Below are 53616 nucleotides of genomic sequence, written 5' to 3'. Positions count from 1 at the left end.
GATGAGGACTTAGAGCGTCCACTGACGTCGCTCTAGGAGTCCATACCTATCGACGCCCACATTCCAAGGGGAAAGAAGTGTCGGAGCCCGCTACCTATCACATTCTTCTTCCTGTCATACCCAGGACGCGGTCAGCAGCATGTCATAGGATCGCTTCAGGACGGTAGCTTCGAATCTCGCTCCGCCTTAGAGGCGAAGTGGACCAAGGACGCGTCGGGTAGAGAGACTGCACAGAACATTTCCCACGCCCCGTTGGTTCTCGTCCTCTGAGCCGGCATCTCTCTCACCAGATGCCACCATCGATGGGTTGTCTGCCTTTAACAGAGCTTCCCCCGCCATCCCTTGTTTCAACCTCACTCAAGGTACGACGAATGACGTTCGGGGACGTCAATTTTTGCGCACTTGTCGAGAGACGGATTCGTGCACTACCCTCCTCAAGTGTACTTGGCTACTCCCCGCTGGTCCCCGGCTCTCCGCTCTTAGCGGGAGAACACTTCTCAAGAAGTAAGATCTTTTCTCCTTCCCCCAAAACGAGATATCACAGCCTTCCAATTCAGGCTTCGGTCGGGCAGACGAAGCTTTCAAGAAGGATTTTCTCGGACGACAGAAAACGACTTGTTTACTCTTTCCGTGTCTTACCTCCTTCTCATTGCTACCTGGACGAACACCCTGACTTCAAGCCATCAACACCTGTCATCCGCTATCCTTTCTGAGGCTCTGGCGACTACAGCGATAGTGTCTGACCTCGCTTACTTCCGTCTATACGTCTGGCTCTTTCCGACGCAGTGGGGGAATGCCTCAACTTGCACCGTGAGGCGGTCCGCTATCGTCCCGAACCTTTTCCCCACTCTCAGGACCCTGTAGAAAGATGCCTGGCAGCTGATAACCCACCGATCAAGATAGTGGTACCCCATGCGTCAGCTCCTTTCCAGCAGCGGTCAGCCAGACCACAACAAAGGAGTACGAACAAGCCGCCTTTTGTAGGGGAGGGGGTTAACAGCCTCCCGTTCGTGTCTCGCAGAAAGCAGGATTCCATGCAAGAGCATAGGGGAGGGGGTGGCTGAAAAGACAGCGAGACGGCCCCGCGTTCAGGAGGACGCGAGTTCAATCCCCGACCGGTGCCACCAAGCTGGGATTTTTCAGCCGCCGCCGAGTGGCTTAAAACTACCCACATGCTGTCCAGAAGACCACCTATCAACCCGGACTCTAGATTCTAGGATTAAAGATGAGTTCCGGGAGGGCAGCATGAGCCAATGCCAATACCCAGGAATGTATGGACGACGCAGTGGGGGAACTGTGACCTAACCTTCCCTTCTCCCTTCTTTCCGAATCTTCAACACACTCTTTCTAAACACTCGTCCAACACTCGTCCTTCCCCTCTTAGGTTCCCCATCGCCCTACACTCACCCAGGAACACAAGGACGACGCATTGGGGAACTATGACCTGTCCTTTCCTTCTTTCCAATCTTCCTCAAAACACATTTTCCTCAAAGTCCAACACCCCCCCTTTCCCTCCAAGTTTTCTTATCACTCCACACTGACCCAGGAATGTATGGACAACGCTGTTGGGAACTGTGGCCTGTCCTTCCCTTCTCCTTTCTCTCAAAATATTACTCAACACGTTCTCCAAAAACATTCCAACACTCGTCCTTCCCCTCCAAGTTTCCCCATCGCTCCACACTCACCCAGGAATGTCAGGATGACGCTGTGGGGGAACTGTGACCTGTCCTTCATGTCGTTCTGGATGGTAGGGAACAGAGAGGCTCCACCGAGGGCGAAGAGGATGGCGCCGAAGCCCAGGAACACGGAGTGGAAAGTCGGGGACGGGAAGAGTGGCGGCTCGTGGGTGTCCCTCTGCACCACCACCTCCGACAACACCACCAGGCAGGCCAGTAGCGTAGCCCCCAAGGCCAGCACTGGGGCTCCCCTGTTGTGGTGGTTGGGGGAGGCGTTGTTATTATTGGTGGTGGTGTGGTGATATTGAAGTGGTGGTCGTGTGGTGATATTGAAGTGGTAGTGGTAGGGTGGTGGTGGTGGTGGGAGTGGTGGTGAAGGGTTTCAGGGAGGAGGGGGAATAAGTGTTATGATGAGTAATGGTAGATATATTACGCTGAATTAATCTACATACATACATACACACATGCGTAAATACATACATACACGAATACACACACACGCACGCACGTACGTACACACGTTCTGATTTAATGAACAAAGCAATTTAAGTCTTAGATGGACAAAACACAATTATATCCCGTATTCTCTCTCTCTCTCTCTCTCTCTCTCTCTCTCTCTCTCTCTCTCTCTCTCATTAGTCAAACATAATCGCCAAGTCTGTCTTCCCTTGTATCCTGGGATTGATCATTTGCCTTGCTTCAATCATACGAATTATCTTTCTCTTTCCTTTCATCTTCGTGTTTGTACTCCTCTTCCTTCTCCTCTTCCTCTTCGACTCCTTCTCCCCCGCAGGTCTAACAATTATGGAGTCTGACGAGTTGGTTTGATCGCTCGCGCTAATTGCTCTGACGTACATGATTGTTCCTTGAATGGCAATGGGAGGAGGAGAAGGAGGAGGAGGAGGAGGAGGAGGAGGAGGAGGAGGAGGAGGAGGAGGAGAAGGAGAAGGAGAAGGAGAAGGAGAAGGAGAAGGAGGAAGAGGAAGAGGAAGAGGAAGAGGAAGAGGAAGAGAAAGAGAAAGAGAAAGAGAAAGAGAAAGAGGAGGAGGAGGAGGAGGAGGAACACAATAAACACAAAGAAAGAACAAACAGCAGCAGACCTGTTGGTCCTTACGAGGCTGTTTGTGATAAGCTACACTAACTATCTAATCAAAGGTGGGAGATGAAGGACAGCAAAGGCGAAGGCTCCTCCACACCCCCCCATCCCTTTAGCCAAAGCTGGCAGGAAAGGAAAAAGAAACATGCTGCATGAAAAAAACTGCATGGAAATTATGTAGGAAAGAGGAAAGAACTACCATTAATGCTACCACTAACCGGGCGATAAAAACGAACAAGGACACCAGTATTCGAAAGAACTTAACGTTATTACGACAATGAGAAATATCTTAGTTGCTGGTTGGATTCAAAATGCTTGTCTAATCTATTCTTGAAGGCTGTAACTGTTGTACTATCAACGACATCACAGGGTGGAGAATTCCAAACATTAACGACTCGATTGAAGAAGAAGTGTTTAGCTTCGTGCGACGAGAATCTTTTACCACTTATCTTGATTTTGTGATTTCTTCTTGTTCTATTTGATCGATCAATTGTAAAGTAATCTTCCGCATTAATATCACTGAATCCTTTAAACATTTTAAACACTTCTATTAGATTGCCTCGCATTCTTCGTTTTGATAGACTGAATAAATTTACTTCTTTAAGTCTTTATTCATAAGATAAATTTCTCAATGTTGTGTTCTAACTTTTCTACGTCTTTTCTGTAATAGGGAGACCAAAACTGTACACATAACAGTACTATAGATGGTGTCGAACAAGCGAATTATACAGTTATAATATTACTTTTTCCGATTTATTTTTAAAGACTCGTCCGATGAAGCCAACCAATTTGTTTGCTGTTTTAACTACCTCTGAGTGTTTTAAATCGCTTGATATTGTGATTCCAAGATCCTTTTATTTACTTACTGCAGAAAGTTGTTGGCCATTCATTACGTACTGAACGCGATTGTTATTTTTTCCGATCTGTAACACTTTACTGGAGGAGGAGGAGGAGGAGGAGGAGGAGAGGAAAGGAGAGATGGATTCAGTGCAGGAGAAGATGAAGAAGAAGAAGAGGAAGAAGAAGAAAGAAATGAAGAAGAAAAAGAAAAAGAAGAAGAAAAGTTTTGAAGTGTTTTGAAAGAGAAGACAGAAAAGGAAAACAGGGAACTGATGTAATGGTGGTATACCAGAAGGAGGAGGAGGAGGACAGAGAGTAAGAATTGTTGTGGGAGGAGGAGGAGGAGGAGGAGGAGGAGGAAGTAATTATTGTAGTCCTGATGACGGAAAGTAGAACATTGCGATGGGAACATAATTATAGTCTCGGAAACACACACACACACACACACACACACACACACACACACACACACACACGGTAATGACGGAGGTATGGGTGGCTGCACGTGTCGCCAGGGTGACTTAATTGGTGGTCATTATTAAGGTGAAGATGAAGGGGAGGAGAAGGGAAAGGCTCTCCAGAGGGACGTGTGGCCAATTACATTGACGGGAGGGGTGACGGCAGGGGCATGGTGAGGAAGGGAAAGAGACGCGTAGAGAGTATGAAAGTTAGAGGAAAGAGAGGGTTAATAAGCGATACAGAATAATTAAAGAGGGGAAGGAAAGAGGTACGTAGAGGATAGCGACGTGAAAGGAAGGAGAGTATATGGAGAAGAGATACAGGAGAAAAGAAACAGGTAACAGAGAAAAAGTGGAAGAAGAGAAAATTATTGGTAACTAGAAGCGGAAGACGAAACCGAGGCATTGCATGACGGGGGGAGAGAGAGAGAGAGAGAGAGAGAGAGAGAGAGAGAGGAGAGGAGAGGAGAGGAGAGGAGAGGAGGGGAGGGGAGGGGAGGGGAGAGAGAGAGAGAGAGAGAGAGAGAGAGAGAGAGAGAGAGAGAGAGAGAGAGAGAGAGAGAGAGAGAGAGAGAGAGAGAGGAAGCCAAAAAAAAAAAAAAAAGTACACTAAAAGATTAATACAGAGAATTTATAAGATTGAGGGCCGTATTACAAGTCATAGTCAAGAAGTTTCGGATCTCTACAAAGGTCGGTTTAGGGGCCGTACTGCAAGTCTAATCCGAGAAGTTTGGGGTTCCTACAGAGTTCGGGATGAATAACTCTGCATGCAGGGACCCGAAACTTCTCGGGTTTGACTTGTAATACTACGGCCCTAAGGAAGGAGAATGCATTACGTATATTAGAAGTCATCTTGGGGTTGTAAATAAAAGTGGATGATTAAAAGGTCAAAGCGAGAATAAAATAACTAAAAAATTGTAGTAAAAAATAGGGAAAGAAAAATAGAGAGACGTGTAGGATGAGAATGAAGGGTGCAAAGTCTTCATCGGAAGAAGCTAAAATAACACTACAAGATTGAAGAAAAAAAACGAAGAAAATTAAGAATAGACACGGAGAATTAGTGTTTAGGATGAAAGGTGAAAAAAGGACAAGATGAAATGAAGTGAAGAAGCAAAGGCTAAAGTTGCACAAAAAAAAACTAAAAACTAAGAAAATAATAGAAAAGGAATGTATAGGAGAACAGAGGTTTAAAGGTGATAAGAGGACAGCCATGAGATGAAGTGTGAAGGAATCGTTACCAGAAGCCCTTATGAGGTGGAATCGACCGAGGAAGCCACTACAAGACTTGAAAAAAAACGAAGAAAAGAAAGAAGAGTAAGGAATGTATTGAAGAAGTGATGAATAAAGCTGCTAAGAGGACAGACATAGGATGAAGAATGAAGGATGCGTTACCAGAAATCCTTGGGCGTGCTGAACCAGGTGGTGGGGCAGAGGAGGACGCCCAGGATGAGGCACCACGCGCACGGACTGAGGGTGGGCACGTAATGGCTCAGGAGGGAGTGGGTCATCTGCACGGCGAGGAGGAGGTACACTGTGGAGGCACCGAAGAGCGTGAACAACACTGACGCCTCGGCCACGACCCTGCAGGAGGCGGAGGTGGTAGTGGTGAAGGTGGTAGAAGGTGGTGAAGGTGATGAATGGAGGAAGATGGCGGTAAAAGGAGAGTGTAGTGATGGAGGTGGTGGTGGAAGTGATGAATTGGTCGAGGGTGGTGAAGGTGATGAAGGGAGGAAGATGACAGTAAAGGGAGAGGGTAGTGGTGGAGGTTGTGGTGGTAGTGATGAAGGTGGTTGAGGTGGTGTGCAGAGGGTGAGGGTGTGGTGATGAAGGCAGGGTGAGGGTGGTGAGGATGTGGTGGTGAATGGTCAGTGAGGGAGATGAGGGTGTGATGGTGATGGTGGTGATGGTGGTGACAGGAGGGTGACCATAGTGCCATGGATAAAATAAAACTGAAGAAAAATGGAAAACGAAAAACAAAATGCAAAAGTGATACCCGAAACAGTGGAATGCAAAGACTATTCAAGCGAACAATAAAATGACAAAAAGTAATGATGACAAATACACTTCAAAAGAACGAACGGTATAGAGTTGTATCCGGTGAGGGAGTCAAGGCGTGAGTCTTTAATGGCGAGATGCTTTTGCACACTGAAAAAGAAAATAATGTATCGGCGGAACGTCTTTTTGCTCCAGCTGGGACGTGGCAGATGGGCGGGCAGGGGGCGAGGAAGAATGAAGAAAAGACGGAAGGGAGGGAAGGTAAAGGGAAATTAGCTAGCAGGCGAAGAAGAATGAAGGAAAGATGGAGGTGAGGGAGGAATGGAGGAAGCTAGCGTGCGGGGAACCGGAAGGATGGAAGAAAGATGGAAGGCAAAGAGAAAATGAGGAAGCGAGCGGGCAGGCGGTGCAGGAGTGATGAATGAGAGATGGAGAGAAGGAAAAAAGGAGGGGAGCAGAGATGAAAGGAGAGACGAGGGAAGCAGTTGGCCAGATAGGAAAAGCCGTAGGAAGGAGACAATCATATAGGGGAGGAATGAGGGCTAAGCAAGGAAGAAAGGAATCGAGTAGACAGGGATGAAAAGAAGGGATGACAGACAAAGGAATTACCCGAGCAGAGAGTAAACGCCAGACTGAAAGGCTAGGATGAGGAGGAGGAGGCTTGTGACTTGGAAGAAAACGGAAAAAGAGTCTTGGAAGAAATGAGGGAGAAAAGGATGCTGCATGATCTGGAAAACAAGGAAGAAAGAAAAAGTTTATTTATAAGAGGAAAGGAAAGCACAGGTGGAGAGAGACAGCAGGAAAAGGGAGGAGAGAGGAGGGAGGATGTGGAAAACAGGGAAAAGGATGAAGAAATGAAGAAAAAGGTGTAAAAAAATAAGGAAAAATGGAAAGCTATTTGCACACACACACACACACACACACACACACACACACACACACACACACACACACACACACACACACACACACACACACACACACACACACAGAGAGAGAGAGAGAGAGAGAGAGAGAGAGAGAGAGAGAGAGAGAGAGAGAGAGAGAGAGAGAGAGAGAGAGAGAGAGAGAGAGAGAGAGAGAGAGAGAGAGATTGGGGGGCAGTGGACTGGTCCTTAGGGGGTTGCCTGTTCCCCGCTCCTTATCCATTACTTAATACCTTTGGAAGATCGGGCAGTTCCGTCGTCCCAACTCAGCCTTACACTAGCAGGCTTATGTAATGCTCCTGGGGCTTTGGGGAGGGGGGAAATGGGGAGTGGAAGGTTAGCTTGGGTTTGGTGGTCGGTTTCTTCAATCTCCCGGCTCGATAAGGCCCGAGGCAATTACGAAAATAGAAAGTGAAAGAGAAGAAAAAAAAAATGTCAGAACCTTTCGCATCTTTTCCTGAAACTGATGCTTGGAAAGTTTTGAGAACGAGCCGAAATGAGGTGCCTACGCTCGTGTGTGTGTGTGTGTGTGTGTGTGTGTGTGTGTGTGTGTGTGTGTGTGTGTGTGTGTGTGTGTGTGTTGTCATTCATCCACGATCTGATCATTAACATCGTGTCGTGGTGGCAGCTAGTACCTTCCCGAAAAGAGCTTGGAGCTTCATTGTGTTTTTATTTATTATTATTTTTTTTTTTAGTGAGTCACACGTAGGTTGAGAGGCAAGGGACGGCTTGGTATTTACAATATTTTCCGAAATAGTTTATTCCATTAACTCATTACGCTCTCACGGGACAGAAGATGCGTTCATATATGATTGCCCAACATGCCAAAACTACACTGTCTTGGATAAAGCTTTGATTTCCATAATGCTGATAATCTAAATGGCTTCCTGAAAAGCACAAGGCATTGGGATGCTGTGAACAAGGACAATGAACTACTCATTCATTGTACAAAATCAACAGTCAGGACAAGTTTGATTCAAGCAGCGAGTGAAGAGTTCTCGCTCTGGCTGTGTTACCATATCATGACGTAGCTCATCACATGAGGTGCGTGAGTGCCAAGAAGCCTTAACTCTTCAGGTAGACTTCTATAGTTTTTCTATGAGCATACATAGATATGTGCTATAACAATTACATGTGCGCGCGAGCACACACACACACACACATACACACACACACACACACACACACACACACACACACACACACACACACACACACACACATACACACACTATACGTATAGGAAGACAGAACCCTGTGGAACACCACTGTTAATAGGTTTAGGGGAAGAACAGTGACCATCTACCACCGCAGAGATAGAACGGCCGGAAAGGAAACTGGAGATAAAGGAACAGAGAGAGGGATAGAATCCGAAAGAGGGCAGTTTAGAAAGCAAAGCCTTGTGCCAGACTCTATCGAAGGCTTTCGATGTCTAGCGCAACTGAGAAAGTTTCACCGAAACGGCTAAGAGAGGATGACCAAGAGTCAGTTAAGGGAGCAAGAAAATCGCCAGTAGAACGCCCCTTACGGAACCCATACTGGCGATCAGATAGAAGGTTAGAAGTGGAAAGGTGCTTTTGAATCTTCCGGTTAAGGATTGATTCAAAAGCTTTAGATAGGCAGGAAAGTAAAGCTATAAGGCGGTAGTTTGAGGGGTTGGAGCGATGATATGAACTCCTTATAGCCTCCATGTAGAAAGGTGTTGTCTTCTGGAATGTTTATTGTGAATATTTCGCCATGTTCTTCTCGTTGATATTTTGGATCTGAAAGCCAGGTGGTGTAGCAGGCGCCGAGACTGCCTAGTCGTCGGCATGTCGATATACAAGGGTTGGATGACCTCGCAGTTTCCTCTCTTGCAACTGATATTGTATATTACGTGTGACTTGTTGGTTGTTTCCTTGTCCTGTCGTGTTGTTTATGAGTGGCAGTTAGATGGTTTCATGGTGTTTGTAGTAAATTTGATGTTATACTCTCGTATGAAGTTATTTGATGTTTTATTTTTGTATCAAGTGCAGTAGCTTTTACGTTGCGATGCAGTATCTGCCTCATGATCCTTTATTTTTCCTTATACGCTGTTGAGAAGAAAGTTGTGCAGAAAGTGATGAGTCTTTCCTCGGTTTCCGGTTTGTGCCAGTTATTCTTGGTTTGTCAGCTGATCCCCTCGCTGAAGCCGTTGTTGATTAATACTTGTGTGGAGCGTTCTTTTCCACGGTGCATTTATTTAAATGTGCTGCAGTGAGTGAGTTCCCATCGAATGTAGGCCCCGATGTTAGGGCCCCTTTGTCTCTGCGGGCACTTGATTCTTCTGTTGAGGCAGTGTCCCGGGTTTGTGGGATGGACATACCCTTCAGTATTTAAAGATTTATCTTCTTGTTTCACGAGCATGTCGTGAAGTGGGATGAAATTTTACGTTATTTTCTATTGTGGGTGTGAGGTCGGAGATTTCTTGTAGGCAGAGTCTACACCGCTCAGCGTCGCCGTCGTTCTCTGCCTTGAAGAATATGCCATCTATGTAGCGGCATATCTGGTTTGTTGACCTGGAAAACTTCACTTTTTCCCAGTTCCATAAAGAAGTATTTCTAGGGGTGAACCCATTGCTACTACAGAGAAAATGAAGCAGAAAAAAAAGACTATAATAAAAAAATGGCAATTGTCAGAGGAGTATGTAGGAGAAAGGACATCATCATCGGAGGCGGTGGCCCAGTGGTCAGCGGGTTGACGTTGTGATCCCGATGAACCGGTTTGAAGTCGCACAGCAAGACGCTGACACTTTTCAATTTTCGTCGAGTGGCGAAAAATTACCAACATACTGTCCATACCTTCAATCAACCCTAACTTAGGCGACTTGGGTCAAGAGAAGAACCCGAGGCAACATGGGCCAAGCAAGTCATATATCACGGCAGCCACTAATCGGGAGTCAGGCGTTTTATAGTCTATTGCTCTGTTCATACCAAGTGTTCATCTGGCGCCTGAGCAGCATTTGTTACGCGGCACCTGATTGGCTGGCCTACCCTCTCGGCTCTCGCCCTGATTGACTGGCTTCCTCTCCCGGCTGTAGTGGAGGCGACAGTCACTCGCACATGCTCTTGGTGATAAATGTTTATATTTACCTTAGCTCACCTCTTATACAAGATAGATAATTTTACTTAACACCATTAAACGCAGCAGTGATTGTGGATCCTAAATATGCTTGTCACAACTCTATGAAATCAAAAGTAAAGAAATAATGACGAGTATAAGTGAAATAACGCGTCAGAAATGTTTATACCACTTCTACATATATCTGATGATATTTGCAGAAAATAATGAGTCAATGCTGACGTAATCCATTTCATTCCATAAAGACGAGTCTCATGAACATGGTGGTATAACCATAACCAGAATATATATAAAACACGATGTAAGCGAAACACGGAATGATTTATCTAGACGTGTCGCGTCCATCAGAGCGGTGTTGTGCAAGACTTAACGTTTGCTTGCTTCATTATAATGGTTTCTGCAGTTTGTTGATAATAAAAAAATAACTGGAAATTTAAGAAACCATGTGATGAACGAAAAATGAGAGAACTGAGGTCAGCAAGCAAGCTTTGGTTTAGTATGAGTCATTGAGTGTCGTATATTTTTATATAGTAAACTATTTGAATGGCATAACCAATGCCTTAACGATTTCACCATTTCCTAGAGTGTGTATGAAAGTATTTGGTGAGTGAATCACACAAATCAAACATACCTAATTGAGAGAAGAGCAGTGTTCAAGACGATGTGTGTGTGTGTGTGTGTGTTGTTACTCGATCCATGTGCTTATGTGGGCGGAGTCAAGACTGGTGGGTTGGCGGCGCACGCGCCGTATTGACTTGAGAACTTTAGGGACGGAGGAACCACAGGGACGCCACATTTGATTTTACAGAGTTGTGACAAGCATATTTAGGATCCGCAATCGCTGCTGGGTTTCATTGTGTCAAGTAAAACTGTCTATCTTGTGTAAGAGGTGAGCTAAGGTAAATACTTTATAAACATTTATCACCAAGAGCATGTGCGAGTGACTGCCGCCTCCACTACAGCCGGGAGAGGAAGCCAGCCAATCATGGAGAGAGCCGAGAGGGGAGGCCAGCCAATCAGGTGCCGCGTAACAAATGCTGCTTAGGCGCCAGATGATCACTTGGTACGAAGACTTTTTTTATAGTTTAATCAGGCGTACACACACACACACACACACATCCTCGCTGCAGAGTCGGACTGGAGTGCTTAAGGGGGCCGTGCCATCTAGTGGTTGGAGGGGGCCCGGGCCCATATAAGAGTTAGTCATTATTATATGACAGCATGGGTTAAGTCCAGGTGCCCATGTACTTTGAGGGCCCATGTGCCATTGGCACACGGGCACATAGGCCAGTCCGACCCTGCCTCGCTGTAAATTTTCAGTTGCCGCACAGACAAATTTTATTTCTGTCATTTTCCCTCCTTTACCCGATGGCAGCACACGACGAGGCTGAGATTGCCGGCAGGTGGCGCTGCCCCGGCGCCTGGACCAGCGACGACGACGTGCTCGACGACCAGGCGCTGACGATTATCGCTGGAATCAATAGGCTGCCACCCTTGATTCCCGCTACACCTGTTCTCGCGGACCGCCACCAACAGGAGTTCTCGGGCTCCAGGGCCCAGACCTCACTTGCCCGCCGACAATCGCAGCCACTAGCTCCTTCTGGTTACGTGTACAGCCAGGAGGACCTGCTGCCGGCCTTCCCGCGGGAGACTCCTCCACCCTCTAGCTCGCTGCTCCGCTCGCCATCCCGAGTGTCCAGCGACTTTCTGCAGTCACCCAGGCAGCCCCTCCTCGCTAGGCTGGGAAGGAGCCTTACCCAGATGAATGAGGGCAGTGTGTTAGGTGTGTGGGTTTTTATCTGCCTGATGACGTGCCTTGCGTACTTCTGGGGTGTTGCAATGCCTTACATAGTAGAGAGGCAAGACTTTGCCACCCTAACGATGATGGAGCTCACACTTCAACACAGCTACGATTCGGGTGTGGGGAGCCAAGTCTCCGGGTAAAATACAGCCGTCAGTGAACGGCACTAACCCATTTACACCTCCATGACTGAACGACCTTCAAACAGGGAACCTACAATGGAGTCGATCCTCGCTCATTGGGACGCTTGAATACTTCTGATATATTGCTCTTTCTTATTTCTTCTTGGAAAAATGTTGTGACTTCATTAAGGTTCCTTTATCATTATGACATGTTTCTACCTGCATGTTCAGGTGAAAAAAAAAGAATGTCAATATTATTATTTCTGAACATACCTCGGGGTATGCATCAGGTTGAAACCCATTTCCGGGGTAAATTGTGACGAGTGGCATACGTTCCCAACCAAGCCTTTACACAAGTCTGTGAAAATAGTAATTTTGAAATGTTCAACTTGCCTAACGTCTTTCTTGATGTTTTTTCCTAGCTTTTCTTTTGGAGTTTAATGGTTGCCGCGGTGTCCGTATTTTCCAACACCTTTATGTACACTTCCTTCGCACCCAGCCTCAGGAGTGTGTGTATGATTGCTGAAGTTTTAATCGAGTCCAGTGCCTTCTCATAATGAAACCCATCCATAATGGTTTATTGTATTCGGCGGATTTTTTCAACATCTTGGTGTTTTTTTTTATTACTGAAGATGAAGCACTCAAGGGCAAACACAAAACAACGGGAACCTCCCCACTACTACTGCTACCCAAGAGGAAAATGATAGAGACTTGGGGAGGCGATGGCCGAGTGGTTAGCTTGCGGGCGTGGTGAGCCCGAGGACCTAGCGTGGACTAGGTTCGAGTCCCACCGAAACACGCTGATTTTTCAAGTCATCACCAAATGGCGGAAGATTGTCCACATGCTGTCCGGATCTTCAATCAAATTTAACTTCAGCGACTTCGGTCAAGAGGAGCACCGGGGGGCAGCATGGGCCAAGCAAGAGTCATGTATCACAGTAGCCACTATAAATGAAATTAGCCTGCGCCACTAATGGACTGGGGCCGTCCATAAGGCCACTCAAGAAAGCCTACCGACGCTACAGGCAGCACACCAAAAAAAGATTTTTCAGAAACGGTTCGAGAGGTGTCTTGATACTCCCCTCTTGAAAGAGCTCAAGTCAAAGGATGATGGAAACACCTACGAGGAAAGGCTGTTTCTTAAAGGAAAGGAAGCAGCTCAAGGGCATAAAAAAGTGTAGAGAAAAAGCCCGCTAAATGCTGCTCCTAAAAAAAAGATAAAAGTAGAGAGCGGCCAAAAGAGAGGTCAATTTTGGGTGGAGAGGTGTCTTGATACTCTCCTATTGAAAGAGGTCAAGTCATAGGCAAGAGGAACTACAGATGAAGGAAGGCTGTTCCAGAGTTTACCAGTGAAGGGGATGAAAGAATGAAGATGCTGGTTAATTCTTGCATAAGGGGTTTGAACAGTAAAGGAATGAGCTGATACATGGGGAGGCATGAAGTTAGCAAGTTCAGAAGAGTAATCAGCAAAAAAATATCGATAGAAGGTAGAGAGAAGCAACATTGCGGCGGAATTTAAGAGGTAGAAAACTGCTTGTAAGAGGAGGAGAGTTGATGAGACGAAGAGCCTTTGACTCCACTGTCTAGTAGAGCTGTGTGTGTAGAGCATTCCCACACATGATATGCATACTCCATACGAGGACGTACAAGGCCCCTGTATATGGACAGGATCTCTTCGGGGGAGAAGAACTGGCGGAGACGATACAGAACGCCCAACCTCGAGGAAGCTGCCTTAACGAGAGAAGAGATGTGAAGTTTCCAGTTAAGATTTTGCGTTAAGAATAGACCGAAGATGTTTAGTGAAGAATGTGACAGCTGAGTGTTGTCGAAGAATAGGGGATAGGTGTTTGGAAGATTGTGTCGTGTTGATAAGTGGAGATAGAGTTTTTGAGGCATTAAAGGACACCAGGTTCCTTTTGCCCCAATTGGAAATAAGAGCAAGATCTGCGGCCAAGTGTTTTGCAGCCTCCCGTCTGGAGTCTTGTAATTCTTGTTGAGAAAGTCTTCTGGTGAAAGAAGTTGAATAATGCAAAGTAAGAGTCATCGGCGTACGAGTGGATAGGATAGTTGTTTTGGAAAGATCATTCATGAATAACAGAAAGAGAGTGGGTGATAGGACAGAGCCCTGTGGGACACCACTGTTGATAGGTTTAGGGGAAGAACAGTGACCGTCTGCCACAGCAGAGATAGAACGGCCGGAAAGGAAACTGGAGGTTAAAGTAAAGAGAGAGGGAAAAAAATTGTAAGAGGGAAGTTTAGAAAGTAAAGACTTGTGCCAGACCTTGCAGAGTTTACTACCGAAAGGAATGAAAGAATGAAGATGCTGGTTAACTTTTGCATATGGGATTTGGATCGCATAGGGGTAGCAGCAGAGCCGTAGGAGGAAGGGATGCACACAGTTGGCAAGTTCAGAAGAACAGTTAGCATGAAAATAAACATAGAAGATAGAAAGAAATGCAACATTGCGGTGAAATGTAAGAGGCAGAGGAGAGTCATTGAGAGAGGGGAGCTGATGAGACGAGAAGGATAGAATCCGTTAGAGGGTAGTTTGAAAATCAAAGACGTGCAGAATATGTCAAAGGCTTTCGACATGTTTAAGACAACAATAAAATTTTCATCGAATCGGCTGAGAGAAGATAATCAGGAGTCAGTCAAGAAAGCAACAAGATCTCTGATGATCAGAGAGCAGGTTGGAAATTGATAGAGCTAGATAAATTTCGTGTTAATTAAGGAGTTTTAAAAGCTTTAGAAAGACAAGAAAGCAAAGTTATAGCTCGGTATTTTGAAGGATTAAAGAGGTTACGCTTCTTAGCCAGAGAGTGTATATAGGCATACTTCCAGTAAGAAGGAAAGGTAGATGTTGGAAGTCTGAGACGAAAAGGGTTTGACCAGGCAGGGTGTCAGCAAGGCACCACAGTTTATAAGGACAATAGGAGGCACTCAATCGGGTCTGTAAGTCTTCAAAGGAAGGAGGCCAGAGGGAGCATAGAAAACGTCATTCTTGAGTGTTTTAATATCAGACAGAATGAGGTCAAAGGGGGGAGGAGTTGGAGGGATATGCCCTGAATCGTCTTGAGTGGCGTTTTCAGAGAAAGTTAGTGCAAAGACTTCAGCTTTCGAGATATATTTGACAGTTGTTGAACCACCAGAAGTAAGGAGAGATGAGAAAGATGAAGATGTTAGATATTTTTAGCTAGGAGTCAGGCGGCTCTGAAAAAAATAAAGTTGACCAAATTTTGACAGTTTCTATAAATAATTTTTGGAAAAGTCGAAGAGTACATTTAACGCGATTGTGGACAGAAATGTAAATGTCATGATTATTAGGAGTTTGAAGTTTCAGGTACCTTTTGTTAGCTGCCTCTTTATTTATGATAGCACGAAAACAAGCGTGAGTGAACCAAGGCTTCTTAGCACGAGGGGTAGAGAAAGTACATGGAATGTGAGCCTTCATGCCAGAGACAATCACCTCAGTAATACGCTGGGCACACACACAGGGGTATGTGACTTGGAAGCAGTAACTATTCCACAGGAAATGAAAAAAAAGTACACCCTCATGTCATTCCACCGAGCTGAATCATAATACCAGAAGCACCGCCCCCTCGGTGGGTTCAGAAGCCTTACAGGAGCGATAGGAAAACATAAGGAAATAAGGATGTTTGGAGTAGCCAAACGAAGATAATAGTTTAGCAGCATAAGTTGAAGGCTTAGAGAATAGGAAAAGGTCTACAGTACGAGACATGTCCCCAAGGTGGTTAATGATACATGTAGGTTGCTGAACCAACTGCTGTAGATCATTGTGGAGAGCAGAGTTGTAGGTTTGTTCACCATGCTGGTCAGTAAAGGGAGATGAAAATCAAAGCTGTTTTTTTTTTTTTTTTTTTTTTTTTACTGTAAAGGAATCAGATAAAGTGCAACAGTGAATTAATATAAAAAAAAACTGTTAATCACTGCTTCTATAAGAAGAAAAAAAGTAGAAATGTGCCCATAAGCTCTGTTTCAGATGTAGAGGTGTCTTGATACTCCCCTCTTGAAAGAGATCAAGTCATAGGCAAGAGGAAATACAGACAGAGGTAGGCTGTTCCAGTTTTCCAATGAACGGGATGAAAAAATGAAGATGCATATGGGATTTGGACAGTATAGGGATGAGCTATAGTAGAAAGTCGAATGCAGCGGGGCCGCGGGAAGGGGGGAGGCATGCAGTTAGCAAGTTCAGAAGAGCAGTCAGCATGAAGGAAGAGAGAGCCAACATGGCGGTGGAATTTAAGAGGCAGAAGACTGTCAGTAAGAAGCGGGGATTTGATGAGACGAAGAGCTATTGACCCTACTCCTACTCCTCTACTCCTAATCTCCTAAAATTAAGGTTTTAACTTTGGAATTCAAAGAGCAAAAAAACATTAATGTAGTTGGTAGAATAGTTTTTTTTTTTTTTTTAATAACAAAGGAGGCAGCTCAAGGGCACACAAAAAAAGAAAACAATAATAAAAAAAAAGCCCGCTACTCGCTGCTCCTAAAAAAGAAAAAGAGGTGGCCGAAAGCAAGATCAAATACGGGAGGAGAGATGTCCTGATACCCTCCTCTTGAAAGAGTTCAAGTCGTAGGCAGGAGGAAATACAGATGAAGGAAGATAGTTCCAGAGTTTACCAGCGTGAGGGATGAAAGAGTGAAGATGCTGGTTAACTCTTGCATAAGGGGTTCGGACAGTATAGGGATGAGCATGAGTAGAAAGTCGTGTGCAGCGGGGCCGCGGGAAGGGGGGAGGCATGCAGTTAGCAAGTTCAGAAGAGCTGTCAGCGTGGAAATATCGATAGAAGATAGAAAGAGAGGCAACATTGCGGCGGAATTTAAGAGGTAGAAGACTATCAGTATGAGGAGGAGAGCTGATGAGACGAAGAGCCTTAGCCTCCACTCTGTCCAGAAGAGCTGTGTGAGTGGAGCCCCCCCACACATGAGATGCATACTCCATACGAGGGCGGACAAGGCCCCTGTATATGGACAGCAATTGTGCAGGGGAGAAGAACTGGCGGAGACGGTACAGAACGCCCAGCCTCGAGGAAGCTGATTTAGTAAGAGATGAGATATGAAGTTTCCAGTTGAGATTTTGAGTTAAGGACAGACCGAGGATGTTTAGTGTTGAGGAAGGTGATAGCTGGGTGTTTTCAAAGAATAGGGGATAGTTGTTTTGAAGATTGTGTCGAGTGGATAGGTGGAGAAACTGTGTTTTGAGGCGTTGAAGGACACCAGGCTGCTCTTGCCCCAATCGGAAATAATAGTAAGGGTTGAGGCTAAGCGTTCTGCAGCCTCCAGCCTTGAGTCGTTAAGTTCCTGTAGGGTGGGTCTTCTATTAAAAGAAGTTGAGTAATGCAGAGTGGAATCATCGGCGTAGGAATGGATAGGACAGTTCGTTTTGGAAAGAAGATCATCAATGAACAACAGAAAAAGAGTGGGAGATAGGACAGAACCTTGTGGGACACCACTGTTAATAGATTTAGGGGAAGAACAGTGACCGTCTACCACGGCAAAAATAGAACGGTCAGAAAGGAAACTGGAGATAAAGGTATAGAGAGAAGGATAGAAACCGTAGGAGGGTAGTTTGGAAAGCAAAGATTTGTGCCAGACCCTATCAAAAGCTTTTGATATGTCCAGCGCAATAGCAAAGGTTTCACCGAAACGGGTAAGAGAGGATGACCAAGAGTCAGTTAAGAAGGCTAGGAGATCACCAGTAGAACGCCCCTTGCGGAACCCATACTGGCGATCAGATAGAAGGTCAAAAGTGGAAAGGTGCTTTTGAATCATCCGGTTAAGGATTGATTCAAAAGCTTTAGATAGACAAGAAAGTAAAGCTATAGGACGGTAGTTTGAGGGATTGGAGCGGTCACCCTTCTTAGGCACAGGCTGTATGAAGGCATACTTCCAACAAGAAGGAAAGGTAGATGTTGACAGGCAGAAGCGAAAGAGTTTGACCAGGCAGGGTGACAGCACGGAGGCACAGTTTTTAAGGACAATAGGAGGCACTCCATCAGGTCCATAAGCCTTCTGAGGATTGAGGCCAGAGAGGGCATAGAAAACATCATTTTGAAGAATCTTTATAACAGACATAAAGGAGTCAGAGGGGGGATGAGTAGGAGGAATATGCCCAGAATCGTCCAGAGTGGAGTTTTTAGAAAAAGTTTGAGAGAAGAGTTCAGCCTTAGAGATAGATGAGACGGCATTGTTGCCGTCAGGACTGAGGAGTGGAGGGAAAGATGAAGAAGTGAAGTTGGAGGAGATGTTTTTGGCTAGATGCCAGAAGTCACGGGAAGAGTTACAGAAAGCAAGGTTTTGGCATTTTCTATTAATGAAAGAATTTTTGGTTAGTCGGAGAATATATTTGGCACGATTTCGGGCAGAAATGTAAAGTTCATAATTAGCATTAGTTTGAAGGCTCTGGTACCTTTTGTGAGCTGCCTCTCTATCATTGACAGCACGAGAAGAAGTGTGATTAAACCAAGGCTTTTTAGCGTGAGGAGTAGAGAAAGAAAGAGGAATGTATGCCTCCATTCCAGAGACAATCACCTTTGTGATGCGCTGAGCACACACAGAGGGGTCTCTATCCTGGAAGCAATAATCATTCCACGGGAAATCGGAAAAGTACATCCTCAGGTCGTCCCATCGAGCTGAAGCAAAATGCCAGAAGCATCGCCTCTTCGGTGGGTCCAGAGGGTGTACAGGAGCGATAGGACAGGATGCAGAAATAAGATTGTGATCGGAGGAGCCCAACGGAGAGAACAGTTTGACAGAATAAGCAGAAGGGTTTGAGGTAAGGAAGAGGTCTAGAATGTTGGGCCGGTCTCCAAGACGGTCGGGAATACGTGTAGGGTGCTGGACCAACTGCTCTAGGTCGTTGAGGATAGCAAAGTTGTAGGCTTGTTCACCAGGATGGTCAGTGAGAGAGGATGAAAGCCAAAGCTGGTGGTGAACATTGAAATCTCCTAGGATGGAGATTTCAGCGAAGGGAGAGTGGGTCAAGATGTGCTCCACTTTAGAATTCAAATAGTCAAAGAATTTTACATAGTTGGTAGAGTTAGGTGAGAGATAAACAGCACAGATGTATTTAGTAATAGAATGACAATGAAGTCTTAGCCAGATGGTAGAAAATTCAGAAGAGTCAAGGTTGTGGGCACGAGAGCAAGTGATGTCGTTTCGCACGTAGGCGCAACATCCAGCTTTGGATTGAAATTTAGGATAGAGATAGTAGGAGGGAACAGAGTAGAGATTGCTGTCAGTAGCCTCAGCAACCTGTGTTTCGGTAAGGAAGAGAAGGTGAGGTTTAGAGGAGGAGAGATGAGATATAAACAGCACAAACATGTTTAGTGATAGAATGACAACTAAGTCTTAGCTAGATGATGGAAAATTCTGAAGAATCAAGGTCATGGGCGCGAGAGCAAGTAATATCTTTGTGTTCATAGACCCAACATCCAGTTTTGGACCGAAATTTAGAATATAGATAGTAAGAGAGAACAGAGTAGAGAATAAAATACCGTCAGTAGCCTCAGAAACCAGTGTTTCGTTTATGAAGAGAAGGCGAGGTTTTGAGGAGAGATGGTGTTGTACAAAATGGAAATCAATGAGAAGACCGCGAATGTTGCAGCTGATGAAAATTTTGGAAGAACTATCAAGACACCTCTTTGGGTCGTCACCAGAAGTGGAGTCCGACCTGGGGACAGTTCTGGAAAGGGGGAACATATGGAAAAAAATACCCTTAGAGAGCATGCTGAACTACTTTTTGGTGTTAATTGAGGGAAAAAGGAGACGGAAAATGAGGACACGGTGAGTGTCTTTGATTGGCTTGCAGCATACCCTCACCCTCACTGGGCGTGACTTGCGCCCGTTGCGGCAAGTGCCTGGCTTTCCTACTCCCAGTTGGTGAGTATCCATTACGAAATTCAGCTTGTTCTATTGGCTGGTTAGAGTCTAGCGCTGCACTGATTTTGTCTGTTATGATCTTAGTAAAAAGTGTATAGGCTACTATTAACCGGTCAGTAGATTTTTGTCTTTTTTTGTCGCCTTTATTTTTAAATTGACCTATTGGTGTTTTTTCCTGTCTCTAGAGACTGTGATTCTCATGAGCTATTTCTTTAAATATATATAAAAAAAATTAACGTCGCGGCCTATTGCGCAGTTAGGCTTTTTCACTGGATGGGGCCTGATGGTCGGCCCAGCCCGTTGTGGCGCAGGCGAGTGTTTATAGTGGCACCATCTTGTTTTGGCTGATACTGCACCACGGAGCTCTTCTTTGAGCCTCTCTTTGGAGAGGTAATCTAGAGTCAGGTTGATAGGTGGTCTTGAGGGCAGCATATGGGTAGTCTTAGGCCACTCGGCGGTGACTGAAAAATCCCAGCTGTGTGGCGGCCAGGATTCGAACCCGCGCCCCTCCTGCATCTCCCGGACGCGGCACCGGTATGGTGTCAACTGCCATCCGGTATCGTAAGACATCCTATCTTGAACTTCGTATCGTGGAACCCAAACTTCACTATCACAGAGTAACTAAGTGAAGCATCTAAGCGTAAAAAAATACCAAAGAGGACCTAAAAAGCGATGCAAAGCGGAACAGGTCACAAGAAGAAGAAGAGTAATTGTTGATATCCTAGTTGCATACATTCATACGTCATCATTTGCTTTTATAATAATATAAATAAACTTAGGTGGGACAGATCCCGGCAAGCAGTCGACTAAAGATACGGCACCGTGTCGAAATTCATGTATGTATTCAGGATGGGATTTCTCACGATCTTGGGATGTCTCATGACACCACACCGGCACGCTAACCACTCAGCCACCGCCTGAATCATTGATCAGGTCTATAGTTAGACCGACTTCCCTTTCGTTGTTGCTGCTCATTCTTTTCAGAGCCTTCTTTCTTCATACATATTGCTGGGGTCACATTCACCAGGCCGTGGACAACGTCGGTTCGAATCCCCACGCTACCACCTGGGATTTTTCAGTCACCGCCGAGTGGCCTAAGACTACCCACATGCTGTCCAGAAGATCACCCATCAACCCGGACTCTAGAAGAAACCGTCCAGTAAATCAAGAATAAGCTCCGGGGGGGCAGCATGAGCCAAGCCTAACTGGCGCCACTATAAAAAAAAAATTGCCTGCGCCACGACGGGCTTGGGCCGACCATCTGGCCCCTGAAGAAAGCCTACCGGCGCTATAGGCGGGGATGTAAAAAAAAAAAAAAAAAAAAAAACCATATATTATTCGTGACGTTACTATTTGCATCGTTCAGAGAGAACAACTGATATATCTTTTACAATTGGCCCATAGCGCCGGTAGGCTTTCTTGAAGGGGCTTGCTCGGCGGTCCCCGCAAGCTAGTGAAGCGGGTAGGTATTTTACAGTGGCGCAATTCTTGCCCCTTCCCTCCTCCGGAGCAGTTTCACTAAAGTCCAGGTTGATAGCTGGTCATCAGGATAGCCTGTAGGGTTGTCTTCAGCCACTCGGCAATAAAGATCCTTGCCGGCAGGGACTTGAACCCGGGTCCTCGGAGCCGCTACTAAACTGAAGGAGGATCTTATATGTGTAAAAATTCAGCTTTTGATTTAAAGTATATAGATGACCCTTATGTGGAGTGGCAGTGGAGAGAAACTGCCCCAACTTGATTTGTAGTGGCTCTTAGTCTCACTCATTTTGCTGTGGAAAGAGAAGAAAATAAAGTATGTTTTCAGTTACTCACTGTCCCGGGATGCCGAGGGCGCGGCGGGCGATGGCTGGGTATGGACGGCGGCAGGGCGTGCGATACTGCGGCCAGCGGTCCTCCAGCAACACCCAGCACATGCCCAGCCGCGTGCCCGCGAACCCCACCGCCAGGGCGAGCACCACCATCAGCGGCAGCCCCCCCCACCCTGCACCACGCATAAGGGAAGAGAGGTGTTAGTGGCTAAACATAGCATTGCTGTAGTAAAACTTATTGCTCTAATCGAGTCCCCAGATACATTATTATAGCCATGAGCTTCCACACAGCAGCAGCGACTCGCCTGTGTTGGCCACCGCCCGGGGCAGGTTGAGGATGCCGGCGCCCGCCATCTCGGCCAAGAGAAATAGTGCCGCCAAGCCTGCTGAGAGGCCCTTGTGGGCGCGTCCCTCGCCCTCTGCGCCGCCTGCTCTGCCGTCGTCCCCATCCTCTCTGGAGCAACCATCCGCAGACTCAGCAAGCGTCGCCTGGCTCTCAGCCTTTCCGCTGCAACGAGGAAGTGGAGAGGGCGTGGAGGGAAGTGAAGGGACTGGAGAGGGGCTGAAGTAGGCGTGGAGAGACTATTAAGAGGTGTGGAAGAATGAATAGAAGCCATCGAGTAGTGTTGTAGAGTTCAGAGAAAGAGACTGGATGAGGATTTTAAATTTATTGGCTTTTTTAAGGAATACGCGAGGTAATGATTCAGCTCTTGGCCCAAGACGTGTTGTTGTGGTGAACTATTATAGCATTAAACAGTGTCTTGTGCCTCGGACGCGGAGACAAAACCACTACTTGGTTCCCTCCGCCATCACTCCTGACGTAAGACACCACATCAGTATAGGCATTACAGCATGAAGGTAAAGTTAACCATTTTACCATACGAAATGAGAGAATATACTCCATCCCTCACGCCCTTAAAAGATAATTAAGGAGATTAATCTAATGAATTGCCGTCGAATGAGAAGTAAAATTATCACTTCAATTTTACAGGAAAATGAGCCCCTTGCCAGAAGTTGCCTCGCACTGCCTCCAAGTTTCGAGGCAGCGTTTCCTGGCAGGGGTGAGTGAGTACAGAGCTGGCCTAAAACACCGAATCAGAAGACTTTTTGCATTACTCTCGTGAAAAGTTGTTTTGATGGTTGAGAAGAGAGAGAAAGGAAGGCATCATTAAGGGGCAGAGATAAGGAAGTAAAAGACGCTAGGAAGGGAGAAGGAAAGAAAATAAAGCTGAACGGGAGTAAGGAAGAAATGAATGGAAAATGGAAAGGCCAAAGGAAGGGAAGGAAGAAAGAAAGAAAGGAAGAGGCGGAAAGGAAGGAGTTAGGGATATTTTGAAGGCGGAATGGAAGGATGAAAAAAAAAGCAACTTTGGCTAGAAATAAGAAAGTAAGGATAGAGAGGAGGAAGAAAAGAGGAATCCGAAACAAATTATGAAGAAAACAATGAAGGAAGGAAAGAAAGTGGAAGGCGGTAGCAGGGGGTACAGTAAGTAACTCCAACGAAACTGTGGTTGTAAACTGAGTGAAGTTTATTGCGTTAGCCATTGAGAACGACATATTGTATTGGATGTAAAGGGAAAACATTAAGCCGACCGAGAGTGAAGAGGAAGAGAGAACATAAGGAAGAATAAGAAACGGAGCAGAGAGTAAAATTTTTTGAAAGTGTTGCTAAATCGATAGTGCTGTGATCTCTCCTTTACCTGTCGCTAATGATCCGGTAACTGGGCAGGTGAACAACGGGGATGATGGGGGTATTGAGTATGTAAATTGGCAGATGAGTCGAGGAGAGCATCAGGGGAAAAGGGAGAGAGGTGGAGGATGGAAGGGAGGGAGGGAGAAAACGGTAAGTGTTAGTGAAAAGGAAGTGGCGAAGAAGTGATGATGTTTCAGCACGCGAGGGGAAGGGAGAGGGAAGGTTAGACAGGAGGCGAGGGGGAAGGAAGTGGAGACAGGAAGAGAATGAGGGTGAAGCAAGGTAAGAGAAAAGGTAAGAGAGGAAAGGGGAACATATGGAAAAAGAGGAAAGATGGAAAAAAAAAGAAAACAAGATATAAGAGTATGGTGGAGAGAAAAAGAAAGGGAAGAAACGAGATAAGCAAGGTAGAAAGTTAAGGAGCGAAGAGAGGAAAAGGAAGACAGAGGAAATCAAGATAGAAAAGAACGAAGGATGAAAGGAAGGAGAAGCAAGATAGGAAGGCAGGGATAAACGAAGGTAGAAATGGAAGAGAAAAGCAAGATAGGATGTTAGGTTAGGTGATTGTCTCAGGAATGGAGGCATACATTCCACGTACTTACTCTACTCCCCATGCTAAAAAGCCTTGGTTTAATCACGCTTGTTCTCGTGCTGTCAAAGATAGAGGCAGCTCACAAAAGGTACCAGAGCCTTCGAACTCCAGCTAACCATGACCCTTACATTTCCGCCCGGAATCGTGCCAAATCTATTCTTCGACTTACCAAAAACTCCTTTATCCATAGCAAATGTCAACACCTTGCTTTCTCTAATTCTTGCAGAGACTTCTGGCACTTAGCCAAAAATATCTCCTCCAATTTCACTTCTTCCTCTTTCCCTCCTCTTCTTAACCCAGACGGCAGCACTGCCGTCTCTTCTATCTCTAAGGCTGAACTCTTCGCTCAAACTTTCTGTAACAACTCCACTCTGGACGATTCTGGGCATATTCCTCTTACTCATCCCCCCTCCGACTCCTTTATGCCAGTTATTAAGATTCTTCCTAATGATGTTGTCTATGCCCTCTCTGGCCTCAGCCCTCAGAAGGCTTATGGACCTGATGGAGTGCCTCCTATTGTCCTTAAAAACTATGCTTCCGTGCTGACACCCTGCCTGGTTAAACTCTTTCGCCTCTGCCTCTTAACGTCTCCCTTTCCTTCCTGCTGGAAGTACGCCTTCGTACAGCCTGTGCCTAAGAAAGGTGACCGTTCCAATCCCTCAAACTACCGCCCTATAGCTTTACTTTTCTGTCTATCTAAAGCTTTTGAATCAATCCTTAACCGGAAGATTCAAAAGCACCTTTCCACTTCTAACCTTCTATCCGATCGCCAGTATGGGTTCCGCAAGGGGCGTTCTACTGGCGATCTTCTTGCTCTCTTAATTGATTCTTGGTCATCCTCTCTTAGCCGTTTCGGTGAAACTTTCTCAGTTGCACTAGACATATCGAAAGCCTTCGATAGAGCCTGGCACAAGTCTTTGCTTTCTAAACTGCCCTTTTTCGGATACTATCCTTCTCTCTGTTCCTTTATCTCCAGTTTCCTTTCCGGCCGTTCTGTCTCTGCTGTGGTAGACGGTCACTGTTCTTGTCATAAATCTATTAACAGTGGTGTTCCACAGGGCTCTGTCCTATCGCCCACTCTCTTCCTGTTATTCATCAATGATCTTCTTTCCATAACAAACTGTCCTATCCACTCATACGCTGAGGACTCCACTCTGCATTATTCAAATTCTTTCAACAGAAGACCCTCTCAACAGGAATTACATGACTCCAGGCTGAAGGCTGCAGAACGCTTAACCTCAGACCTTACTATCATTTCCGATTGGGGTAAAAGGAACCTTGTGTCCTTCAATGCCTCAAAAACCCAATTTCTCCACCTATCAACTGGACACAATCTTCCAAACACCTATACCCTATTCTTCGACAACACTCAGCTGTCACCATCTTCAACACTAAACATCCTCGGTCTATCCTTAACTCAAAATCTTAACTGGAAACTTCACATCTCGTCTCTCACTAAATCAGCTAACTCGAGGCTGGGCGTTCTGTATCGTCTCCGCCAGTTCTTCTCCCCCGCACAGTTGCTATCCATATACAGGGGCATTGTCCGCCCTCGTATGGAGTATGCATCTCACGTGTTGGGGGCGCTCCACTCACACAGCTCTCTTGGACAGAATGGAGTCTAAGGCTCTTCGTCTCATCAGCTCTCTAACTGATAGTCTTCTACCCCCTAATTTCCGCCGCCATGTTGCCTCTCTTTCTATCTTCTATCGATATGTTCATGCTGACTGCTCTTCTGAACTTGCTAACTGCATGCCTCCCCCCCTCCCGCGGCCCCGCTGCACGCGACTTTCTACTCATGCTCATCCCTATACTGTCCAAACCCCTTATGCAAGAGTTAACGAGCATCTTCGCTCTTTCATCCCTCACGCTGGTAAACTCTGGAACAATTTTCCTTCTTCTGTATTTCCTCCTTCCTACGACTTGAACTCTTTCAAGGGGAGGGTATCAGGACACCTCTCCTCCCGAAACTGACCTATCTTTCGGCCACCTCTTTAGATTATGTTTGTGAGCAGCGAGTAGCGGGCTTTTTTTTATTATTGTTTGCTTTTTTTGTGCCCTTGAGCTGTCTCCTTTCTTTAAAAAAAAAAGTAAGGAGCGAAGGAAGGAAAGAGAGGAGAGGAAGAATCAAGATCGGCAGGTAGGGAGGAACGAAGGAAGGAAAGATCGAAGCAAGATAGACAGGAATGAGGTAGGAAGCATAGGAGTCAGTGGAGAGTTATTTAGCACAAAAGCCCTTGATTGCATCTTTGGGAATGAGAACAGAAGATAAAAATATTGAAAGGAACAAGGAATACCACACATACATGCAGGGTGAGCGTATGAGCCAGAAGTTGATGATCCTTCCCTATTTTCTGTGTGTGTGGGGGGGGGGGGGGCAGGATATGTGTATGTGTGTATGTGAATGTGCGAGCTATTCAGATGATGTATCGGTGTACTAAAAGCATCCTTAAGTCAGCAACCATAGACGCATCTTTTGGTGTTCGGCAGGGGACCCCATCGAGCTGCTTATTGTTTGTTATATATGTAGACTATATGGTTAGAATGTTGAAGAGACTAATACCACCTGATGGATTTCTAGGAAGTTTATTTGTCTTATTGTTGATGGACGATGCCATGATACTTGCAACCAGTCGAGAAATGTGCGAGAAGAAACTTACTGTTGTGTGTCAGTTTTGTAGAGAAAGTGGGATGGAAATTAATGAAAAGAAAAATAAGTTTTTTTTTTTTTTTGTAATTAATGGGCAGGACCTGGATAAACCGTGCTTGGCAGTTGATAGATTAATTATGAGTTATGTTTCGGAGTATTTATATCTCGGTGCGTGGTTTACTGACTCTGGCAGGAGAGATGCAGTAGTGGCGCGCCATGAGATCGCGAGTGAAGCAGTGGTAAATAAATTATCATTTTGTGCGAGTAACACAAGGATGCTTTTTTTCTGTAAGAAAACAGTGTTTGATGCTGCGGTGATTACATCACTGTTGTATGATGCAGAATCATGGCTGACAAAACAAAAGGCATAGAAAAACAGTACAATAAACTAGTGAAATGTTTACTACTATCCATATCAGACCTTATGACATACCGTTTTTCGCAAATATCTTTCAAACGAAGACTCGGATCAGCATGAGACTTTGGCACAGATTGTTTCACACATTCCGCTAATTTTTGACGCTATTGTGCAATGCCAGATGCGGTTAATTATGGCGTTTACTCTTGACTATGATAGCAAAACCTGCGTGAGCCACTTACGCATTCGAACAGGTGAGGCGTGACGTATTTGTGACGTGTATCCACCACCTACCTCCACCCCTGGCTTCCCCTACTCCCATCCCTCCCTTTCCCTCCCTTCTACCCTCCTCCTTCTCCCCGCCCTCTTTCTCCCCCATACCTGCCCCCCCCCCCCCCACCTCTCTCTCTCTCTCTCTCTCTCTCTCTCTCTCTCTCTCTCTCTCTCTCTCTCTCTCTCACTTGCGATATACACGAGATATGAATACATGCACACGTATGACTTGAATTAATGGTAGATAAATATAAATTGTATGAAGTCTGCATCAGCATCAGCAGTGATGACGAGGATGACCTGTTTGTCGATGGTGATGACTTTTGAAGTAACATATGTGGTCAGTTATTTACATTATTAATCCACCCATTATATACTCGCTGTCTATTTTTGTGTGCTATGACTTTTTAACATAGCTATCTACATGAACACATATCGTATAGCAGTCTTTTCTTAATATCAGAAGAAAATGTTCATATATTTCTCCAATTTCGTTTCACGTTTTTACTCTGCAATGAATTCCTGCTTCAATTCCATCCTTATTCCTTTCCGTCTCTTTCGCGATTTCCTATAAATGATCAAGCGTCAGCTACGTGCTTCATCCCATCATACGCTTAACGTAATCTGTGGGAAGGAGGGTCATATACTCGTACAACTTTCAACTGGCAAACAAACCTCATACAGCACTTAAGCAACATCCATGGCAGTTACGCTGGAACAGGAATTAGGGTCGTGTGCATAAAACACCATACCATACTTGGCATATACTTTCGAGCTATCCACCATTATAGACAAGTCATATGCGTGCAAAGCTTCACATCGCATGTACACCAAGGGGGGGGGAGAGAGAGAGAGAGAGAGAGAGAGAGAGAGAGAGAGAGAGAGAGAGAGAGAGAGAGATTGGGGGAGAAGGGAGGTATGGGGGAGAAAGAGGGCGGGGGGAGAGAGTGCGGGGGAGAAGGAGGAGGGTAGGAGGGAGGGAAAGGGAGGGATGGGAGTAAAGGCGGTGTCACACTAGCACTTTTTCCGTCGATTAATGCGATTTCCGTTGATTTTCCATCGTTCCGCATGAACTTATCGCATGAATTTTTCAGACGATCAGGATCGTTTCCGCCTTTGTATACATTTCCAAGACCAAGACCGAGACTTTCCGCGTGGCTTCAACCTGTCTCAAACGCTCTCCTGCAGTGACAGGCTTCCTCATCCTGGTGTCACTTCTGGCAATAAGAGGTGTCACTAACTCAAGAAGTCTGTGGTACTGGCTCTTGTCCAACCTGATCCAATTCTTCAGAGTCTCATGATCCTCTAAACTCAGCTCTTTTAACAGCCTGTGGTACACACTTTCTTTTTCCCGACGAGCCAACCATGAGCGCATCCATGCACGCTTTTTGGCTTGTTTAGCTCGTCTAAGTCTCACAATACATAGTATTAGGTTCAGAGCAGCGTATCTTTGCCGCAGCGTGGACTCCATGTTTGTTTACACTCCTTGGCCTGTGCCGACAGAAAGTTTCAGACGAAACACCGTTTGTGTGTGACAGGCCGCAGCCAAGATATCGACGATTTTCAGAAAAACGACGGAAAAAGTTGATGGAAAAAGTGCTAGTGTGACACCGTCTTAAGGGAAGCCAGGGGTGGAGGTAGGTGGTGGATACACGTCACAAATACGTCACGCCTCACCTGTTCGAATGTGTAAGTGGCTCACGCAGGTTTTGCCATCACAGTCAAGAGTAAACGCCATAATTAACCGCATCTGGCATTGCACAATAGCGTCAAAAATTAGCGGTGTGTGAAGCAATCTGTGCCAAAGTCTCATGCTGATCCGAGTCTTCGTTTGAAAGATATTTGCGAAAAACGGTATGTCATAGGGTCTGATATGAATAGTAGGTATCCGAAAGAACACAAGTTATAGTCTGTGTATGGGAGTTGGAGTTCCCCATTTCACTCCGTTATTGTAAAAAAGAGGAAAAATTTGATTGAGTCGAAGCGGGAACATGTAGATAAGAGTGAGCCATTCCACCAGTTGTACCCTGTGTGAAGTGAAGCTAATACTCATGGCTTCCGTTTCTTAGAAAGATCAATTAGTTATGACGAAGCAGTGAGCCCATTAAAAAAAGTAATAAATGAAATTCGAGAAAACACACTGAAAACAAAAATTAACACATATGTGACGCAACTTAATTAACCAATGACTAAACACAAAATATATGAAACCAAGACATATATTCCAGACCATAAGAGTCATTCACGAGGGTCCGCGTGATGTTCCACAGCCTTCGAGTGTAGGTTGGGAGGTGGAGCCGCACAAATCGTGAGGAACGGGTGTGTGAGTGTGACAGTACAAGTGTACAAACTGAAAACATGTATTAATAGATTGTCCCTTAACATAACCATGTCGGGGTAGGTACCAAAAGTTAGGTTTTGGTAATATTACAGACTTATTAAATCAAAACATGTTGTAGTGCATCTGACTTGCCTGATGGGCGAGCCTCCCATTACTCACACTGTGAGGGGGGCACCTCTTTGTCCGACTGGTTAAGGAGTGGCTCTCCCGTCTCTCTGGTCGCGGGATCGATCCCCGGCGCCGGCAAAACCTTTCCTTGTCTGGATTAATTTCTCGTGTGTTTCGTTACACGTTGTGGTCGTGTGGGAGTGTAGTAAAGAGAAAATTCTGGTGTTTCAATATATCTGTATGAGTTGTATAGTTATATACATGAGGTATTGAAGACTTATAGTTCAGGTTTGTAGGGAAATAGAAAATCTTAGCCATAGCCCCCTACATACTGTAGATTGTTTTTGTGATTATTATTGTTAACTGGACAAAAATCGAAATTTATTGTTGTCTTGTGTCAGATTGTAATTATATTGCTTGCCAAATTTGTCAATAAACTTCAACTACTACTACTGTGAGTGTGGTGTGTGTGTGTGTGTGTGTGTGTGTGTGTGTGTGTGTGTGTGTGGTGGGTGTGTATGTGTGTGTCTCCACCAATATTTATTTCGTTGGCATCACAGGGTGTGATGGCAGCTGCCCCGACCTTTCCGCAGGCTGCTGTGACGTGCACCTCCTAGGATGGCAAACATCTGGATGTGCGTGTATTTTTTTATGTGTGTGTGTGTGTGTGCGTGCTCGCGTGTGTGTGTGGGCGTGTGCGAACTGCGGGTAGGGGTGAGGGCTACAGTCCGGGGGCCCACACATCGCTGCTGTGTTACCACGCGCCACGGCAATGCTGACGCGCTGCCTCAGCCATGCCGTCTCGCGAGGCTCCCCGCTACGCCCGCTGACGCGCCTGCCGATGTCCTGCAGCAGGTCCCCGAAGGCAGGTCCCAGCACCCCGCTCGTCTCCACGGCAAGGGGCACAAAATCGTAGCGCTGGGCCAGGGCCGCGTAGGGGTGACGCTTGCGCTCTTCGGCAGCGCGTGCGGCAGCTCCAACAGCAAAAGCGCAGTTGATGGTGTGGGTGGTGGAAAATGTGTTGATGCAGGTGGCGTCCCACATCACCATCTTGCCTCGCCATAAGGGGAAGACTGTGATGCCGTCCGGTCGGCGTCCGTCTCCTCGGTCCAGGCCTCGCGGCTCGAGGATGGCCACAAGGTCAGCGGCGGCCAGGGCCCGGTACATGACGTCGTTGAGAGCTGCGTGGCGGGGCAGGCAGCCGGGGTTCCTGTGGCAGGACAGGCCAACAGCGGCAGCAGTGAGGTTGTTGGACGCGTGTGCCCAACCTCAGGGCGACGCTCACGCGGACCGCCTCGTCGGGCAGAAGGAGGCCAAGGACCTCAACGGGGACGGCTGACAGCCAGGCCCCTCTGTGTGGTGCTGAGGCGGCCTGGCCTGGTAGACCTGGTTGGCGCGGGCTAACAGGTCGTCCAGGCGGTGCGTGGAGGATGCCTCATCCAGGTTGCGCTGCGGCAGTCTGAGCTCCGGGTCGAGGTTCGGGCACTGGTTAGTGGTAAAAGCGTCCATGGCAGAGGCCAGGCGGGCCGGTCTGTCGCCATTGGGACGGCGGTTAATGGTACAGACCAGGTCCCGTGATGCTTCTACCGATGTAGGCAGGAAGTGTAACGTCGGCCTGCCGCCTCACGCCCAAACCTCCAAAACGCAGCGGCAGGGAGGCCTGTGACCACGCGTCGTCATCAAGCTGTACGTTGCAGTTAAGTGATGTTGCTTCCCGCATCAGCTCGTCGATGGCCCGCAAGGAATCTTCACCCGTATAGACTGGTGCTGCGTGCAGCAGGTACGTGGCTCTCGGCACTGCTACGTACCTGGACAGGAAGAAGAGGGCCGCCTGGCTGCCGATGTTGGCCGTCCTATCGATGAGCGTCCTGGTGATGTCCTCGATGTTGGCTAAGGCTTCCTCATTGCTGTGAGCATGAATAGGGGCGCCCAGGATGGAGAGACTTGTGAGAGGTGTGGGGCGGGCGACACAGAAAAATGTGTCGATGTGAGGGCCGACGTTCGCCTCGTTATCGGTGGAGGCTCCGTCGTTGGAGTAGGAGGCGGCGCCGCTTCCTTCTGCACGTACAGTCCGGCCCTCTTCGTCCGTGCTGGCGCTCCCTTGGCCGTCGAGATGGGTGATTTTGCATTTGCGCGAGTTAATCTCGAGACCTAGTTCTCGGAGGGTCGGGAATAGGCGGTGCAGGTCGGCGGTGACGGTCTCTATAGGTCCAGCTAAGGTGCCGTCATCCAGGAACCACAGCTTGAGAGGCGATATTAGTGTGTGTGTGTGTGTGTGTGTGTGTGTGCGCGCGCGCGCGTGGTGTGTGTGTGTGTGTGTGTGTGTGTGCGCGTTTGTGTTTTACCTTGGTGTTGAAGGAGAGAGATCATTAAACGGGATATTAATAAGCATCCATCCACTTCTGACCTTTTATCTGATTTACAGTATGGGATCCGCAAAAGGCGTTCTACTATTGATCTTGCCTTCCTAACTGACTCCTGGTCATCCTCGCTTAGCCGTTTCGGTGAAGCTTTTTTTCTGATGCCATTGAAATATCAAAAGCTTTTGACAGAGTCTGTCACAACTCTTTCCTTTCTAAACTTCCCTCCTACGCTTTTTATCCCTCTCTCTGTACTTTCATCTCCAGTTTCCTTTCCGACCGTTCTATCTCAGCTGTGTTAGACGGTCACTGTTCTTCCCCTAAACCTATCAACAGTGGTGTCCCGCAGGTCTCTGTCCTATCTCCCACTCTTTTTCTGTTGTTCATTAATAATCTTCTTTCTATAACAAGTTGTCCTATCCACTCCTATGCTGATGACTAACTCTACATTACTCAACATCATTTAACAGAAGACCCTCCCCACAGAAATTACGTGATTCCAGGCTGAAGACTGCAGAACGCTTGACCGCAGATCTTGCTTTTATTTCCGATTTGGTCAAAAGGAACTTGGTGTCCTTCAGTGCCTCAAAAACTCAGTTTCTCCACCTATTAACCTGACACAATCTTCCAAACGCCTATCCCCTTATTCTTCAACAACACTCAGCTGTAACCTTCCTCTACAATAAACATTCTTGGTCTTTTTTTCACTCATAATCTTAACTGGAAACTTCATATCTCCTCTCTCGCTAAATCAGCTTCCTCTAGGTCGGGCGTTCTATACCGTCTCCGCTAATTCTTTTCCCCCTCCCAGATGCTGTCTTTCCTCGTATGGAGTATGCATCTCATGTGTAGGGGTGCTCCACACACACGGTCCTCCTAGACAGAATGGAGTCAAAGGCTCTTCGTGTCATCAAATCCCCTTCTCTTAATAGAAGTTTTCTACCTCTCATATTCCGCCGCAATGTTGCATCTCTTTCCCTCTTCTATCGATATTTTCTTGCTAACTGCTCTTCTGAACTTGCAGCCCCGCTGCACACGACTTAATACTTTCGATTATGCAAGAGTTAACCAGCATCTTCATTTATTTTTCCCTTTCACTGGTAAACTCTGGAACAGCCTCCCTCCGTCTGTATTTCCCGCTGCCAACGACTTGAACTCATTCAAGACGAAAGTACCAAGACACCTTTCCACGCGAAACTGACTTCTCTTTTGGTCTTTCGTTCTATTTTCTTTTGTTTGAGCAGCGTCTAGCGAACTTTTTATTTTATTTTTATTACCCTTGAGCTACCTCCCTTGCTGTAAAATAAAAAAAGAAATATATGTATATCGACCTACGCTGTTTATTATTTTTCTAGTTCATAATAGCCAGCAGACATTGGCTCTCAAGATGTAAGACAAAACATGTAAGTAGAGGTAATGTTGATGTCTGGTGATGAGCGAATAGAGAGCCCAGTAGTCCGGGATCCAGTCACCCATAATTTGAGAGAACCTAGTATGGCATGCTTTACTTTCTTTTTTTTATTTATTAATATGAACTTTAAGGTCCTCTGAATGAGAGGCCTGCTCTGCCGAAAACCTTGCGTCAAAAAAATCATGGCCAGTTTTGTATATGCAACCTTTATTTTTTGACCGAAAAATAAGATTTTTTTTTTTTATAATTCCTTATTGTGAAAAAAAAATCACATGAAATAATGTACACAACAAATTGCATTTAATTCCTGGAAACAGTGTCTGTAATAATGATTGAGAAAAACTTGCAATGAACAAAATAACTTAGACTGTGTAATGCATGTCACTGTCTTCGAGTGCGAGCTCAATCCTTGAACATTTGTTAGGATCGCCAGTGCAGAAACATGCGATGACACACTTCACATGGGCTCGAGCACAGGAGCATCCTCGATCACACATGCTGTTCTTGCAATGATAATATTTCTTTCGTTTGAATTCTGCAGGTTTTGCCTCCTTCAGCATCATGGTTGCCTGGATGTTCAGGAATATGTTGTGACATCAGCTAGGCGATACTTTGTGTCGCTGTATGAAAGGAGTGACTTTAGAGGTAATTTGGATGCACTGAGAGCACATCTGTTTGGCAACATCAAAGGAGACATGGGTTGCCTTCCACCAACAGAATATGCCTTCCAGTTACTCCTTCGCCGAGCCCTGCATCAGTTGGCTGTATGCAAGCGAGCACACATGTCTCAGCCAACCTACCCTGTTGCTACTATCTTTGTCAGAGAGCTTATCGGTGGCAAACTGGTGGCAACCATGATGCTGAAGGAGGCAAAACCTGCAGAATTCAAACGAAAGAAATATTGTCACTGCAAGAACAGCATGTGTGATCGAGGATGCTCCCGTGCTCGATTAATGAATAACAGGAGAGAGTGGGTGATAGGACAGAGCCCTGTGGAACACCACCGTCTACCACATCAGATATAGTACGGCCGGATAGGAAACTGGAGATGAAGGAACAGAGAGAAGGATAGAATCCGAAAGAGGGCAGTTTTGAAAGCAAAGACTTGTGCCAGACTCTATCGAAAGTTTTCGATATGTCTAGCGCAACTGAGAAAGTTTCACCGACACGGATAAGAGAGGATGACCAAGAGTCAGTTAAGAAAGCAAGAAGATTGGCAGTAGAACACCCCTTGCGGAACCCGTACTGGCTATCAGATAGAAGATCAGAAGTGGAAAGGTGCTTTTGAAAAGCGTCCGAGCTTGCATATAGAGTTCTCCTCAACTACGGCTCCTGTAAAGCATATCATTAGAAAGTATTAGAGCTGCCGACCTCGGGAGAAATACTTCCAAAACAATCGAAATGCCGAACTTGGACAGCAGCAAAACTTTTCGCTCTTTTCTCACTCACTGTTGAGTTTCAAAGTCTGTTCCTGCGATATACATGAGACCCCCAATTCCGGAGCATAATCCTGTAGTTTTATTACGTGTAAATGCGAGCGTATGTACGTGCCCAAGGATTTCTACGTAACTAGAGCTCATACGACCCTGCTAAGCATAATATTCGAAAGTAACTGAGCCATATAATGCTCGAAAATATTTCCCTCCCCCAAAATGTAGCATATATAGGAGAAAAGGTAAACTATCGAGATTCTAAAATATCACTCTTACGAGAGCCCCGTCTCTGCGTCACAGTGACCTCTTTGGGGAAAGAGATTTGTGTGTATGCTGATGTATCAATGCTTCATTCATCTCAGCATCTTTAAGTGCCTCCTTTCCGTGAAGTTAAAAGAAAAAATGATTAAGATATCTCACTACGCCGATGTATTGTTCAGTTTAGTTTAGATTGTAATATATGAAGTTCTCTTGTTTTACCTTACGTCTATATCATAATAAGACTACAACTTAATTCGACATCCCATTATTAGCTCTTTCTCCTTTCCCTATAATAATATACGATAAAAGTGCTACTTCATTGTAAATAGCTGCGGTATTCTTGCATTTAAAACGACATGATTTTATAAAACGTAAATGTTTCCCGCTACATTCATGTTCTTCACCTTCTTAATCAGTTTCTGAAAAAAATAATTAAAATTTTCCTCGAAGGTAATTTCTTATTTTTCCACCACGCACGACAATATCATCAATATGCAGTACTTTCTTAATGATTCCTTACTCCCTGAATCTATTCTTTTCCCAGTTTTAGTAATTAAAGGAAAATACTAATTTACTGTGTACACAAGTGTCCTTCCCCTTTTGGACGCTGCACCGTCAACAATTTTAAAACTCCTCTCGGTAGCACATCCTCACACTTCATCTCTTTCCCGCGCCGTATAGGTGAACGTAAACAATATATCACCAAAACCTTAAAAGTCTAGGCTATTCGTATTTACCGCCTTCTCCCCAGTGACGACGACAAACAAAATTACGATGCCGGCGTCTCCCGGGTGCAGGCAGCTACAGATGAACACGGAGTACCTGTCTTCCTCCTTGAATCACACTCCTGGGCAGGCACTAAAGGGGACTGCTGCATCTACGGTGGTATGTGTGTGTGTGTGTGGGGGGGGGGGTACTGCCAGGACCTCCACACACCACACACCCCATCCCCCTTGGTCAAGGGGGGACATTAACCAATCCTTATCAGGAAAAAATATCCCGGCCTGAGCGGGGCTCAAACCATCGCCTGCCAGTCCGCGAAGCCTGTCAACGCAGAGGTTTACCACTGAACTACCGGAGTGGTGTGTGGATGTGGGTGTGAGCAAAGTCTAATCATATACCAAGTCTGTTCACGCGCAGGAGAGGCGTGGCAAAGAGGTGACGTCATGCTGCCTAGGTGTGTCCGAGGCATGGAGGTAGAATGGGTGGAGTCGACACGGCCCGCTAATCCCCTCATTGAGGTGAAGCAGCTGAACTGTCATTTTTAGGGCCGCAAGATGAGGGATACCCGGGTGAGAGCTCACGTCCACTACCTTAGTTGTTAACTCCAGACCCCATCTCATTCATTATTGTTGCGGTAGATCTATTTCGTAAATACTTAACCTGACAACACCAGGCAGCCTGGCCGAGCCCATTAAGTGGCAGCCTGACCTGACAACACCTGACACTTGGTTGGTGGGTACAACCTTGCGGCCCTAAAGAGTGGCAGTTCGGCGGATTAACTTTTTAGGGATTCCATTAACCATTTTTCTTTGAAGTCAATATCATCTTTTGACACTTTTTGGCCGTGTGTTTGACATCGAAATTTGTTTTGTTATTTGTTCTTTCTCGTTATATAATTTCAATGTCCATTCCACCCTCTTTGTTTGGTACGTACTTGTAAGGCACTAATGTATATAATATCATGTACATATGAATGTAGGAATGTAAGTGTCGAAACACAAGCTCTGTATCGCGCCACCGGATGTTTTCTAAAAGGTAGCTGTTTATAGCCGTAAGAGAGAGTGGCGCGGTATCTGGAATGTGCCTTCGTGGACACCGGCTGATTCGGAGTCATCACCGGCGAGAGCTAGGACTAGCGTCGGTGAATGAGAACTAGACGGGCGAGGCGAACAGCAAAACGTGTGCCTCGCTCTGGGTGTTGGCTTTTAAAGACGACTCCTCACACTCACTATAAATACGTGTATAACTGTAAAATATAGTTAAAATCTAACGCACGTTTTTATAACCAGAGAGAGAGAGGTAACAGTGTGAGCCTGAATACCATTAACAAACAATACACGTGTTACCCTAAACAAACATATAAACTATCTACCAAAAAGAACCAACATAAAAATCTAACATAAACAATTTGTTATAAATAATAAATAATAGTAATAACATAAATAATTTATGTTAGACGTTTATGTTGGTTATTTTTGGTAGATCGTGTATATGTCTGTTTAGGGTAACACGTGTATTGTTTGTTAATGGTATTCAGGCTCACACTGTTACCTCGCTGTCTGGCCTCAGAGTTGATTTAAGTTGTGAATTGAAGTGATGTAGATATGGCCCCTCTCTCTCTCTCGTTATAAAAACATGCGTTGAGTTTTAACTATATTTTACAGTTATACACGTATTTATAGTGAGTGTGAGGAGTCGCCTTTAAAAGCCAACACCCAGAGCGAGGCACACCTCTTGCTGTTCGCCTCGCCCGTCTAGTTCTCATTCACCGACGCTAGTCCTGGCTCTCGCCGGTGATGACTCCGAATCAGCCGGTGTCCACAAAGGCACATTCCAGACATCTCGCCACTCTCTCCCAAGGCTATAAACAGCTACCTTTCAGAAAACATCCGGTGGCGTGATACAGAGCTTGTGTTTCGACACTTACATTCCTACATTCATATGTACAGTCGACGATAGAGAGTAGTGTCACGCTTTTCAGAATGTTTAGCCTGGTAGCGGTATCTGGCAACTATACCACGATGGCGCATTTACTGGTGATGTTAGTGACGCTTATCAGTGTGTACAGTGTGTGTGTGACCGTGAAATTATAATATTGTATAATTTTATCTTATAATAAAATATAATCTAGTTAGAAATATACCAGATTACATGAATTCAATTTTGATATGCGATAATGAATGTCTTCTACATGATGATGATGATGATGATGATGACGAGGTAAAACATCACAAAGTCTGAAACACTTTTTCTTACTAAACTTTGAAAATACCGTGTGCAATGCTGTCCTCCACAGAGGCAGGCAGTGACTATAGTGCTCCTTACCATCAAACAGCAAATAGGCTTGAGGGTCTGTTTAACTCGCAGCCTTAATTCCCGTCACTATAAAGCCTCAAAGACAATTCAGATCATCAAAAATCTAAAATCATTTCTCCGTGAAGATTACGTAATATCGAAGTATAAATACGTGTGTGTGTGTGTGTGTGTGTGTTGAGTGCGAGCGCGGAAAAGCCCGCGGTCGACAACGCCATCATGTGAACGTTTATAGCCTATTATTACGTATAATTTTTTTCAATAAAGAACAAGATCTCGGCTGTCAGGGATTTATTTTTTTAGTTAAAAGGCATAACAATCTCCCTTAATAAGTGCAGTATATTTTTAAATGTATCGTAGTTTGATAAACAACTTAGAATTGCTCTTGACTAAATTTGACCGAAACTAAAAGCTCGTGTCAAAATGTAGCGACAGAGCCTAAATAAAAAATATTTATTAAGCGTTAGCGACGGGCACTGTTGATAAATATCTATCTTAAAATTATGGAGAGTGCACCTGTGACCACCGATCACCACAACAGTACGATTTCGATAGGATGTAATAATTTTCATGTCGCGTGGAGGGGTTGCCAGATGTCGCTTTCTGAACGAAACTTACTGGACAGTGTGACACTACTCTCTATAGCCGACTGTACATGCCCTTAGGGGTACGGTGGGTCGCGAGGTCGCGACTTTTATGTGACCGAACGTGCTAACCTTAACAGACATAAAATATCTACCAAAAAGAACCAACATAAACGTCTAACATACTTCCAGATAGCAGACGGACAAGTAGATAGACAGCAACAAATTAGGCTGTCTCACAGACAGATAGACAGACACGCAGACAAACAGACAGACAGACAGACAGAGAGGTAAGCAGAAGAAGGGAAGGATTCTATTGAAATATGAATCATTGGTCAGTTTTGAGATAATGCCAGATAGCCGCGCGTCACAATGAGTACTCGATATGCCTTTCAGTTATGGAGAGATTATGGAGATAAGATACGCAAAGCTGCTGCATGGACGCTGATAGAGGCGACTTTGATGAAGAGGAGGAAAGCATTATATATTTACTATCCTGATAAAGAAATGATTGTAAATATATGTGGCTATTGAAGGAGATAAGGAAAAATGTCACATATTTACTGGACTAATAAGAACAAATGTTTGTGACTGTATGTGGCTATTGAAGTTAATGATTTGTAAGCCTTCTCTCTCTCTCTCTCTCTCTCTCTCTCTCTCTCTCTCTCTCTCTCTCTCTCTCTCTCTCTCTCTCTCTCTCTCTCTCTCTCTCTCTCTCTCTCTCTCTCTCTCTCTCTCTCTCTCTCTCTCTCACACACACACACACACACACACACACACACACACACACACACACACACACACACACACACACACACACACACACACACACACACACACACACACACACACACACACACACACACACACACACACACACACACACACACACACACACACACACACATTTATCTTTATCTCTTCCCCGTATCCCTTCCTTTTTCCTTTTCTTTCTTCCTCCCACACTCCATTTTCTCATCCTATCCCCTATCCCTTCCTTTCTCCTTCCATTTCTTCCATCCATCCCATTTCTCTTCAGCTCTACCCCTCTCCTTTCCTTTCTCCTCTGATCCCTGCCTCCCACCCACTCATCTCCACCTTACCCCTCTTCATTTCCTCCTCCTTCACTCCCGTCCAACCACCCTTCCTTCCCCTCTTTCCCCCTCAACTCTTACCTCTTTTCCTTTCCTTCTCCTTCACTACCTTGCAACCACCCTCCCTTCCCCTCTTTTCTCCTCAACTCTTATCTCCCTCCCTTTCCTTCCCCTTCACTCCCTTTCAGTCACCCTCCCTCGCTTCCCCTCTTCACCTCCCCTTTGTAGCACCTCACCTTTCATTCTCAGGTAAGGCCGTCACCCCTGCTTGCACCGTGACTGTGACGCCGCCAAGGGGAGGTATTGGTGCACCTGCTCATGGCCTTGCACCTGAGTGAGCCCGGACATCACCCGAGTGCACATGAGGCGCGGCGAGGCTTGATATTACCTGTTGCCCTGATCGTAACACCTGGATGAGGGGAGCTGTGAAGGGAGGAGCTGCATGAACATAGGTAAGGTTTTGGTTTAATTGCCTTTTTTTTAAATTACGTGCTTACCATTTTTTTCCTTTTTGTCTTCATAACGAGTTAATTTTTAACGTGCAGAGAGTCATCTCAACTATGTCTCTCTTTTTTTCTTCAAATTTCCTACTGGATAAAAGAATAATATTTAGTTTGTATTGGAGAGAGAGAGAGAGAGAGAGAGAGAGAGAGCGCGTGTGTGTACCAGCAATATCATCAACATCAACAACTCGAATATTGAAATACCTTCCACGTGCTTATGTGTAACATCTTTGTCTCTTTAGTTTCATTCCGTTACCGCGTGTTGCTTTGAGTGAATTATTCCGAACAGAAATTCTGGCCGCTCTAGTCCTTGGCCTATTGAGAGAGAACAGATCTAACCGGCTTAGTCTTTCTTCATATGATAAATCACGCACCGCTGGGATTTGGTCAGTTCCTTGTCGTTACTCCTTCCAGTAAGTTCTGATCCTTAACATATTTCGGTGACCAGAACTGAACGGCATATTCTAGGTGTGGCCTTACAAATGTCATGTATAGCCTTTTCATTGCGCCTGGGGATTTGTGATGGAAGTTTCTTGAAATTAATCCCAACATCATGTTGGCTTTTTTTACTCGCTACTGTACACTGATCGCTCATTTTAAGATCGCTCTTCATAATGATTCCATTATAATTTTCCTGGTTAACATTCGCGAGCTCCCGAACGTTCATTTTGTTTTGAAACAGAATTTTTCTCTTCTATTGGCAAGACCTTACATTTTTCAATGTTGAAACACAGTTGCCCCTTGTCACTACAGTCTGGGAGTTTATTTAGGACGAGCTGGATTGTTGCGATCCGCAGCACACGTTACTTTACCTTCTAATTTGGTGCCATCAGCGAATTTAACTTATTGATGAGGATCATTTTTCAGATCATTTACATACGTGATGAAGAGCGTTGGCCTGATCCGTCAGGCACGCTACTAGTTACTTTATTCCGGCCGGATACTTCACCGTTCAGAACCGGTCTGGAAGCCAATCTCTGACCCATATTCATAGGTGCTGAACTTAACCCGTGAGAGCGCAGTTTTGAGATAAGTCTCCTATTGAGGACTTTTTCCAACAACTTTTGAAAATCTAAATAAATCATGTCATAGGGTACACAGGCATCCCAAATTGCATCACCATTAAATAATGTTAGTAATTTTGTTCGGCAACATCTGTTACTACCGAACCCATGCTGATTAAGTCATACATTTGTTGGCAAAGAAAGGCAAGCACTTTGTTTCTGATAGTGTTTTCGAAAAGTCTAAATACGACTGACGTAAGGCGAATGGGAACATAATTTGTAGTTTGTTTTATGACACCTCTTTTGAAAATCAGGCTGATATTTGCTCTTTGTCACTCTTAATAGCAATGTTATAATTGAACAACAATGTTATAGGAGTTTTCAGTTGGGCGCTACATTTAGTATATCTACGCGGGATAAGTCTTCGGGGCCAGGAGATTTACTGGAATCCATTTTTGTAAGTACTCACTCACCTCGCTATATTTCGGTAATGGCAAATTGTTGTTAGTCAGGACGCTGGAATATACTCGTAAAGCATTTTCCTTTGTGAATAATTTGGTTGTGTTAAGATCGAAGACGTACCTATATTACCCCTAAATAGCATTTCCTTGTCTACGGAGGAGGAGGAAACATGGAAACATTGAAACATGGAAATGCAGGCAACAGAAAGCCTATTGGCTCATTACGAGGTTGCCCGCTTTGGTGAATTAATCTGTTCGACAGCCATTTGGGGCCTAGGGAGCAGATGAAAGCACCTCGGTCTTCAGTTTACTCCTGACGCAACGAAATGGCGGTCGATTCGATATTTGAGGGAGTTGATGGTATTCGCATTTACTACTTCTGAGGGAAAATTGTTCCAGTGGCAGATGACTCTGTTTGAAAAGAAACTCCTTCCAATGTCTGTGTTACATCGACTCGACTGAATGGGTAAACCGTTACTTCTAGTTCTTGAGTTGGTTTGTAGTTCAAAGAATTTGGAGTAATCGACGTTATTGAACTTTTTTCAGGTACTTGAAGACTTGAATCATATCCCCTCGTAGGCTTTGGTTTAGAGGAGGAAGAGGAGGAGGAAGAGGTGGAGCTGAAGATGAAAGAGTAACACAAAGAAACACAAAGGAAGAACAAACAACAGCGGACCTGATGGACCGTACGTGGCTGTTTGTGACAAGCTACACTAACTATCTAATCAAAGGTGGAATATGAAGGACAGCAAAGGCTCCTCCCCACCCCCCAATCCCTCCAGCCAAAGCTGGCAGGAAAGGAAAAAAGAACCATGCAGCATGGAAAAACTGCATGGAAATTATGTAGGAAAGAGGAAAGAACTACCATTACTACTACCACTAACCGGACGATAAAAATGGACAAGGACACTTATAGCGCCGGTAGGCTATCCTTAAGGGCCTGATGGTCGGCCCCAGCCCGTCATGGCACAGGCAATTGTTTATAGTGGCGCCATTATTATTGGCTCATGCTGCCCCCCGGAGCTCATTCTTGATTCCACTTACATAACTTCATCTAGAGTCCAGGTTGATGGGTTTTCTTCAGGACACCATGCGGGTAGTTTTAGGCCACTCGGCAGTGACTGAAAATTCCCAGGTGGTTAGCGGCGGATTCGAACCCGCATCATCATCAACGCGACGAATGCGAGGCTGGCACGCTAACCACTCAGCCACCGCCTTCCCAAACGTTATTACGACAATGAGTAATATCTTAGTTGCTGGTTGGATTCAAAGTACGTGTCTAATCTATTATTGAAGGCCGTAATTGTTGTACTATCAACGATGTCACAGGGTAGAGAATTCCAAACATTAACGACTCGATTGAAGAAGAAGTGTTTGGCTTCGTGCGGCGAGAATCTTTTACCAATTATCTTGAATTTGTTAGTTCTTCTTGTTCTATTTGATCTATCAATTGTAAAGTAATCTTCCGCATTAATATCACTGAATCCCTTAAACATTTTAAACACTTCTATTAGATCGCCTCGCATTCTTCGTTTTGATAGGCTGAATAAATTTACTTCTTTAAGCCTTTGTTCATAAGATAGGTTTCTCAATCTAGGAATAATTTTTTTTCTATTCTCTGTTGAACCCGTTCTAACTTTTCTACGTCATTTCTGTAATAGGGAGACCAAAACTGTATATAGTACTCTAGATGGGGTCGAACCAACGAATTATACAGTTTTAATATTACTTTTTCCGGTTTGTTATTAAAGACTCGTCCGATGAAGACAACCATTTTGTTTGCGGTTTTAACTACCTCTGAACAATGCTGACTGGGCATTAAATCGTTTGATATAGTGATTCCAAGATCTTTTTCTTTACTTACTGCAGAAAGTTGTTGGCCATTCATTACGTACTGAATGCGATTGTTATTGTTTCCGATGTGTAACTCTTTACATTTGTCAACGTTATATTTCATTTGCCATTGAATGGCCGAAAATGCAAACCAATCTAGATCTGATTGTAATGTTTTTTCGTCGAGTGTCGTAGTTACCTAACCAGTGATTTTTGTGTCATCAGCAAATTTTGATGTTTTGCAAGTGAGCCCATCATCGATATCATTACATAATTAAGAAGAGCATGGGACAAAGCACCGATCCTTGAGGTACGCCGCTTCTGACATCGAGCCAGTTAGATGAAACACCGTTTAGAACTACTCTCTGTTTCCGTTCAGAGAGCCAGTCCACAAGCCAATTGTAAATGTTACCCGAGATACCGTGCGCCAATAGTTTACTGAGCAACCGTTTGTGGGGGACCTTATCAAATGCCTTTTGAAAATCCAGATATATGATATCAACTGATCTGCTTTCATCGAACGCCTCAAAAATATAATGAAAAAAAATCAAGCAAGTTAATTAAACACAAACGTTTACTATGGAAACCATGTTGCGAATTATTTATTATATTATTTTCTTCGAAGAATTTCATCATATTGTCGCGAATGATAGTCTTCTTTAACTTACAAACAATCGATGTCAGACTAATTGGTCGATAGTTTCCTGGATGAGATTTGTCACCCTTTTTAAAAATTGGTGTGACATTTGCTAGTTTAAAATCAAACGCAATTTTTCCAGCTGTTAAAGATTTATTGAATAAGACAGAGAGCGGCTTACAAATTTGATGTTTGATTACTTTGAAAATTCTAGGGGTAATTTTGTCTGGAGGAGAAGCTTTGCATATTTCAATGTTTTCATTTGTGCGTAAAATGTCACTTTCTACGATGAGCACGCCATTTAAAATCTTTTCGGTCCTTCTAACCTACGGCAATTGAGGTGATAAACAATCTTCGTCGGTAAATACGGATGAGAAAAGTTATTTGTAGCCATTTCATTTTCATCGTTGGAGGAGGAGGAGAAGGAAGAGGAAGGGGAAGAGGAGCAGAAGGGGTTGAAGGAAGAGGAGTAGGACGAAGAAGAAGAAGAAAAGGCGGAGGAGGAAGAAATATAAGTGGAAGAGGAGGTCAGGTGAAGACGAGGAGGAGGAGGAGGAGGAGGAGGAGGTCAGGTGAAGTCATGGAAGTCCAGCCCCGCCACGTGTCTAGGTGGAAGGAATCACTTGCAGGCATATTCGTAATTAGTTCCCGCCCTCGTAATCAAGGAAGCAGGTGCCCCGTCTTTCCAGGTGTGGCAAGTATAGGACAAAGGCCATAAACCCAAGTGCGCCTTTTGATGTGTTTCTGCGCCATAGTGTCTCAGGCCCATATTCTCAAACAGTTCAGGGCTTACACACCCACATTTGGTAAGGCTTTCGTAGAGCTTGTAGATATTTTCATGGATAGTTTTATAAGCCGAGTGATAGTTTGACAAGGCTTTTGCAACATGAGCGTAGAAAATACTCATCAGAACCCCACTAATCTCCTTTGTGGATTTTGGAAATCGTTGTTGTGAGCGCCAACAACGTATGAGAATATGGTTTTCACTGTCAAAGCCACCCGTGGTGAACAGTAATCCACTCGGGGAACAGTAACAGAGGTCGCAGATGGTTCATCCTGTACTGATGAGTTCAGTTTATGGTCTGAAGTATAACCTTTGTAACGACACATCTGTCACAAGTGTGTGTTCTGCTTCTGTATTTTGATGTCTTTTTATTCAAATTTCATACACCAGTTCTTTTTTTTTTTACTGAATAAAATTTTTCTATGGTATCATTTGGAGTTTCCTCATATGGCTACAGTAGTTCTGTGCAATTTTTCTTTCTGCAGTGACTCCCAGTGAACTTTAGATTTGCATGTTGCTCCCCCTTCCAATATAAATACTGTGGCCTCTTGTTTCTTCCTCTTGTTTTCATTGATGTAAGTCGGTCGTTTAGTTGAACTATCATAAACTTGTTTTTCTGGACGGTGTCACCGTCAAAGACTTCAGAAATATTTTTTTGCGATTTGAAGAAAATTTTCTCTTTGCATTAGGTGAAGCACTTACAGGTGTAGCCAAAAGTCCGTAAAAATTCAATTACTACATACACCAGGTATTTTTATGGCTGGTATTACTGATTATCACTGTTCATGACGAGAAGTCTTGTTCAGGAAGCAATCATAACAAGAGGGGACTTATCATGAGCTTAGGTCGCTGCATCATAATGACCTGACAACCTTCGGATCGTACGAGGGTTTGATGGACCTGTGTAACGACAGGCTTTGCAGAGAGTGGGGAACGTTTGGGTTCGGCAGAACACCGGATTCTTTTTTTCCCGTTTTCGCCACTGGCGCCGGTATGCTTTCTTGGTGGGGCCTGATGGTCGGCCCCAGCCCGTTGTGGCGGAGGCAGATGTTTATAGTGGCACCATCTTGCTTTGGCAATTGCTGCCCACCGAAGCTCACCAATGACTCGTCTTTTAGAGAGAGAATCTAGAGTCCGGGTTGATAGGTGGTCTTCCGGACAGCATGTGGGCAGTCTTAGGCCACTTGGTGGTGACTGGAAAATCCCAGCTTGTAGCACCAGGCAGGGCACGAACCCGCGTCGTCCTGGACGCGGCGCCGTCACGCTATAAACTCAGTCACCGCTCCCCCCCTCTCTCTCTCTCTCTCTCTCTCTCTCTCTCTCTCTCTCTCTCTCTCTCTCTCTCTCTCTCTCTCTCTCTCTCTCTCTCTCTCTCTCTCTCTCTCTCTCTCTCTCTCTCTCTCTCTCTCTCTCTCTCTCTCTCTCTCTCTCTCTCTCTCTCTCTCTCTCTCTCTCTCTCTCAATACAATCCAGTGCCCCCTTTTCCTCTACAACCTAAGAGCATTAACAAAGAATTTCATGTTAATACCACGAGAGGGCGGTGGTGGGGTTGTGTGTACCTGTTATGTAGTTGCAGGGTCAGCAAAGAGGTGCAGAACGAGCATCTAGGCCACGGTGATCCTACCAGTGTGAGCAGTAAGGCAAGATGAAGCAGGGTGTATAGTGATTCACGATTATCAGAACTGTATTTCCAAGTTGGACACTCTTAGATTTAGTTTCACGAATTATGCAAAAATTTCTGCGTTTGGCTGACTTTTGAGAACTACAAGTGCTTCAAAATATATGCATGATGCGTTCTTTTCTGCCTTATATTGTAAACTAAAGCAGTGGTCAAGCTACCTACATCTATCAGTCTATCTGTTGAATCTATCTATTAATGTACTGAATCATCTGCTTATTGAGGGATATGTGTATCTAGGGTGGTGTGAGGAAGCAGCAGCCGGACCCTCTTAGTCCTTTACCTCTCCCCTGAGGCGCCGAGGGTGTGTCAGAAGGGCAGCGAATCCCCCAAATGTGTTGCCCTGGGGGAGAGAGAGAGAGAGAGAGAGAGAGAGAGAGAGAGAGAGAGAGAGAGAGAGAGAGAGAGAGCTGAAGCATCCTGCAGCCTCATTTCCCCCCTCCCCGCTTCCTCATCCTCTTCGCTCTCTACCTTCATGTTCCCGTCTCATTCTCACTTCCTCTCTCCCCCTTCTCCTCTCACTCACTTTCCCCTTCCCACCTCATTCTCACTTCCTTCCACCCCCACCTCCTCTCGCTCACCTTCCCTCCTCATTCTCACTTCCTCTCTCCCCCTTCTCCTTCCACTCACTTTCCCCTTCCCACCTCATTCTCACTTACTCCCACCCTCTCCTGCTCTCTCTCACCTTCCCACCTCATTCTCACGCCCTCTCCCCAGCGCCCTGCAGCGGCCCCTTGTACATCCATTTAATTTACCTCGTTAGTAGTTGAGCTACGCCTAATTACTCCCCTTGGCCTCCTCCATTCTCCCGACACCCTTCTCCTACCTGTCACTCCCCCCTCGTTCCCTCACTCCTTTCCTCTTATCAGCCTTGTCTCCTATCCTCCCTCCCTTCCTCTTACCAACTTTACCTCCCTTCCTCCCTCCCTTTCTCTTCCCCTTCCTCCCCCTCCTTCCCTCCACCAAACCCAGTGAATAACCATTGAATATCATGGTCAGCTGATTCTAATGGACAGAAGTTAAAATGTAAGGTATTCATCTACGGTTAACTCTTTGAATTTGAAAAATATACCATCGCGTACTTTCGTATGAGCCAGTCAAGTCACAGAGTAAAAAATAAACTATTAAAAAGTGGTAATCTGTCCTTTAGACGGAATAAGATTCGCTTTTACTCATTTTATCTCGTTTTTTTCATAAGATCCCCCAGCTCAAGGCAGATATTTAGGTCACTGAAGGAGTAACTTGTGTCAACTCGCACCTTTTCTATATTTACAAAGGTATCCTATTTTCGAAGCCCATGGTATCTATGTTATGCCCTCATCCACTTGAACGCAGCGGCAGTCTCAAGGTAGCGTAGGCGGAGGGCTGCAAAATATTTGCAAGATGCCTATAAAGGTACAGTCACCAGGACAAAAATATGAGGCACCCTACGAACGATAGCAAGAGAGGATTGACGCTGCTAACTGTGATTGGCAAATGTTTTAGGTAATTTCTCTATGGCTTCACTTTCTAGGGCATGATTTCTTTGGTGCCAAACTATACCTGAAACCTTAGCACATGTAGCAGTACGAAATGAAACGAAAATACCCACCACTTACAGTCGTCGGCTTGCCTTCTCACCAATTTTCCTTTATTTTGTGTTGGATCGTTTAGAAACCCTCTCGAACTTTTCGTGGTAGATTGTAACATGACTCTGAGCCACTCGTCGGTGCTTGAAAAGTGAGGTAGACACGTGTCAGAGGGACGCGAAGGTGGTTCTTTAAAATAAAACACTAGCCGTTAAGTCACGTGTGTGTGTGTGTGTGTGTGTGTGTGTGTGTGTGTGTGTGTGTGTGTGTGTGTGTGTGTGTGTGTGTACTCACCTGTAGGAGGCGTAATTGGTGTGTATCCTGGTGGCTTCGTCCGGAGTTGTGGTGGCGGCCATGGTAGAGGCGTAGCTGTGGCAGGAGTGGAAGTGGGGGACAGGTGAATGTGGGTGTGCTGGTGCTGGAGATGGTACTACTACTACTACTACTACTACCATCACTACCACTACCGCTACTATTACCACCACCACTACCACTACCGCTACTACTACTACTACTACTACTACTACTACTACTACTGCTGCTGCTACTACTACCACTACTTCTACTACTACTACTACTACTACTACTGCTACTATTATAACTACGACTAATGCTACTACTAATAATATATATATGATAATACTTTTCGTTAATGATATATTCACATGATATGATATTCAAATTTCCATAATTGCAATAATAATAACACTATATACACGAAAACTTGACCGACAACAGCAACAACACTAAGGGAACACGTGTCGCTTGCCTCGCTCTCTTTTTCTTTCTCTCCGTCGTTGCTCCTTAAAGCACCTCCACGCGGGAAAGTTGCTTCATTCGTGGGTTTACCTGTGCACTGAGTTGTCGGGTGCTGGACGCTTCTTGGCAGAGACGAAAGTTCTTTCTTGTGCATTCGTCAAATCTTTGATCCGACTTATCACTCTGTCTCTTACTCGTTTCTTCTTTTCACTTAAAATATCAATTCAGACTCATCCACTCAGGAACTGTATACTTAATATATTTTTAGTTTTCACACCAATTACATTTATGTCAACGTTTTCATGTATACGTTGTTATCTTTCCTATTATATGTATATTATTAAAATATATAATGTGTGCATTGCACAAGCTTGTGTTCAGATTCAAATTCAAATGATCTGATATTATATTTGGTGGTCTTGGCGGCAGATGGGCAATTTTCTACTGGCCTCTTCACCGACCAACCCAACACTAACCTTCATTACCACCACCACCACCACCACCACAAGTCAGCATTGTGACACACGTGACGTGTGATACGCCTACCGATGCGGTAGATTATCATGTGCCACACACACACACACACACACACACACACACACACTACCACCATACATACCAACATAACACGCACGGACGCACGTACAAACACCCAAAAAAAGAAAAAAAAGTGGTTAGCGGTCGCTTCACAACCAAGAATCCAAGGTTCAAATCCCGGGTGGAATGGAAACTGACAATATGATTACATGGATGTAAGATGTTGGATTATCAGAAAATCAATGAGCTTTACTCAATGGGCAGGCATCCTCATGGCTTCCTGTCCTGGCAGGTCATCCATGTGCAATTTAGTGTTGGGGTCACTATCAGGAGTGACTTGAAGCATACAGAAGTCAGTCTGTCATCCCGCGCCAATGAACTATTTTGTTTCATTTTTTTTTTTTTTTTGTCCTTGAGCTGTCAACTTTTCTTTTAAGATAATGCAAATATGTTTATACTATGCCCAGATTCGCTTGGGACACAACATTATAAATAATGGGTCGACCGGCTCAGCATTACGGTGGAGAATTGAAAAATACGGAGGATTTGATGCCAGATTATGGTCAGTAACGTCGATCGCTTTATTTTTTAGCTCCAAACTAAACTCAAAACTAATAATAACGGTCTAACGATTCATGAGAGGCGAACAACTTTCCTGCAAAAGTTACTACGAAAAAGATCACACACACACACACTCCCATCCTTAATTCTTCTCCTCCCCCATCTCTCTCTCTCTCTCTCTCTCTCTCTCTCTCTCTCTCTCTCTCTCTCTCTCTCTCTCTCTCTCTCTCTCTCTCTCTCTCTCTCTCTCTCTCTCTCTCTCTCTCTCTCTCTCTCTCTCTCTTTATTTAAACTGACGAATCTATTGTACACAACATATTTGTATTTTGCCGACGACACTTTATGCGATCGTTCGAGTAGCATATGTTTCACTGTGCACTTTTCAGGGCTTAAAATGTCACTTTTTTCTTGTGCATTATTTCAAAAGCACTTTACACTTGTTCACTGTGTATTTAGCATCACTAGTGGTGTGGGGCATGTTCTTCGCCACCTGTGAGCAGCCACTTTTACCTGCTGGGTGGACATATCCCTCACTGTTGGCCCTGCTGCAGTGAATGTGTTCCACAGGCGGGACACCCTGGAGGTGAAGGTCCGCTGGTGCTGGCTGGCGCGTGACCTCGGCACCCCGACCTGCTCGTGGCTGGAGAGTACCGTTCTCGTATCTCTCACAGCCTCTCGCGGGGGGAGCCTCAGTCTCGCCAGGTGTGGTACTCCTTGTACCTGGGCTTTGTGGAACACCACCAGCGCAGCGACGTCCCGGCGGTGTTCCAGAGTGTCTAGATGTATAATATCCTGAGGGGGCGGCTGGGGGTTGTTCTCCTGTAACAGTCGCTGCACCCGTCGCTCCACCTTGTCCAGTCTCTGCAGGTGTGTGGCAGCGCTGGACATCCAGGTCAGAGCCCCGTACTCAAGGTAGGATCTTACCTGGGCCTTGTAGAGGAGCATAATTCCTCGCTTGTCGAGGAAATTAGCCACTCTACGAAGGGCAGAGACACGTAGGGAGGCTTGGTGGGCGATGTGTTTCAGGTGGCGGTCGAAGCGCAGGTCTCGGTCCAAGTCCACTCCAAGGATCCTGACGTAATCCTGGAGCGGGAGGGTGACGGAGCCAAACATCACCCTTCCTTCGACAGCTTGTGTGGGTGCCGGGGACCGAGAGTTCACCATCGCCTGAGTCTTCTCAGGAGCAAAGTTCACCTGCCAGCGCTCCCCCCACTCCCGTATCAAGCGTAGTTGCTGGTTAACCTCAGCAACCGCTTGCTGGCTTTCTTGGCGAGGGTAGGAGAGGGAGAGCGTGCAGCCGTCAGCGTGTGCAGAGACCGCTGGCAGACTCCTGAGAAGGTCGTCGATGTACAGATTCCAGAGGACAGGTCCCAGCACAGATCCCTGAGGGACTGAGGCACCCACTGGGAGGTCCTTGGACTGCTGGCCGCCGACGACGACGTGGAGGCTTCTTCCTTGAAGGTAGTCGCTCATCAGCATCAGCAGGTGTCCTTGGATGCCTTTGGCACGAAGCTTCTCCAGCAAGCCCGCGTACCACACCCGGTCAAAAGCACCCGCGATGTCGAGAGCGACGACAATGGTATCCAGGCCGGTGTCTAGTGAGTCCTGCCAATCCCTGGAGAGGAGCAGCAGGAGGTCTGAAGTGGAGCGGCCAGATCTGAACCCAAACTGCTGGTCAGTGATGAGGGCGTTGTTCTCGAGGTGGCGGGTGATGGCCTCCACCACTATTCTCTCGAAGATTTTTCCAACTACAGAAAGGAGGGAGATTGGCCTGTAGTTGGCAGGGTCAGATCTGGCCCGCTTTTTGTGAACCGGCACCACGCGAGCCTCCTTCCATATAGAGGGCCAGGTGTTCTCCCGGACACAGGCCCCGAACACCTCCGAGAGGGGTCCTGCCAGCTCACTGGAGCAGTGGCGCAGCACATGTGGGCTAACGTTGTCAGGACCAGGGGCCTTCCTGACGTCCACCGCTCTTAGAAGGCGCTCCACTTGCTTCCGGTGTACCGCAACCTCTGTCAGGGTCTGGTTGCATTCCTGTGGCAGTTGTGGTGGAGGTCTGGTGGGGTTGGCGACGGACATCTTGGCAGAGAAAAGGTCAGCCAGGAGCTCTGCCTTCTCCCTGCTGCTGATGGCTATGGTGCCGTCCTGCTTGGTGAGGGGAGGGATTGTTTCTTGGTGGCTGCTGCCTTGCTTTTCCTTAACAAGGGTCCACCAGGTCTTGCTGCCCACCCCTGGCCCGCACAGCCTGGCGCGGAGGTCTCTTTCCCACCTCCGTTTCGCCCGTTTACTGGTGGCCACCATATTTTTGCACGCCGCTCGATGCAGGGCTTTGTTGCGGCGCGTTGGGCTCCTTTTGTAGCGAAGCCACGCAAAATATTTTCTTTCTGCAGCAAGGCGGCAGCGGTAACCAAACCAGGGCTGATCGGTGGGCTTGGAGGTGTACTGGCGGTATGGAATGTGCTCTCGTTGGAGAGCTTTGAGCCGTTCAGTAAAGGCCTTCGCCATGGGCTCTGCTCGCCCAGACAGAAGGGTGTGCCAGTCTGTCTGCTGCAGGTCTCTTTTAAGGGAGGGCCAGTCAGCTCTGTCCCACAGCCAGATAGTGTGGGAAGTGGCCTCATCCCGCGCCACGCCCACGTCTGCTCGGGTCAGGATGGCGTGGTGGTCAGAGCTGCCTACCGGCCCAAGCTGTTGGCACGTGACCCTGCCCTCTCCCAGGTCCGAGATAACGGGGTCCAGCGTCCCGCCTCGCTCATGGGTCGGGAAGGTGACATGATCTGTCAGACCCTGCACCGTCAGGAGATTCTCGTAGGCGGCTCCCTCCATGTGCTGGTTTAAGTCGCCCACAGTGGAACGCCAGCACTCCTCGGGCGGGCAGCCGGGTGGCCCTTCTACGGAGGCGAGGTGGACCCGTGGGGTCATCCTCGCTTAGGGCCACCCCTCCGTGGTCAAGTCGACCGGTCGGCTGCTCGCACGAGTACCGCTACGGGTGTCTGCTGGGCGCCTGCCCAGAGAGCCCGTGCCTCCGTCGCTGCTCGCCGGCTTTTACCCGTGGCTGTGGCGGCGGCGGAGGCTTCCCTACACCCGCCGCACGCCAGCGGCGGGTTCCCCCTGCGACGGGCCGTCGCATAGACAAAGGCCCGTTCCCCCTTTTTAGGGGGTAAATTCTAAAAGAAAAAAGAAGTCGCCCACGTCTCTCTCTCTCTCTCTCTCTCTCTCTCTCTCTCTCTCTCTCTCTCTCTCTCTCTCTCTCTCTCTCTCTCTCTCTCTCTCTCTCTCTCTCTCTCTCTCTCTCTCTCTCTCTCTCTCTCTCTCTCTCTCTCTCTTAACCCTTTAAGTGCTATGGCCGGGCATGAATAAAACCCCGTACTGCGGGA

General features: G+C 45.9%; 1 protein-coding gene across 2 annotated transcripts; it reads right to left on the bottom strand.

Annotated features, from left to right (window-relative positions):
* Positions 1-1685: 1685 nt before the first annotated feature.
* LOC127008522 (uncharacterized) lies at positions 1686-49637 on the bottom strand (the record flags this gene model as incomplete). Of its 2 annotated transcripts, none has more annotated exon segments than XM_050880690.1 (6): positions 1686-1927; positions 5463-5651; positions 21728-21896; positions 22029-22231; positions 48680-48754; positions 49155-49637. In XM_050880690.1, coding segments are annotated over 5 exon segments (865 nt in total), but the record flags the coding sequence as incomplete, so codon positions are not given.
* Positions 49638-53616: the final 3979 nt, after the last annotated feature.

The sequence above is a fragment of the Eriocheir sinensis genome, chromosome 4 (genome assembly GCF_024679095.1).
Source record: "Eriocheir sinensis breed Jianghai 21 chromosome 4, ASM2467909v1, whole genome shotgun sequence".
Lineage (NCBI taxonomy): Eukaryota > Metazoa > Arthropoda > Malacostraca > Decapoda > Varunidae > Eriocheir > Eriocheir sinensis.
This window is presented reverse-complemented; position numbering and strand designations above follow the sequence as displayed.